The sequence below is a fragment of the Nicotiana tabacum genome, chromosome 13 (genome assembly GCF_000715075.1).
Source record: "Nicotiana tabacum cultivar K326 chromosome 13, ASM71507v2, whole genome shotgun sequence".
NCBI lineage: Eukaryota > Viridiplantae > Streptophyta > Magnoliopsida > Solanales > Solanaceae > Nicotiana > Nicotiana tabacum.
Window position 1 is genome coordinate 117,291,247 of NC_134092.1, and position 71,753 is coordinate 117,362,999.

Sequence of the window (71,753 nt, forward strand, 5' to 3'; positions counted from 1 at the left end):
ACAATGGTACTACTATTTCTGTTCTCCTTTCCTTCACAATTAATGAGCATCTCGTCTTTTTGCTATGCATGTTATACTCTTATGCTCTATTTTTAGCCATGTTTGTGTGCACACATGTGGCATGAGTTTACCATGTTGGACTTCTTTTTTTTTTTTTGCATATTACTTGTGATTAACCTTTTTTATGACGCCAAAAGGGGGATGATTGAGAAGATTGAGAGGGGGAAGAAGGATGAGCAGGTTCTCTCAGGGGGAATACAGGAAATATTTGTACGGTGAGCTGGTTCCTAGGGGGAATTTCAATTATAAGTTTGTCATCATCAAAAAGACGGAAATTGTTAAGTTATGTGTCTTTTTGTGTTTTGATGATCTAACAAACTTTATGATAAAAACCAGATCGGGAACCTGTTACACATCCTCAAAGTGCTCAAGAACAAGTCTCAAGCCGGGCACAAGTTCCAACAACTATAGTCAAAGAAATGACAAAGAGAACAGATGGACATCGGTTCCCTTACTGACTGTACCAGTCAACTTCCCACAGCTGTAAAGTCGCTGCAACTGTTCCTCTGCACACACGTAACAGTGCAAACAATGCAGCTTTCACTTTATGGGGAATGTCTTGTACCGGATATTTTCTTGCATCATCCAAGTGACATCACTTGGAGATTATTAACATGAAGCAGAGAAAAAACACACACTTGCACATCTGAAAATTAAGTAAGTTTCCTCTCAAGTGTGTTACCATCTGCAAGTGACTTCCAGGCTTCAAGAACAAAGAACAAACAGAACGAAGGACCAATTTCCAGCACTGTGTTATTATATGTCCTTAGTTGTGTTGTACTTTTGTATTCCTACTTAGCTTAGTTAGAAGTATTGTATAGGAAACCAATTGTAAAACCATAAATCTTGTGTTTGTGTCTTGGCTAGAGTTAGTCGAGTTGTGAGCTTTGTAATTGAGTTATTACAAAGAGGCTTGTAATAGAGTTATTACAAGTGAGTGATGGATTAAGAGTTTAATTCCTAGGTTACAATAGGTTGTAATCTGAAGTTGCACGGTTAGTGAAGTTGAAATCTTACGAGTGTAGGTCGTGGTTTTTAATCCCGTGAGGTGGGAGTTTTCCACGTAAAACTATGCCGTGTCATTTACTTATCTCTTATTGTATGTGTTCTGTGGAAACTGATAGAGAAACAGGTTCTCTATATAGTTTGGTGGACCCTAAGTTGTCACCTTCGTTTTTTGCTTATAAATGACAATAACTTCCATGGTATTTTAAGCATTTCAAGTTACTACATGTACGACGCACTGTTGAACCTTAGATGTTTCAGTTAAAATTTCAGCAATTCCAAGAATAATATATGATTAGTTTACAACAATTATTACTTTAGGATATGCCACCTCTCTCTATACTTTGCCTTTTAATTTTATATTTCACTTTGCCGTATATTGTTGAATAAAGCGAATAGTAATGTGTATATGACTATGTTATATATGTGTATATATCAGAAATGGATATTATAATTTCTTGCAATATTTTTATTTAATACGTGATGAGTATTAATCGTATATATAAGGTATATTAATTTGTATGTTTATCGAATAAAAAATGCCCCAACTCATTCCACCGCGAAGAACCTTCATCCAAAAAGCCTCTCAACCATACATATAATATACTTATTAGAGGTCGTTTATTTTATAGGCTGGGATTAGCTATTTCACCTTTTATATAAGATAGTTAATCCCACCGTTTTGATATAAATTTATACTAGTATTAGCTAATACCTATAATCAAACATGAAATAAATACAATTTCAAATTATATTTTATGATTATTATCATCTATCCTGATAACCAATCGACCCTTAATATATACCATTAAAACTGGATACATGAAATTTACATTGTAATAATACGAGGAAAAGACTTAAAAAATCCCTTAACTATGCCTATAGGATTATTTTTATCTCTATCTATACCATTGAATATAAATTATCCCTTATCTTTGTAAAAGTGGACAAATATAGTCTACCCCTTAATAGGGTTTGCAAAACTAACGGATATGAGCCTCCGTTTGGGTTAAAAATAACGGAGCTTTACCCCAGTTAAAATTAACGAACTCTCTCTCTCTCTTTCTCATCAACCGTCGACCCCTTTTCCCCCCAAATTTCCTATCATACTCGAGGAATTCTGCTCCATTGCGAACCTAACTATGGACTGCAACTTGAAAAATTCTGCAATACAAAAATTTCTGCACAACGAAATTTCTGCAAATCTAAAATATTCTGCAATATGAAAAGTTTTCTGCACAATGAAAAATTCTGCAATTTGTAATCAGTTCTAAAATTATATGATGCATTAAAGTATTGAAACATAGTTATAGCAATTTGCTCAAAACATGAACGACATATTGTATATGATGTTCAAACATCTGAAAAGTAAAAACATTTAACAAGAATCACTTCCATTGTGACTAGAAACAACAAAAAAAATGACCAAACAACAACATCCATGCTTCAAGGTCTTCAACGATTCCTAAACAGCATGAAATATGACTAGAACAATGTCCACGACACAGCAGCTAAGAATTCCAACAGTAGAATGTCTTCAATAGTAGTGAGAACTGCCCTGTTCTACTTCTCCTGTTCTAACCTACAAAATATAGAAATATGGTTTAATGTGTAACATGTAAATGGAACTTATTTGAGTAATTCGGCTTCCAAAAAGAAAAAAGAAAAATAGCAGCAACCATGAGTTAAACATCATCCAAAAATAGCAGCAAAAGTAATTCGAAGAACATCCAACTTTTACCTCATTTACTTCTCCTATTCTAACCTACAAAATAGAGAAAACATGGTTTAACTTTTAACTTGTAAATAGAAAGGCGATTTAAAAATTACATCAGATTCAAATATTATACCGGCAATTTTTCAGGATGTGATGATGTAGTTGATTGCCAAAAGACTGGTTCATTTAGGTCAGTTTCTCTCTCCACATAGCTAAACTTGCAAGTTCTCTTGTTGTGACCAGGCTTATGACAAATGCTACATTCAATAGTTGTTTGCTTCCTTTTCATCCTTGTTCTACTCGCTCCAGCTTCCCCAAATTCCTTTCTCCTCAATTTTTGCTTTCTTCCTCTCTTTTGTTTCACATTCTTTGGAGGCAAAGGAGGAATCTTACTAGATTTAGGCCACAATTGTTATCCATTAATTGGAAGAATAGCATGTTCATAAATTCTCCTATATGTTTCCACCATGTAACAGTCATCGACGTAGTTAATTACCTCATCATTTTTAGCCCAAATGGCCGAAATGGCATGCTTGCAAGGATATCCGGTTATAGTCCACTTCCTACAACTACATGTTCTGTTATGTAGGTCCACTTCCCAATTATCATCCATGCTCTCTCCAAGGATTTCATAGTTCCACTTATTTGATTTTTGAGGAATAAACGCAGCTGCTACAGACTCATTTTTGTGTAAAATATCCTTGATCCTAGGGCAAACATCACCCGAATTCCATTTTTCTCCTTTATCCATGTTAGCTTGTATCCGAGCCATCAATAAGTATCTTAATTTCTCTAACAATGTTATAATGGCCTTGTCTCGGGTCTCGAGTATCATGCTATTAAAGGATTCACACATGTTACTCAACAAGATATCACACTTAGCATTTGGATTGAAGTGAGATCTAGACCATTCACTTGGTGGTTTGTATTTAACCAAGAAACAGCATCTGCATCTAAGTTTAAAAGGTCAGACATGCGATCATGAAAGAACTTCACCGTCGTAGCCTTTGCAGCAGCCAAAAGTGCATTCCTTAAGGAGAAACCACTAAAGATAGCCCTCCTGAAATTACCATAGAGGTATCTCACGCAGAATCTATGACTGACGAATGGCAACACATCGTTAAATGCTTCAAGAAGACCTTCAATAAAAATATCATATTTTTAGTAAGAATTTCAAACAAAAATGTTGAAGCAAGCAAAAATTGAATATTTAAGCAATCTAATCGAATAAACTGAATATAAATGCTTCAAGAAGACCTTTTTGCTTATCTGACATGAAGGTCCAACCACCATGATCACCAATCTCCAAATCAACAGACAAGTAGTTCAAAAACCATGACCATGTATCATGTGTTTCCTTTTCAACAATTGCATATGCTATTGGGAATATGTTATTATTAGCATCAAGTCCAACTGCCGCTAACAATTGAGTTCCATACATCGGGCTCTTTAACCAATAACCATCTACACCAACTATCTTTCTACAACCGGGATTGAAGCCTTCCTTACAAGCAGCAAAGCATATATAAATTCTCTGAAATATATATGGCTTGTTAGCTATTTCATTTTCTGTTAATTTCACATGAATCGAACTACCTGGATTTGTCCTTTCAAGCTCATCGATGTAGTCCCACAACATAGCAAATTGATCTTTAGTATCACCATCAAGCAATGCAATGGCCTTTCTTTTAGCCCTTCTAGCTTGAGGTAAACTAACATGAGCTTTAAGTTTCCGACTAATTGTATCTCTGAATTTAGAAACATTCAAATCCCTGTTTGAACTGATGGTATCCAGATATCTCCTCGCAATAAAAGAAGATGTGATCGTCTTATTACAGTGATGCCAATTTTTACAACTATGCTCAGGGTTGTAAGTTTTTATTTGAAATTCATGTCCCTGTACGTTCTTGATGCCATAATTTTCCACTCACAAGTCGGATGTATGCACTTACCTCTTATTCTTATCTTGTCATTTTTGCGCCACTTGATATACTTTCCAGCTTTTATTTCGTGAGTTTCCACAGCATATTTAAACTCTTTTTTGTTTTCAAATGTATATGCAAGAGCAAGTACGGGATTCTTCTCATCAGTTTTAGGATTGTACTTGGGAAAATCAAAACTCTCATAGTCTGAATCACTATCCAAGCTTAAAGTGTCCGAAGAATTCACGCAATCAGAATCCCCTTCTTCATTTGACAACTTCTTTTGAACCTCGGCACTAATACGCTCTCTACCACCTTCAACACGTTGTTTTCCAGTAACTCCCTTATCAAGCATTGGATTGAAATCTGATATTTCATTTTTAGAATCATCAAACTCATCACAACTAGACGAGTTTGACGTTTCAGCCAGTTTCTCAGTAATTCCAATAGTTTGTTGCATATTTTGAATGTTGATTGTTTGACCTTCATTATCAGGTTCAATCTCTGCCATTTCAAAGTAATAGTCCAGATGCTCAAATTATATCTCAACTATATTATCTTTGGGAACCGATTTTGCGATTCGGCTAGCTTCAACTTCAGTTGATACTAGTCTCAATATGTTACCAAACTTACCATATCTGTGCCAGAAAATCACTGAATCATTGACGTAACTACAAATGTCGGCCATCTTCCTCAACTCTGTCATATTAAGATCTGTTGGTTTCACATAGTCAAAGTAGTCGACCATACCTCTAACATATTTAGTTGGTTGATGCTTCATCAACCCCCCGTGATATACCTTAATGCTGAAACATGATGCCGCAATTACAGAGTATGTCAACAATAAAAAACATATTTTTAATAGGAGTTTTAAACCAAAATAATTTGAAGCGAGCAGATATGAATATAAAAGCAACTCAAAAAATAAACAAAGAAGTTCTAATTAAACTTCTGTAAAGGCAAGCAGAAAAAAAATAAAAAAGCAACTTATAATCTAACAAGATTTAGTTTTCCTATGTAGAAATAAGATTAAAAAAATATAAAGTACCCAAATTCAGCCTACTTTGATACGAATTAACAAACAAAAACAAGAATCAAGGTAAAAACTTATAAAGCAAAGATTCTGAAAACTAGTTGGTAAAATAGATTCTCACCATAAGATGGGCTTGCTTCTATTTCACCATTCCTTTTGATATACATGGCTGGCGATGGAGAATAAAGATCGACAATGGCAAAGTTTTGATTTTAGAAGAATGATTTTGGCGCCAAAGCAAAGAGAGGTAATTGGAAGAACGGTGTTGGCGCCAAAGCAAAGAGAAGGAATTAGGGATTTTCCCTTCACCCGCGTATATGTTTTCAGTTTTTAGTTTAACAGTGTTTATTTTAACTCTATATTTGTCCACTTTTATAAAGATAAGGGATATTTTATATTTAGTGATATAGATAAGGGATAAAAATACTCTTATAGGCATATTTAAGCGACTACCTAAGTCTTTTCCTCTAATAATACAAAGAACTAGTGTCTAAGTATTGAATCTTCAGATATCAGAAAAAGGAGTTCTATAACATATTTTTTTTCCTTTGCAGTAAAGAGAAATAAAAAAGGATTATTTATCCATCCAAATGGTACAAGACAACATTTTCCTTTCTTGAAATAAGCCAAATGCTTTATTAATATCCTGAAAGTTAACTTTAAATACGTCCAAGTTCAACTCCGGTGAAGGTACCTCACTTTTCGGGTCTGTAGGTGGTTAACTATGGTGGTGTGTGGGGAAGAAGACGGTGGCAAAAGGGTAGAAAATGGTGTCCTCTTTGTGAGTGGAGGAAATTTAACGGAGATGACACGAAGAGAGACAGAATTAATCTTCGGGTGAAAGATGGTTGGATTTTATAAAGGGAATGGGTAGATAGTTGAGTGGCATGAATAGGCCAAAAGTATAACGTTAGTGGTATAAATAGACTAATTTTTAAACGGATGGCATAGATAGGTCATTTTTATTAGTTGAGTGGTATGAATAGGCCAAAAGTATAACGATACATTTTCCACGAAGATTTAATAAGTTATTTTATCATTTATTTTTAAAATGATAAGCCAAATGAAACTGTTAGTAGACACTAGCATAAATATCCCAAAAGTATAACGTGAGTGGCATGAATGGACTAACCTTTAAACGGATGGCATAGATAGGCCATTTCTGTTAGTTGAGTGGCATGAATGGACCAACCTTTTAACGGATGATATAGGTAGGACATTTCTGTTAGTTGAGTGGCATAAATGTGCCAAAAGTATAACGCTAGTGGCATGAATAAACCAACTTTTTAATGGATGGCATAGATAGGCCATTTCTGACCCAAGCCTCTTCCAATTGGTTCCTTATGTATTTTACGTATTCCGAGACCTTATTGTTGGCTCCGCTAGATATAGTACGTTAGGGGCCGTATAATTATCTTTATGTGAATAATTAGCCTAAAGAGAATATGATGTATCTCCTACAATCAATATTTAAAAACGCGAAAGATACCCACAAAAAAAAAAAAAAAAAAAAAGGTTTGCAAACGTGATACATAAACTCAAGACAGAGAAATATTTATCAATTCAGTTACAAAAAAATATAATTGTTTATCCAAAAACGGATAGAGTTGAATTTGTACGTAGTTCTAAGGGTAAGTGATATAACCTGACACAAATCGTAAGAGCAAGTAGAAATATCAAATATTGACTATAAAGAAAGGATACAAACCGAGTTGAAATGAGATGATTTATGAACAAGCAAAATGGAATTATGTATGAAGCTAAAAAGGATAATCTCTTAATATGGGAATATCTTAATAGTATTTGAGTTACAGTGTATTAATAACTTGATCCTTTTGCAGGAATAATAGTCATCCCTCTTATAGTGGAGGGATCCTACTATGGACATAATAAAAAATACATAGTTGGGAACTCATGATAAATCAGTTTTTCCCTAATTTCTGCCGAGATTCCCTTTCTTAGTGCGGCTGTAACGGCTCTTGTCTCTTGGCTCGATCTTGATTGGACTCGCTATCGGTCGGTTTCCAAGCTTAGAGCTCGATGTGGGTTTGAGCTCGATATTAACTCGGGGCTCGGTATTGACTCGGGCTCGGTGTCTGTTGGTCTCTGGCTCTGAAGCTTGATACCATCGCTTCTCATTATAGCGCAATTTGGGCTCGAGCTCGGTATTTAATCTGACCCCGAAACTCGAAGCTCGTTCGTGCCTTCTTCAAATCTCACCTCCATATTATGAAGACGCTTTTCGGTCCATCTTCACCAATCGTACGAAGGTCGAAACCGGTTTTGACCGTATACTATAACCTTTCATTTCATTTGGAACCAACCAAGGGCGGATCTATGTGTAAGGGATGGGGGTGGTACGCCACCCGCAAGGTTTGGCCCAGACTATACAATAGTATATATAGATGCATGTATATATATAAGGAAGATATACAAATAATTTAAGTGGCACCCCCAGTAACAAAATGATTTAAGGTGCCACTGGAAAGGCACTGTCATTTTCACCCCTGCGGCAGAAGATCAAGTCCAGCTTGGCACAAATTTTTTAGAAGCCTTTCTTCTGTGCATTTAACCGCTACAAATTCCTTTGTTTCTTCTTTGGTTTTATTAGTTCGTTTTAAATTTTCTTTTCTCCTTTTTTTACTTTAAACATTAAATATTAAAAAAAAAAATCACAAATCTATTTTTTCCTCGTGGAAAAAAAATCCCCACTATTGCGCTTTCCCAACTCCTCCATGATTTATGAATAGATGATAAAAAAAATAATTTTTTTCTCCAGGAGCACAACTCCATAAATCTATTTGCCGAAACCAAAAACTATAAATAGAAATCCTTGAATAAGTTACGGTTCTAATCAAGGATGAAAGTTTATTTTGTTATCAAAATACTCTAAAGTAGGACAATTGTATATAATATCGAGTGAGCTTAACTTTTATAAAAAAATAGTAAATTGAATAATGCCTATAAGCTTACTTCTATTTTAATATTTAGACATATTAGTATAAGTTTTTGCCTTGAGTATCCAAATATAAATTGATAACAAGCCTTTTTCTTGTACAAAATGCATACTCCAGTTGAATCTTATGCTTTTTTTCAACTTATTATAATTATTACATATATTTTTTGCTCGATCGATTTGTCTATATTAACCTTAAAGATGAATAACCCGAACCGAAATCCAAATAAACCAAACCGATTAAATTTATACCTTATTTAAATAATGTAAACTATAACATGGATATGTTCAAAATTTGTGGCACCCGGAGCCTCTAAATCCTGGATCCGCCTCTGGAACCAACATATGTAAAAAGAGTGCAAGGTCTAAAATAATACAAAATTGTAGCTTATTATTCCAATAGAAAATCCCTGAGGTGTAAAAATATAATAAGGTAAAAGATGAGAAACCATTAAAACCTTCTTCATGTGACAACAGATGTTGAGAAGCTGTTGATATTAGGAGAGTTACTATGCATTTCCCTTCCTATTCTCTTTAATGAAAATTTTCTTGACACGATAAATGTAGCAGCCATTCGTGCTTTATGCCAATCCAAGACACAATATTAGGAGACTCAATTGCTTTCCATTGAACAGAGATGAGACGCTAGCTTGACTACTCCGTGCATTGATGAATCATTCTACAATTTAGGAAAAAAGGTGATAGGACACAGGAAAAGGGAAATGACAAGCAATTTATAATAGCAGAATGATCAAACTTAAAGTTCATCAAAGAATTTCTTACCAGATACAGAATGTCAAAAGCTTTTTGGTAGCTTTCTAGAGAGTTTTCTACTTTGTCATTCCTGCAACAATCTCTAGTAAGTTTAGCAACTATAGCACACTAAAGTCTGCCATCATATGCAACTTGGTCTAAGATAATAAGACATTAAATCAACATGACTAAAATGTCACACAGCTGTAAGTCTGGTCTTGTGCTCATGCTTTGTGAAACTCCATAGGAGCAAACTTCATTATGCTTTGAGTTCTGCACTATTTTTATTAGCTCTAGCCTCTATGCACAAAGAGGGGATTTTCACCATTTGCATTTGACAAAGAAGATGGAAACTGGACAGCATATATCAAGAAAAGATAACATTTTGAGGATTTGCATTGTTAATCCAATATTAAGTATAGCTGAAACATGTCGGCAATTTCTGACAAAGAAGAAACAACGTTACAAAAATTTTTAATATGAAACTCCGGTAGAAGTTCCTGTTGTAAGAAAATATCTTGGCAAACCATTAGGTCAAAGACTTTGGGAAAGTATATCTATTCGAACTTCAGCAGGCAATCAGTGAACAATCTCCTAATATTACAAACTCTACAAAATCCACAAATTAACAATTTTCTCTTGTTTCTAAAATAATGAAAAGTATAATTTGGAAGCTTATTGACCTATGAAAAGATTACAAGTACTGTTTGACGCCTAAATTAGGCTGAAGTACCCTTCCACCCTTGATTACAACATCACAGGTTGAAATAAGGAGAAGAAAAACTTGTTGCGACCAAACACACACGTAAGTATACGTGGTCGTCAAGTAATAAAGTAGTGAGTAGAGTATCGTTCATCGTTCCCACTGAGACATATGATTAACTTTTGACTGATTCAAACTCAAACAAATTATCTATTCAAGAGATTTTTCTCAAAATGAGTAGGCAATTAATTAATAACCAAAGAAAATATCAAACAGTTAATTAAACTAGAGATCAACTAAAATACGTAGGCAATTGCGAATAACAAGCAATAAGAGAGGATATTCCAGGGTCATAGGATAGCTAACAATCTTGTTGCGTTCTCGGCTTAAACTAACTAATTGATTTATCTGGTTTGTTGATTAACAGGGTTAATGTTGCTCGAAAGAATCTGTCGAGTTCTTACTCGCCTATTCAAGTTAACTTAATGCCTATATGTCTATGGAATTAATACTAACAAGAACGCATTTACACTTCCTGTGTTTCCAACCAAGCAAGACAATTATATATTTCTATCCTAATTGCGAATTCGTTCCCCGATGCCCGGGTTCAAGAACTTGCTCTATTTAATCCTATATACAATTCCCACTTTTGAGTTCAACTCTAGATTCATAAATAGTATTCCACTGTTAGCTATGCAACAAAATAATTTAAAACAGAATTAAATAAACAACCCAATATGATAAAATAAAACTCGTTAATTCAAACTTCAACATTCCGTGACCCCAGAACTAACGAGTTTAGCCATGCATGCTCATGGTAGCAATATCAAGTATTTCCCAAGAATACATAAAAATCAATTTTTAAAAAAAGGAAAAAGTAAGAATTCAAGACGAATTCCGTGGTTTCCAAACTTTATGATGGCTTTTCTTTGCTTCCTCGTGTGTTAGATCACCTAAAAGAGGCGTTTTTTGCTTATATATTGCGTACAAAAGTCGTGAGCCAAAGTTTTCCTTTTCCATCTCAGCTTCAGGGATTGATGCTGGGTGGATGCTTCACATCCGCCTCAGCTTCTCAGCATCGCATGCTCCACCCCCTGTTCCTTCATCTCTGATGTGCGGATGCTAAGGCGGGTGCCTTAGCCCCGACTTCACTGCTAAGGGTGCACCAAATACACTTTTTTCCTAGGTTGGATGCGACGCATCCACCCACTTCTCCTATAGTTGGAGCATCTTTTCTTCATATTTTTGCACTCCAAACACCCTAAATCATCACACACAACTCAATTAGTCATAAAACTAATAATTAGCACATGTTGGGCATTTTAAAGATCAAATAGCATCAAAAAGTGGTTAAAACATGAGTAAAGTAACATTATAACATGTAGAAATATGCCCAACATCACCGCCCCACATTTAAACCTTTGTTCGTCCTCGAGTAAAGTAGAGTCAACCTACAATAGATCGAACAAAATTAAGCCTATCGCTATCAAGCCACACATTTCAATTAAGCTCAAGCACCCATGACTTTGGTTGATACCAACTATTAGCCCTTTGTACATGCATTCTCAGACTTTTTTCCCCGTGTTAAAAAATATACTAAGCACAATAGTGAACAGTTCAAAATAATCAAATAGCAACTTCGGGACATCTCAACCTCAAAAACTGACTCCCTAGCATAACTACTTTCAGGCCAACTTACTCACTCTGACTGAAGAGCTTAATAAAGTCACCTATCCATCATGAAACATGTGCCCTCACCACAAAACAAAGAGAGATAGTCCACACACTCAAATAAAATTTGAACGTAATTTAAGAACTTCCAAGAATAGAAGAACTCCCTCAAAGAATGTCGCATGCACACAAAAGGTATCATAGGCTTGCCCGTTATGTAAATCTCTACTAAATGTAGGCACGCTCAGTTTAAAATCAATTAGGACTTTATCGTGGTTGTAACGTGGACTAAGGAACAAGTAGGATAGATATAGAAAATAGTGGTTAACCCTCCTAAGCACTTTAACACGTCAAGTAATCACTTCAAGCGCAACTTTCTTCAACCCCACTTCAATTTCACAACAATATCATCCTCCAAAACATTCCCTCTTTCTTTAAAAACTACCTCAATTTACATCCCACTAGCAAGAACCAGACAACAATTCATTCATCTATATTTTTATTTTTATTTTCTATTTTCAATTTTCGCTAGTGGTGTATTATTTTACAAAATAAGTGCACATTTCACCCATTCGTTGGTTCCACTCGAAAGCCACCAAAATCCCCTCCTTACAGCACTCATTTCACAATTAAAGTGTCTTAAGAGGTACAAGGATCAAAAGTTCCAATTAAGAACAAAAGGGTATACGCTTGTACTGTGGGTGCCAAATAAAAGGCCTACGGGCTCAAAATGGCTAACTAGGGATGATTTTATTTGTGGTAGCATTACAATTCCAAAAGGATCAAAGAAGGCCTAAAATCATATTTCAAACCGAGCAAAACCTAGGATTTCGCTTCAACTCACATGCAGGGCAAGTTCTAGACACAAATGTACTACATGCAAACAACAACAACCCAGTATAATCCCATTAGTGGGGTCTGGGGAGGGTAGTGTGTACGCAGACCTTACCCCTACCCTGGGGGTAGAGAGGTTGCTTCCGATAGACCTTCGGGCTCCCTCCCTCCAAGAACTCCCTATCTTGCTCTTGGGGTGACTCGAACTCACAACCTCTTGGTTGGAAGTGGAGGGTGCTCACCACTAGAGCAACTCACTCTTGTCACAAATGTACTACATGGAACTATACAAAAATCTCACCACAATGGCATATGATTCAATTAGAATGGCTACATTCCAACTTTCAATAAAAGCAAGTACAGAGCTAAGCTACAAATTTAATGTACAAGGCATAATAGTTAGCACAGGAGTCAAGAAAATGAGCCTAAGCGTCACAAAAAAATTATTCTACTTTTTAAAGCAAAAGTGGTTCTCAAAAACTCATGGAGAAAGTTATAATCCACATGCTCAGGTCTAACTCTGTTGGTATCAAATAAGTCACTGAATGTGCTGAATTTAGTCTGAGTCTTTATATCCTACACTACTCTACAAATAAAAAAAATAATACCTGGTTCAAAAATTCATACTTGAAAAAGAACCAATGGCCAAAGAAAAATCAAGGAGGATTATTGCCTAATAGATTAAACTTTAAACTAACTACTCAAAGTAAATAAAATATTTTTATGCTTTTCTTTATTTTTCTGTCAATTTCCTAATACTTACACTACTTCCTAGAATCAACTGAAGATCTTTTTTTCTTTTTCCAAGGACCTTAATCCCTCGAGAGAACTGTCCAGGTAGTCCGTCGTCGAGAAAAGTTCTCTATTTGTTTGATATTATTATTAATTTTTTTTAATAGAGCTACTTACTACAAATGTAAACAACAAAAGACTGAGAGCTACTACTTATAGACGAATTTACTAATTATTACAAGCCGTTAATTCAGTGAATATTACAGCCCCAAAAGTATCAAAAGCAACAAACATTGTAATAGTTAAGTACATTCATCCACACAAAAAATGAATAACCCCCATCCCACACTTAAAACCGTGCGTTGTCCCCAATGCACACAAATAAAGTGGAGTAGGGTAAGAAGAATTTCCCTCAAGTCGATGTGGAGGGCTCCTCCGTGGTATGTGAAGGAGCATCAGAGACAATGGGCAACAACCAAGTGAGTACCAGAAGCATCCATGATATCTATCATGGCCCTCTCTGGCATAGCAATAACATCCTCACGAATAGGGGACTCGGTCACAGTCTTATCATCATCAGATGGAGCTGAGTCTGTAGCATGCGGCACGGCGGCCTCAGTGGGCATGGTGGACGGAGACCCCGGGACTATAGGAAGAGCAGACGTGGATGGTCCAGCAGCGGATGGTGCAAACTGTGAGATATCTATATTTGTACGTTGGACCAAAGCACGGAGGAGTACTGATACCTCTCTCGTCATCGTAGCCTACTCAGTCTGGACTCGGCTAGATCCGCACGAGTCTGAATCAACTCATATCTAGTGGCACTCAACTCGGTATCAGCTCGCATCTGCTCAAACAACTGTTGAATAGTGAACTTAGAGGCCCTCCCCCTGTTTGGCTCTAGTACATGAGTAACATCATATGGTCCTGGAGCTTTAGCCTCGATGTCATCATTCTTCATGTCCCATAGCACTCCCATCTCCGTCAAGTTAATCTATAAAGTATTTGCAAAGAACCTCCACTTGTAGTTCATCATGGTGCGCTGCATCTGGTCATGCATGATGGCTCCCAAGTTGAGTGGGATCCCCTCCAATAAAGCATACAACACTAGTGCTCGGTATCGAGGGACATTAGTTTTGTGTTTACACGGCATCAAGCGGTTGCATATGAAATTCAGAACTACGTGCTAATGCGCTCATGAATTCTTTGGCCAGAGAATGGTACTCTACACTCTCATGCTTCCAATTTGCATCTTTCCTAGTAGGGCATAGGACGGACTGAATATGTTAGTAATCAGGCGGTTTGCATATAGAGTCATACTTGTCCGTTGGTGTGTGTGACACCCCTAAGAACCCGTTCAGAGCTTTAGCTGAGACATTGATATCCATTCCTCGTACTCTCACAATGCTGCCCCGTAAGTGGTGCCAATTGGCGTAAAGCTCTCTGACAATAGTAAGGTTGGCCTTGTCGTGGCCCTTCAAGATAGGTCCCCATTATTGCACCTCTCGAATTGATTTCAGAAGATCTGGATAATTTTTCTTCAGTGCTCCAATGTTGATTGGCTTTTCTGGAATATATTTCTTTGAATCCAAGAGCTTCTCATAAGCTCGGAATGCCTTTTCACTAACAAAATTCTTCTCCCAAGCAGCTCGGTCAATTGGTTCACCCTCATCTTCGTCGCTCATGTTGACATTTGTGAGCTCATAGTCCGAATCAGACTGAGATTCTGAGGTAGTCTTCTGCTTCCCTTTATCTTTCGGATCAATCTGCTTGGTGGATTTGGTCTGGTGCGGCACCGGTTCTCTGAACTTTATCTCCTTGCTTGGCAGATTTGCTGATGTTTTTGTGGTACCAATTTTCACAGTCCTCCTCACTAATGGTTCCTCCTCTTCTTGCTCTGATTCATCAATTCACTGCCTAGTCGGCGGTGCCTTTGCTTTCTCAGTCCGCTTTCTTTTGTTCTGTGGGTTGGGAGCACCTGTCGCTTTTCCAGTAAGCTTTTTAGGCGGTTGCCTGTCATTATCTCTTTCTTATTGTTTGGACGTTTTGCTCGTTGCCGCCATTAGGAACCTATGTACCTGCAAAGCAAAGTCAACAATTAGTGTGCAGAACATTGAAGTTTCAGATGTGAAGCAGTTGTGCAAGAGTATGCACTTCCAATCATACGCACGCTTATGTCATTCAGTACTTCATTCAAACATAGCCCATGGCTTTCAGCAAGAATCAATTAACTGGTAGTACACGAGCGAGCAATGCACTTATAGACATCATTATGCGCAACGAGAGATAGATTCAAGTGTTGCTCAAAGCATGTTCGATTACCTACAATAGCTCACTTTGAATTTACTACTCAGCTATATCATCATAAACTACTCACAACCCCACACTTAATCTCAAGACATACCAATACGCATAGAGCGCACAGAATTCAAATTGAAGTAACGCTTTACAATACAAGCAGTCAAGCATGTGCCGGATGTTCAGCTTATTAGGACAATCTACCACAGGCTCGAAACATTCCGACAAGGCTGTACACAATCAGTCAAACAACCCCACACTTGTTCATTAGCATATACTAGTGTCGCTCAGTTACTCAGACTTCGTTGGCGCCTAAATTTACCTCTCAAGCATTATATCTCTCGTTGCGCATAATTATGTCTATAAGTGCATTGCTCACTCGTGTGCTACCAGTTAATTGATTCCTGCTGAAAGTCATGGGCTATGTTTGAATGAAGTACTGAATGACATAAGCGTGCGGACGATTGGAAGTGCATACTCTTGCACAGCTGCTTCACATCTGAAACTTCAATGTTCTGCACACTAATTGTTGACTTTGCTTTGCAGGTACATAGGTTCCTAATGGCGGCAACGAGCAAAACGTCCAAACAATAAGAAAGAGATAATGACAGGCAACCGCCTAAAAAGCTTACTGGAAAAGCGACAGGTGCTCCCAACCCACAGAACAAAAGAAAGCGGACTGAGAAAGCAAAGGCACCGCCGACTAGGCAGTGAATTGATGAATCAGAGCAAGAAGAGGAGGAACCATTAGTGAGGAGGACTGTGAAAATTGGTACCACAAAAACATCAGCAAATCTGCCAAGCAAGGAGATAAAGTTCAGAGAACCGGTGCCGCACCAGACCAAATCCACCAAGCAGATTGATCCGAAAGATAAAGGGAAGCAGAAGACTACCTCAGAATCTCAGTCTGATTCGGACTATGAGCTCACAAATGTCAACATGAGCGACGAAGATGAGGGTGAACCAATTGACCGAGCTGCTTGGGAGAAGAATTTTGTTAGTGAAAAGGCATTCCGAGCTTATGAGAAGCTCCTGGATTCAAAGAAATATATTCCAGAAAAGCCAATCAACATTGGAGCACTGAAGAAAAATTATCCAGATCTTCTGAAATCAATTCGAGAGGTGCAACAATGGGGACCTATCTTGAAGGGCCACGGCAAGGCCAACCTTACTATTGTCAGAGAGCTTTACGCCAATTGGCGTCACTTACGGGGCAGCATTGTGAGAGTGCGAGGAGTGGATATCAATGTCTCAGCTGAAGCTCTGAACGAGTTCTTAGTGGTGCCACACACACCAACGGACAAGTATGACTCTATATGCAAACCGCCTGATTACTAACATATTCAGTCTGTCCTATGCCCTACTAGGAAAGATGCAAATTGGAAGCATGAGAGTGTAGAGTACCATTCTCTGGCCAAAGAATTCATGAGTGCATAAGCACGTGTGGTTCTGAATTTCATATGCAACCGCTTGATGCCGTGCAAACATAAAACTAATGTCCCTCGATACCGAGCACTAGTGTTGTATGCTTTATTGGAGGGGATCCCGCTCAACTTGGGAGCCATCATGCATGACCAGATGCAGCGCACCATGATGAACTACAAGTGGAGGTTCTTTGCAAATACTTTATAGATTAACTTGACGGAGATGGGAGTGCTATGGGACATGAAGAATGATGACATCGAGGCTAAAGCTCCAGGACCATATGATGTTACTCATGTACTAGAGCCAAACAGGGGGAGGGCCTCTAAGTTCACTATTCAACAGTTGTTTGAGCAGATGCGAGCTGATATGCAAGAGAACAGGGCTGAGTTGATCGCGACTCGTACCGAGTTGAGTGCCACTAGAGATGAGTTGATTCAGACTCGTGCGGATCTAAGCCGAGTCCAGGCTGAGCAGGCTATGATGATGAGGGAGGTATCAGTACTCCTCCGTGCTTTGGTCCAACGTACAAATATAGATATCTCACAGTTGCTTGCACCATCCGTTGTTGGACCATCCACATCTGCTCCTCATATAGTCCCGGGGTCTCCGTCCAGCATGCCCACTGAGACCGTCATGCGGCGTGCTACAGACACAGCTCCAGTTGGTGATGATAGGATTGTGACCGAGTCCCCTATTCGTGAGGATGCTATTGCTATGCCAGAGGGGCCATGATAGATGTCATGGATGCTTCGAGTACTCACTCAGTTGTTGCCACTATCTCTGATGCTCCTCCACAGACCACGGAGGAGCCTTGCACATCGACTTGAGGGAAATTCTTCTTACCCTACTCCACTTTATTTGTGTGCATTGGGTACAACGCACGGTTCTAAGTATAGGGTGGGGGTTATTCATTTTTTTGTGGATGAATGTACTTAACTATTACAATGTTTGTTGCTTTTGATACTTTTGGGGCTGTAATATTCACTGAATTAACGACTTGTAATAGTTAGTAAATTCGTCTATAAGTAGTAGCTCTCAGTCTCTTGTTGTTTACATTTGTAGTAAGTAGCTTTATAAAAAAAATTAAAAATAAATAATATCAAACAAACAGAGGACTTTTCCCGACGACGGACTACCTGCACAGTTCTCTCGAGGGATTAAGGTCCTTGGAAAAAGACAAAAAGATTTTCAATTGATTCTAGGAAGTAGTGTTAGTATTAAGAAGTTGACAGAAAAATAAAGAAAAGCACAAAAATATTTTATTTACTTTGAGTAGTTAGTTTATAGTTTAATCTATTAGGCAATAATCCCTTTTGGTTTTTCTTTGGCCATCGGTTCCAAGGGATAAATTTTTGAACCGGGTATTATTTTTTTTATTTGTAGAGTAGTGTAGGATAGAAAGACTCAGACTAAATTCAGCATATTTAGTGACTTGTTTAATACCAACAGAGTTTGACCTGAGCATCCATGAGTTTTTGAGAACCATTTTTGCTTTGAAAAGTAGAATAGTTTTTTGTGACACTTAGGCTCATTTTCTTGACTCCTGTGCTAAATGTCGTGCCTTGTGCGTTAAATTTGTGGCTAAACTTTATACTTGCTTTGATTGAAAGTTGGAATGTAGCCATCCTAATTGAATCATGTGCCATTGTGTGGTGAGATTTTTGTATAGTTTCATGTAGTACATTTGTGTCTAGAATTTGCCCTGCATGCGAGTTGAAGTGAAATCCTAGGTTTTGCTCTGTTTGAAATATAATTTTAGGCTTTCTTTGATCCTTTTGGAATTGTAATGCTATCACAAATAAAATCATCCCTAGTTAGCTATTTTGAGCTCGTAGACCTTTTATTTGGCACCCACAGTACGAGCCTATACCCTTTTGTTCTTAATTGAAACTTTTGATTCTTGTACCTTTTAAGGCACTTTAATTGTGAAATGAGTGTTGTAAGGAGGGGATTTAGGTGGCTTTCGAGTGGAACCAACGAAAGGGAGAAATGTGCACTTATTTTGTAAAACAATACACCACTAGCGAAAATTGAAATTGAAAATAGAAAATAAAAATAAAAATATAGATGAATGAATTGTTGTCTAGTTCTTGCTAGTGGGATGTAAATTGAGGTAGTGTTTAAAGAAAGAGGGAATGTTTTGGAGGGTGATATTGTTGTGAAATTGAAGTGGGGTTGAAGAAAGTTGCGCTTGAAGTGATTACTTGACGTGTTAAAGTGTTTAGGAGGGTTAACCATTATTTCCTATATCTATCATACCCGTTCCTTAGCCCACGTTACAACCACGATAAAGTCCTAATTGATTTTAGACTGAGCGGGCCTACATTTAGTAGAGATTTACATAACGGGCAAGCCTATGGTACCTTTTGTGCGCATGTGAACTTCTTTGAGAGAGTGAGGGAGTTCTTCTATTGTTGGAAGTCCTTAAATTACGTTCAAATTTTATTTGAGTGTGTGGACTATCTGTCTTTGTTTTGTGGTGAAGGCACATGTTTCATGATGGATAGGTGACTTTATTAAGCTTTTCAATCAGAGTGAGTAAGTTGGCCTGAAAGTAGTTATGCTAGGGAGTCAGTTTCTGAGGTTGAGATGTCCCGAAGTTACTATTTGATTATTTTGAATTGTTCACTATTGTGCTTAGCATGTTTTTTAACATGGGGAAGAAAGTCCGAGAATGCATGTGCAAAGGGCTAATTGTTGGTATCTACCAAAGTCATAGGTGCTTGAGCTTAATTGAAATGTGTGGCTTGATAGCGATAAGCTTAATTTTGTTCGATCTATTGTAGGTTGACTCTACTTTGCTCGAGGACGAACAAAGGTTTAAGTGTGGGGTGGTGATGTTGGGCATATTTCTATATGTTATAATGTTACTTTACTCATGTTTTAACCGCTTTTTGATGCTATTTGATCTTTAAAATGCCCAACATGTACTAATTATTGGTTTTATGACTAATTGAGTTGTGTGTGATGATTTAGGGTGTTTGGAGTGCAAAAATATGAAGAAAATGTGCTCCAACTATGGAGAAGAGGGTGGATGCATCGCATCCAGCCTAGGAAAAAAGTATATTTGGTGCACCCTTAGCAGTGAAGTTGGGCTAAGGCACCCGCCTTAGACTCCGCACCTAGGCACAGCACAGATGAAGGAACAGAGGGTGGAGCATGCGATGCTGAGAAGCTGAAGCTGAGGCGGATGCGAAGCATCCACCCCAGCATCAATCCGTGAAGCTGAGACGGAATAGGAAAAGGAAAACTTTGGCCCACGACTTTTGTACGGAATATATAAGCAAAAAAAACGTCTCTTTTAGGTCATCTAACACACGGGGAAGCAGAGAAAAACCATCACAAAGTTTGGAAACCACGGAATTCGTCTTGAGTTCTTACTTTTTCCTTTTTTTTTATTGATTTTTATGTATTCTTGGGAAATACTTGATATTGCTACCATGAGCGTGTGTGGCTAAACTCGTTAGTTATGGGGTCATGGGTGCTACATGAATGTTGACGTTTGAAATTTGAATTGACGAGTTTGATTTTATCATATTGGGTTGTTTATTTAATTCTGTTTTTAATTATTTTCCTACATAGCTAACAGTGGAATACAATCTATGAATCTAGAGTTGAACTCGAAAGTGAGAATTCTAGATTGCAGTGTTAGAGAAAGTGCTCGCTTCCTCGCTTTAAGTGAGAAGCGATGCGAAGCGACTCAGTGCCTGTTTCCCATGTGAAGCGACTCAGGTAGAAAAAAGCGACCGCTTCCCACTTAAAAGCGAGAAGCGGCCAAGCGAAGCGATGCGAAGGAAGCGATCGCTTCTTTGTTTTAAAGAGAAGTCAGGCTATTTAATTAAAAACGAATTTCAATGTCTTTTATTAAACGAAGGGTTTTCAGCAGAGCATCTGAGAGTCTAAAAGGCGACTAGGGTTCTTCTTCAACTTCAACTTCAAGTTCAAGTCTTCAACAGCAACATGTATGTTCTGATTTTCCTCCTCCTTCTCCTACTCCTCCTCCTCCTCCTCCTCCTCCTCCTTCTCCTTCTCCTTCTCCTTCTTCTCCTTCTTCTTCTTCTTCTTCTTCTTCTTCTTCTTCTTTCACTGTTTCAACGTCCAAATAGCAGCGAAATGCTGGTGAATTTGTTTTTTACCTTCTGTTCTTTCTCAGAATTGATGCCAATCCTTGGGTTCTTCTTTCTCTGCCCAGTTTTTAACAGAGAATTACTGCCTTTCCTCTAATTTTTATATCCTTTATTCTTAGTTCTTATTACCTTTCTTATGTGTTATGTAGTTGTTGTTTTAATGGCACCAAAAGAAGTATTTGAGGAAACTTCTTATTTCACTTGGGGTGATGTTGCGGAGGCGCGTGGAATTGGGGAGAGGATTTATGATTTGAGAGGAAGTACCTCAACTTCAAGTTCACAGAGGAAGGGAAAGGAGGCAACTACTTTGTCCCTAGTTGATGAAGAAGAAGTTGAAGAAGATGACGAGCAATATAATAATGATAGTGGAATACAAGAATTTGACAATCTTGTAGAAGAATAGGATGCTCATTTTGTGCTTTAATTGATGTTACTCTTTAGTTTTTACATTGAAGTATTGAACATTTGCTTACAATTACATGTGTTGTCTATACAGCATTTATTTTAATTTATTTTTTTTAAATTTCGCCTCACTTCAAAAAAGCAAGCGCTTCGCTTCTCGCTTTAAGCGAAATGGGGGTTGTCGCTTTTTCTCGCTTCACGCTCTTCACAACACTGCTAGATTGCATATAGGATTAAATATATCAAGTTTTTGAACCCGAGCATCGGGGAACGAATTCGCAATTAGGATAGAAATATACCTAATTGTCTTACTTGGTTGGAAACACAGGAAGTGTAAATGCGTTCTTGTTAGTCTTAATTCCATAGACATATAGGCATTAAGTTAAGTTGAATAGGCGAGTAAGAACTCGACAGATTCTTACGAGCAACATTAACCTTGTCAATCAACAAACCAGATAAATCAATTAGTCAGTTTAAGCCGAGAACGCAACAAGATTGTTAGCTAGCCTATGACCCCGGAATTTCCTCTCCTATTGTTTGTTATTCGCAATTGCCTACGTATTTTAGTTGATCTCTAGTTTAATTAACTGTTTGATATTTTCTTTGGTTATTAATTAATTGCCTACTCATTTTGAGAAAAATCTCTTGAATAGATAATTTGTTTGAGTTTGAATCAGTCAAAAGTTAATTATAAGTCTCTGTGGGAACGATACTCTACTCACTACTTTATTACTTGATGACCACGTATACTTGCGTGTGTGTTTGGTCGCAACAAATCCTCAAGAAAGTTGAAACCGATATAGGAGCTTATGGTATGGACCCAAGCTGCAAATTGAAAGACAGACACTGGAAGCTTTTATTGAGTAGTGTTTAGGATAAAACAAACCCAATTCATCTGTAAACATATATTTTATTCAAAAAGAAGATGATTCCATAATGGATATGCATGAAAGGACCAAATATTTTGGCTTAGTTAAGAAGTCATATTTTGCAATCACACATATTCAGATGCTAAATACATCACGGTAGGAATCTTTTCCACAATAGAACTACTACCCATTGAAATCAAGGGATGGACATCCTACGGGTAAAGGTCCTCAACCTCCAAGAGCAAAGCTGAATAAGAGCCACCATTGCAAAGCTGAATAAGAGCCACCATTGGCTAATAGGTAGGGGGTTTGAGAGTGGACTTTTCCATCTAAAAGGAAAAAAGGAGGAAGAAGAAGAAGAAGAATCTACTGTACATTGAATTAGAAAAACATCAATAAGCAATTTGATATTTTTGCTTTTCTTATGAAGGGGTATTTTATCAGTTCATAATAGATTAGGCAAATCAGTCACTCCAATCCACTCTTGCTATCCCCACCTTACCGATGGCTTCTTGGGAACACATATCCTCATATCTATGGTAATCTTACAAGCGCGACTAAAAAAATCTGTTGGAAATTGTGCCCAGACCTTTGATTCAATGGCAAAGGTAGTACAACATGGGATGTGTGGTAGGCGTGAGTTACAAGTTTGAATCCTGTTATGAATGAATCAGGTCTTGTATTTAAGTGGAGAAGGGTAAAGTATCCATCAAGTTCTGAATTTGGATATAATATATTTCTCAGTTATCACAAAAAAGAGTAATTTGTTACAAATTACTACTTTGCGGTCTGATCAATCGAATTATAATTGAGGGCGAGCCTTATGACTATAGTAAAATTGCTCCTTTGGTAACTTGTAGGCCACAAATTCGAAGGGTAAAACCTTGTAAGCCACAAATGCAAGGGGAAGGCTTCGTACTATATGCCTTCAATCTCTCCTACCCCAAACTAGTTAGCAAGGGAGCACTTCATGCAATGGGGTAAGTCCTTTCTTTACCATTGAAAAATGATACAAAGGACAAGGAGTTGTCAACCATCTAACTAGAACTCTTCAAGATTTCAGAGAATAAAAAAGTGCGTCAGAGAGAACTGATGCTCACCAGTGTATTTCTTGCGGTCACAAGTTCTTTACTTCAGCTTTTATCCATTTAGAGAGTTGGGCTAAATGTTTGTTGTTGGAACAAACCTTTGTATGTCATCAGTATCAACTCATTTCATCTTATTGTTAATGACTTGACAAATTTGAAGAAATCTTCAATGGAAGCTTATCTTGGAAAGTTCAAAGCCTTATGACTGAAAAAGATTGCAAATTTTATTGATAGTGGCACCATTTTGTAACGACCCAGACGGTCGTTTTGAGTATTACGGTCATGTTCCCCCATTTAGTTCTCAATTTATGCTTTATTGTTGTTGTATGACTTGTCGGGGTAATTGGTTCGGGTCCGGAGAGATTTCGGAATGAATTGAGACACTTAGTCTCTTAATGGAAAGCTTTAAGTTGGAAGAGTCGACTGGATGTCGATTTATGTGTAAACGATCTCGGATTCGAATTATGATGATTCTAATAGCTCAGTATGGTGATTTTAGACTTAGGAGCGTGTCTGAAAAATTATTTGGAGATCCGTAGTGGAATTAGGCTTGAAATGGCGAAAGTCGAATTTTTGGGAAGTTTGACCAGGGGGTTGACTTTTTGATATCGGGGTCGGAATCCGATTCTGAAAATTTTAATAGGTCTGTTATATCATTTATGACTTTTGTGCAAAATTTGAGGTCAATCGGACTTGACTTGATAGGTTCCGGCGTCGTTTGTAGAAATTTAAAATTTCAAAGTTCATTAGGCTTGAATTGGGGTATGATTCGTGGTTTTAGTGTTGTTTGAGGTGATTTGAGGGTTCGACTAAGTTCGCATGATGTTTTGGGACTTGATGGTATGTTTGGTTGAGGTCCCGGGGGCTCTGGTGAGTTCTGGGATGGTTTTGGATCATTTTTCCTTGTTTTGCAACTGCTGGAACTGGTGTCTGGTGTTGTTCTTCGCGAACGCGAAGAAGGATTTTGGGTTGTTGGGATTTGCCCATCGCGAACACGATGAAGGAGACGCGAACGCGAAAAGGGAGTTGGGGAAAGCCTACGCGAACGCGAGTGGGCGGACGCGAACGCGGAGAGGAAAGGGAGCTGGGGGCCTGCCTGGCGTTAAGCCTTCTCGAACGCGGCTCGTGTCTCGCGGACGCGAAGGGCAGAGGTCGGAAGGCATCGCGAACACGATGAGGAGATCGCGAACACGAAGAAGGAATCTTGGCAGCACATTTTTGTGCTTCGCGAACGCGATGAAGGCATTTCTGGGCAGAATTAAAAGTTCCAAAACGGGGGTTTTGAGTTCATAACACAGAATCAAATTGGGAGCTCGGTAGAAGGCGATTTTTGGAGAGATTCTTGCGTGGGTGTTTGGGGTAAGTGATTTTTATCCAGTTTTGATTAATTTCCATGATTATGCCTTTGAATCCATCATTTAATGGGTGAATTAAGTTGAAAAATTTAGAAAACCTTCTTGGTTTAATTTCGAGTTTTGAACATCGATTTGGAGTCGGAATTGAGTGAAATTAGTATGGTTGAATTTGTAATTGGATGGGTTGTCGGATTTTGTGAGTTTCGTCGGATTCCGAGACGTGAGCCCCACAGGCAATTTTTGAGTTAATTTCGGATTTTTATTAGTTTTTCCTTATGGAATTGATTACAATAATTGGTATTGACTGAATCGAATTAATTGTGGCTAGATTCGAGCCGTTCAGAAGTTGGTACGTGCAGAATGGGATTTCTGGAGCATTGTTTAGCTTGCTCGACATTGGATTCGTCTTGTTTGAGGTAAGTAACTCTTCTAATCTTGAAGCTGAGGGTATGAACCCTGAATATATGTATTATGTGAATTATTGGGAGGTGACGCGCATGCTAGGTGACAGGCGTGTGGGCGTGCACTATGGAAATTGTGACATAATTGTTTTCGCGGAATTTTGTAGTCAAATAATCTTGGCATTTTCTATGTAGTTTTATGTGCTAAAGAAATTGAGCTGAGGATCATATTAAAAATCATGTTGAGGCTATGTACCAGTATTATTGGGACCCACAAAGGTCATATTGGTGTAATTTATTTGTTTAAATTGTAAATTCATACTCACTCATGTTCATTCATTTCATATCATCTCTCAGTCTCTATTGCTATTTATTGATTCATCATATCATCATTTTTGGTCTAGTTTCATGACATTGTGAGCCCGAGAGACTGGAGAGATTGATGACTGAGTGAGGTCGAGGGCCTGATTGTGAGGATAATTATGGGATCGGATTGCACGCCTCAGCAGGCCATATTAGTTTTATATACTTTATTATTATGGGATCGGGTTGCATGCCGCAGCAGGCCAGATTAGCTTATTATAGCACGTGAGTTGTCCGTGCGGATACAGATATTGATACTATAGCACGTGAGTTGTCCGTGCAGCATGTGAGTTGTCCGTACAGATTATAGCGCTTGGGCTGAAGGAGCCCCTCCGGAGTCTGTACACACCCCCAGTGAGCGCAGGTACCTACTGAGTGCGAGTGCCGAGTACGAGTGCCGAGCGCGAGTGGCGAGTGATTTGGGAGGATTGAGTGACTGTGAGGACTGAGTGACTGGGAGGACTGAGTGATTGGGAGGACGGAGTGAAATGATACTCTGAGAGTATGCATATGATTTTATCACTGAGTTGCATCGCATTGACATGCACATTTGGCATTAAGGCATAGAGATGCACTTTCCTCATGTTGTACGGTATCACGTCATTCATGACTTCTCACACATATTGGCATATGGGCATAGTGATGCATTTTCCACTGGTTATCTGGAAAGAAAATAAAACATCTTATCATTGTTGAAAGGATTTTTGGGAAAAATTACTGTTTTCAAACTTTCTTATATTTTTGGTAAACGATTTGGATTTTCACTGATACACTGGAAAGGCAGAATTATTTTCAGAAATTATGATGTAGCTGAGCGTTTATTCTTTGAGTTACTTCTTGTATTACTCGCTTCATGTTGTTATGAACTGTTGTTGGTTATCGGAGCTAGACCCTGACCTTGGTACAAGCTCGTCACTACTTTCAACCTAAGGTTAGGTTTGTTACTTATTGAGTACATGGGGTCGGTTGTACTCATACTACACTTCTGCACCTTGCGTGCAGATTTTGGATGTTGATGTTGTGCATGGCGAGAACTAGCATTGAAGATGTACCTGCGATCCAGTCACAGCTGCCCCTTGTTCATGGTAGCCTTAGATTCATAAAACTCTGTTTATGCACCTTTCAAACAGATGATGTATTTATTTCATACCACCTTTGTAAACTTTATTCTTAGAAGCTCATGATTTGTACTACCAGTTCTTGGGGAAATGTATTGGTTTCATATATTTTCTTTTAAAAAATTGCCTTATTAAATTCATTGGAATTGGATAGTTGATAATTGGCTTACCTAGGGGGTTGGGTTAGGTGCCATCACGACTAGTCGGATTTTGGGTCGTGACACATTCCTACTTCGATTATGGGACGTGAGCACCTAATTTCTCTAACTATGGGGTTACATCAATTATAATTACAATCAATAAGCCTGGCTATCGCATGCACCAACTTGAGGTCATCTCTCACACACATTCTCAAACTTTCTACTTCTCTCTCTAGCTTATTTAAGTGGTTTGAGGTATTGGCAATGTATTCATTCTATGAGCAGTGAATGTTCTCTGTTCTCTGATATCTCTGTTAGTTTTTTGTCATCTGATATCTCTGTTAGTTTTTTTTCGAATTTGATGAATAAGAAAACATGATGAGATACTTACAGAAAACCCACAGATATTCTTGTTTCATAATCCAAGCCATCTGACATTCCCAAATCTCCAATGTGGTCACCAAGGAGTAGCACATTAGTTCTCTTCTTTAATGAAGATTTCTCATCGCCCAGTCCATTCAGGTCATCGCAGTGATCGTGAAGTGGTGCGGCCATGTCAAGTGCATGCTCATTCTTGTTGAGTACATGGATTGTCTTACCTGCAGGTTCAGTTAGTGTTCTTAATTTTAGAAAAAGGATGTAAATGACCAACAATACAAGAAATATCCATGCAATTTACTTTGCTTGATATGCCTCCGCAGATCAAATATGTGTAGAAGCTTAGTATCTACCAGTAACTACTAGGATCAAGATGTTCAGCCAATGATCAGCTATTAATCAATTCGTTACAGAGCTTGAACTCCACTCCTAAACTAATCTATACTACATAGAAGAGTCTTAATTATGTAGTCTTTTAGTGTTCATGTGTTTTCATGATTTAGATTTCCATATTTACATTTGCCTTATAAATGCCCAAAACTATGGAGGACAAACTCGCATTTATTGGAAAAAATAAAATTCAAAAAAATCATAAAAGAATTCGTCCTTATTTGTTTCAATCAATCAAATTAGTCAATCAACTGTCTTAATGTACCAATCTACTTGAGGTCGCTGATTTGAATCCTCTGTATAGTCTGCCGTATTTGGACATATTTCATAGTGATATTGGAGTAATGTAGTTTAAGGCAAATTAAGAGCTCTCTGACTCTTGTGAGACTCTAAATTTACACTTATCCCAACCAAGTGTAGCAATACCAAAATCTTAATTACAACTGATATCTTCTTTATCTATTTGATTGGAAAAAAATATAATAAATGGTTTAAGTTTATTTGTCAGTGAAATTATGTTTTAATAATTGTAGGTACAAAATAAACTAAAGATAGTGTTGTAGTAATCCAGTATAAGAATATGGACTATCTTCCCTTTTTCATTTCTTAAAAACTCTGCTATCTAGGCCAACTCGTGCACACCTCCTCTAATTCACCAGGTCACATGTTGCTTCCTACCGGCACAAGTACAGAATCACTTTATCTACCATGGTTTAGTCAGATGGAACTATCAAATAATTGTCATTATAGAGAAATATATTGGAATATCATCATTTTGTAATAATTTAGCTATTTATTATTTTAATCTTATTAAATACATTAAAAATGCAAGGACGCAACAAATAATTTTTTTCCTTAAAGAGAGAACTTTACCACCCTTATCCCAATTTTATGACACAATTACTGCACTTTTCTTGACGAAGAGTTAAAATATTTCTTTAAATATTTTAAATCTTCAAGAAGGTCGGACTGTAGTACTTTATTTAGACTGTTTTATTTTTAAAGGATATCCATGTATCCGAAAATCCAAAAATTAGACTGTTTGACCCGCATTTGTTTTGGATAACCGTGGCATTTGTTTTGAGTCAAAACAGTATAACTAATAATATTTTGAACTATAAATTTTTATATTCAAATGTCTCTATATTCAAGAATTTGATAAAGATAAAAAGGAGAAAGCTATTTTTTACAAGTAAACTCAGATGTTTCAAGATATTTTACTAAACATAAATGACAAAGGTATTTTTCATTCTACATTACTGCAAGTGTGTTACTTTTAAGTAGTGAATTTAACTTATATAGACCAATTTTAGATTTATTCTTTTTGATAAGGTCTTATATACACCAACAATGTAAAAAAGTGACTAATTGATCCGTAGTAACAACTAACTACCCTCTTTTTTAAGTTACTAATCCACACTACAGAAAATCAAATGTGGTTGGTCGTTAAATAACCTGATAGCTTAAATACTTTATATTCTTTATATTGTCAGAATATAAGAAAATAAAAGTCTTTATCTACTTGTTCCTCCAAGGAGGCATAACTAGAGCAGCTTATGCCTCCATTGAAGCTTAAACTTACAACCTGAAGGCAATTCGCAAACTTTGAGGAATAGGTAAAATTTGGTAGCCCATGCAGATTTATTATGAATCAAAACATCAGCGGAAACTGCTTAAAGCACTCTTTAATGTAAGCAAAAAGAACACCTCTAATGGCGATAGGTGATACCTTTAAATGACTGTAGGCGACCATTTTCGTCAAACACCATCTTGTTGGAGACAATTCTAACGTTCTTGAAAGATCTATGAACTTTCTGCTTCAGCACCTGCCAAATCAAGAAGATGAGACTTCGTATCTAAAGCCAAATTGGACAAATGTGACACAATCGCATCCACCTGTTATGCATCAAGACCACTGACAAGCCTGAAGAACTAACCTCCTCTATTATGTCAGCTAAACCTGCAGAGAATATAAGAACAGGTACACCTTTTTCCTGCATATCAAACAGATCCAAGTCATTATGAAGCAATCACAGGAAAGAATAGAGGGTCAAAAGGAAACTCTTCTGAGAAGAGCTATTCTAGGATAATTGACTAACAACTTCGGCATCAGCATTCAACTTTTTTTTTTTCTAAACAAAATTTGAACTGTGGTTAAGCCTGATATTCTAGGACTTTCAAAGGTCGAAAAACAAAAAACAAAAACAGAAATAAAAGCATTTAAGGTTCTTAACATCTTAGATTGGTCCTATAATCTATACTTTAGCTCTTCGTTGAACTAACCCATCAGCTTTCTTTCTAATAGAAATTTCAAATCACACGAGAAAATCCCAATGGATCATATATGTTGCATTGACATTCATCAAACATCATCTCAAGAAGTCTCAGAAAACAACAGCTGATAGTGGCTATACTGTACCTCTAAAAGTTCAAAAAGCTCAGTTACACCGTCTCGGAATGCAATTGTGGCTTTAGCCACTGAATTTTGAATTGCATTGTATGTAAGGCCTCCTTCAATGAGAAGAGCATGTGTTTTTTCCCACCTGCAGAAAATAAGTTGGACATTAACACATAGGCCATGTACTACAATCCCTTTAAAATTCACCAATTTGAATTGCATTAACACATAGGCCATGGTACTCGTACAATCTACAAGAATATAAATATTATCCTTGAAACTTCAAATTTATGTATTTCACATTTCACTTGTCAAAAACTCAAGAAAATGCAATATATCATATGAGTCCAACCCGATTATAGCTGTACAAATTCATAACACATACCACTCTACCATGAGCTTTGCTTTCTTATCAAGGGGAATAGCTGGATCAAATTCTAAGGGATGATAGTAATCATATAACTTCTGCCTCTTGACATTGTACTCAGGATCCTCCTGCTGTAAAAGGTTATGACTGCCTACAAAATTTGTTTTCCTGAGCTAAGGAACATATATCGAATTGTATGCTATTGAATATGCAGTCTGTTCCAGTCAATCTATCATAATAGGACAATGTTGTATGAAGTGGATAACATACTTTGGCCTCGACAACCATCGATCCAGTATTTTGTCAATGTGGCATCGAAATCTGCAATTACCTAGGATGTTGAAATAGTTTAGTACGTAAACGGAAAAAGCAATTAGAACAAGGTGAAATGTGCATGGGTATGTGTGCACACACATGTTTGAGACTGTATGTCTGTATCTAAGAGAAGTAATTTCCATTAACAAATGCTCATGGTTCTGGACTTAGGTCATACAAAACATGGAGCCAACCGTTGTAGCGTCCTACCAAACCATATGGAGCTGAAAAGTAGATTCTATATAAGATTCAACATCCATAATTTTGTTTTTAAACAGCGCACAAGAAAAGATTGATATAGAACTAGGCTGGAATAACCAGGACTAATAATTGTATGTCCTGCACCCTAACGCATCCTCGTGTTTCTCATCTCCATTCTATTAAAATTACCTATATAATTATCTGCTCCTACTTTGATCTAGACGGACCAGTACCAAGATCAAGTCGACAAACAGTATCAGTTCAAACTCAAGACCATAAAAGTGTTTACTTTGATATCAGATCTAACTTTGTTTTCCAAATGCAATTAAGCAAGCACGTCCAGGAAGTACCAGAGGCAATAAGCTCGTCACATGTAGCCCTTAATTAACCAAATTTTAAATAATTTTGACCACTTAAAAGAAGTTAAAAATCAGATAGAAACTTTGGGAAAGGTGGTTATAGTTGATCCTCAATAACAGAACTTTTCAGGAAGCATGCCATGATTTATAAAATCCAGCCTATTAGATTTCAGACCTAGAGAAAGCCTATGACAAAGTTCCGAGGGAGGTTATGTGGAGATGTTTGGAGGTTAGCGCCTTATCGGTGTTCCGGTAGCGTACATTAGGGTGATTAAGGATATATACGAGAGAGCTAAGACTCGGACGAGGACTGCGGGTGGTGACTCGGAACATTTCCGAGTGGAGATGGGGTTACATCAGGGATTGGCTCTTAGCCTGTTTTTGTTTGCCCTGGCGTTGGATGTGTTGACGCGACGCACACAAGGAGAGGTGCCATGGTGTATGCTATTTGCTGATGACATAGTATTGATTGACGAGACACGAGGCGGGGTTAATGCTAGGTTGAAGGTTTGGAGACAGACGTTGGAGTCTAAAGGTTTCAAGTTGAGCAGGTCGAAAATAGAGTACTTGGAGTGCAAGTTCAGTGATGGGATGCCTGAAGCAAAAGTGGAAGTGAAAATTGATACACAAGTCATCCCCAGAAAGGATAGTTTCAAATATCTTGGGTCTGCGATCAAACCCAAGGCAACGAGGAGATTGACGAATGTTACTCATCGGATTGCTGCGGGGTGGATGAAATAGAGGTTCGCTTCTGGGATTCTGTGTGATAAGAATGTGCCACCAAGACTTAAGGGCAAGTTCTACAGAGTGGCGGTTAGACCGACTATGTTGTATGGAGCGGAGTGTTGGCCCGTCAAGAAACCCATGTCCAGAAGATGAAGGTAGTTGAAATGAGAATGTTGAGATGGATGTGTGTACTTACCAGGAAAGATAAATTAGGAACGAAGTTATTAGGGAAAGGGTGGGCGTTGCCTCGGTGGAGGACAAATTGCGGGAATCGAGGCTGAGATGGTTCGGGCACGTGCAGAGGAGAGACGTAGATGTCCCCGTCAGGATGTGTGAGAGGTTGACCATGGCGGGTCTTAGGAAGGGTAAGGGTACGCTTGAGAAGTACTAGGGTGAGGTGATTAGGAAGGGCATGTTATTGCTTTAGCTTACCGAGGACATGACCCTCGATAGGAAAGGGTGAAGATCGAGAATTAGGGTGGAAGGGTGACAGGTAGTCGCTAGTGTCTCTTAGTCTTACCAGTGATACTAGTACTATTTTTGTATTTCTCTTATTCATGATTCTTTATTATTACATGTTGATCCATTTGCTCCTATTGCATTGTTGTTACTATTGTTTGTTACTCTATTTTCATTATTCCTTGAACCGAGGGTCTATCCGAAACAGGCTGTCTACCTTTACAAGGTAACGTCTGCGTACACATTACCCTCCCCAGACTCCACCCGTGGGATTACACTAGGTTTTTTGTTGTTGTTGTTGCAGCCTATTAGATTTCACTTCTAAAAGTATATCCTGCTTGCAAGCAACCAATATTTCAGATGCGCACTTTCCTTGTAGTTTATATAAGGGCCTAGAGATTGGTAAATGTCAGTACAGTTTCAACTTTCAACTAACCACTTACAAGTTTACCCAATCACAAATTTAACATCGCAGCCAAGAAGCAGGAAATGTTAGGCTACTTCATCCTCGCGCACAAGATAAAGAATGAAGCTTTAACCAAGAAAATAATAAGTTATTGAGGAAGTTCTACATATATACCCAAGATTAGCAGCAATGCTCCATAGATAACAACTTTCTTCAAGGGAAAACATTTTATCATACAAGTTATGAAAAAGTGCATTGATCGGATTAACAAACAATGTCTTAAATTCAGACGTCATTGTATTTGTACTTTTAGTCCCTGAACGATCGAAATGTGCAATATTGATCTGGTTAGACACATTTAACCTTCAATTAATCGAAATGTGCAATATTGATCCTTCTGGTAGTGAATCTTCACAGATTCCGAAAATCATTAACTGTTAAACTATTTAATTAACTATGCATTATGTTAAATTTGTATTGTTACTCTATTTTAAAGGTAATATCGGTCTCAAAAGAATCTAAATATAACATATTTACTACGTAAAAGGAGCGAAAACACACACCTTAACCAATTCAAGGTTAAATATGATCAGTAAAATATCACAAGGACCAAAATCAGAATTTACCAATAACTAAAGGACCCAAAAGTGCAATTATCCCCCAAAAAATGATACTCCTCTTGTCCCATTTTATGTCATGCAGTTTGACTGAGTAAGAAAGGCTTTTAAAACTTGTGGTATAAAACATGTCATAAATATTTGTGTGGTTATACATCGTCTCGCTAAAGGTAAAATAGAAAATTCAAATTTAAATTATTTCTAAATAGTTTTTTTTTTTTACAAACTAAAAGTAATGTGAACAAACATATGTAACGAAAGACATTTGGGGACTGAAGCTGAATAAATGCATTGTTCTCAATTAAAATTCGTCACCCAACAAAAATAAAAATTCGGAACAAAACCTGGAGCTTTGCAGGACCGGCAAGGCGAATTGCAGACATTTTCTTTTGCAACAAATTAGGATTATCCACAACAACTAAATGTGACTCTGAACCATTAACAACTACTTGCTCCATTTGTGCCTGATTTTTACCACTCTGGCTGCAACACCACACCCTGTTTAAATAAAATGAGTCATCAATTTTAAGAAAAAATTGGTTACATGCATTTCGTATGTCATTGTAGTGATAAACATAAGGTGTATATATGTGAATGTAAAAGAATTTACCTGAAATTGAAGCGAAAAGAGAAGAGCCGAGGAAAAGGGTGATAATAAATGGGGAGAATGTGATTATAATGATGAAGCCGATAACCCATAGGGAGTGACTGAGAGGTTCAGTCTGTAATACTAGCGTTGGTAGTACTTGCTTTTGTAGAATGCCTTTTATGCCACTCTTTTAGGTCACTCTTTTTTAATCTTTTTTGTCAATTAGAGAATGTTTGTCTAACCTTATAAACGGGTCAAACTAACTTATAAGTATTTTTCGACTTATTTACGTATTTGATAAAATTAAAATTAATTATAAGTCAAATGCTTATAAGTCAAAAATAAGCCAAAAGTGATAAGCTGGTCACCCCAACTTATGAATTTTTAACTTATAAGCAATTTAAATTTGACCAAAATTTTTACTATTTTATCCTTAAAATATTCTTTTTTAGAACAAAACTCCTACATGGATAATCTCTAACTCAAGTATTTTTTCAACCTAAACCCCCGCCTCTTCAAGTCTGCAATTCTCATTGACTATTTAAGATATGCAAATCCTTTATTCCTTTGCATATTTGTATCAATGTAATTGTGTATTAATCTTTGAACTGTATATAATAAATGAGGACATATCAATTTTTTGGTGTATTGCTTTCTCAGTGTTGTGGTGATGAAGACAATGTTTGTTTCTCTTCAAATATTTTATCCTATTTAGGTTTATTTTTCTGAGAAACTTTTATCAATTTATTAATTATTATAACTTATGATTATATGTTTATCATAAAATAAATTATATTTTTAATAAAAACTAACTTATTAAAGCACAGTTGTATTTAAAATAAAATGACAAATAGAATATTTTGTATTTGAATCAATCTAGAATCTAAAATTTTGAATAAATTACGCCCTTATAAGTGTAAATAATTCTAAGGTTATTTAAGTCATTTTAACAGAAAAAGAGCTTATCAGCATTTTTTTTTATCAAATACTGCAGCAACTTATTATCAATTTCAGCATTTGTATCCAAACATGTAACTACTTATTTATTAAATCAGTTTCAGCACTTAAAAATGCATTTCAGCACCTAATGCTTATCAGCTACTTCAAATCAGCTAATCCAAGCGGGCTCTTAGTTTGGTTTTTGAGGATTGGACAACAGGACAAGAGAAGGGGAATATAAAAAGAAAAATTAAAATTTTGTGGGATTATGAGTCACATGCTAATTCTTAGTGCTAAACATTAAGACTAGAGATCAATTAGCCTCAATTCTTCAACAGTTAGTAAATAAGAGGGTATTTAAGCTCTTGACCGATGTAAAATTAGCTTATTTCGTATATTTAAAGGGTAAATTTGTACCTTTCAAGGGGAATTGTATTGATGCATATTATTTGCAGATAACATACTTCTGATTGATGAGACGCGCAGTGGTGTTAATGAGAGGCTCCAGACATACCCTAGAGTCTAAGGGTTTCAAGTTGAGCAGGACCAAGACAAAATACTTAGAGTGTAAGTTCAACGGTATTACCCATGAAGCGGACGGGGATGTGAGGCTTGATACGCAAGTCACCCCCAAGAGAGAGAGTTTCAAGTATCTGGGGTCTATAATTCAAAATGATGGGGAGATTGATGAGGATGCCACACATTGTATCAAGGTAGGGTGGATGAAGTGGAGGCTCGCTTCCGGTGTCTTGTGCGATAAGAATGTGCCGTTGAGACTTAAGGGTAAGTTATACAAGGTAGTGGTTAGACCGACTATGTTGTATGGGGCAGAGTGCTGGCCAGTCAAGAACTTCCATGTCCAACAGATGAAAGTAGCTGAAATGAGGATGTTGAGATGGATGTGTTGGCATACTAGATTAGATAGAATTAGGAATGAAGTTTTTCGGGACAAGGTGGGAGTGGCCCACATGGAGGAAAAGATGCGAGACGCGAGGTTGAGATGGCTCGGGCATGTTAAGAGGAGAAGCACAAATGCCCCAGTCATGAGGTGTGAGAGGTTGGCCTTGGGGGTAAGAGAAAGGGTAGAGATAGGTCAAAGAAGTCTTGGGGAGAGGTGATCAGGCGAGACATGGCGCAGCTTGAGCTAACCGAGGACATGCCCCTGGATAGGAGGGTGTGGAGGTTGAGGATTAAGGTAGAAGGTTAGTAGGTAATCATCTGTTTCCCTTTGTCTTCAGTAGTTCGTTAGAGTTAGTGTTAGTGTTAGTATGGTAGTCTTTTACCTTGAGTTTGCTCTTTTTGCATATCTTGTTCTGTTATTACTTGTCACCAGTACTTCCTTAGTTTACTATCAGTGCTCCTTTCATATTCTCTATTGCTATTAGACTTCGGATTTAGTTTTTCTAAATAGATTGCCTTGCTATTACTTGCTATAGGTATGGGCAACCCGGTGCACTAAACTCTCGCTATGCGCGGTGTCCGAGGAAGGGCCGGAATAGATTGTCTTGCTATTTCTTGCTATAGGTACTTCTTTCATATTATTTATTGCTCTCTTCAATTTAGTCTCCTAATATATGGTCTTGCTATGAATTACTATCAGCGCTTCTTCCATCTTCTTTAGCCGAGGGTCTATCGGAAACAGTCTCTTTGTCCTCCCAAGGTAGGGGTAAGGCTGCATACATCCTACCCTCCCAGACCCCACTTGTGAAATTTCACTAGGTTGTTATTGTTATAAATTTGTACCTTTATTTTTAAACTAAAAGCCTCCTCAAACCAATATAGAAGGCCGTTAGAGTTAGGGGTAAAATTAGGACAAAAAATAACAATGAGAAATTTTATGAGCCAATAAATTAACGAAAGATATTTATAAGACAAATTGAATACGGCATGGACTCCTTTAGATCTTTTCCCTTTTTTTTGTTTTGGGTTTAATTTTTTTGTTTGTTATTGTTGGCACCAGGCTATTGAAACAAAATTGAGAATAAGAAGAGAGCGTGTCCAAACAAAAAAAGAGCAAGAAAAACTAAAAAGAAAAATAATAAATAAAGCAAAGACCAAATAAAATAAAAACGAAACAGGAGAAAGTTCAAGCTCGAAACAGCAAAATGCAACTTTTTGATATATTGAAAGCACTACTTAAGATTGCACCTTCAGTATAATTTGAAAAAAAACAACCAAAGGCGTGATTAAAGATCACACATTCAGTGTATTTTGTTATAACATTAATCACGAAATGAGTTCCTTTTTCTTTTATTTTTACTAGAATATTCAAACTTTTGTTGTAAAAGGTATGTTTGAAAGATAAAACAAGAGATAGAAAAGCTACGTTCGATGCAAAAACAAGAATCATGGGACATCATTAACGTTCAGTCTTTTTCTTTCTGGTGCTATGTATATATAAAGTTAAGCACGTGGTCCTTCTCTAACAGTGCCAATAAAAAACAAACAAGCACAGATAGATATTTGTCTTTACCTGTCTAAATAAATTGTCTTTCTACATTTTTTAATCATCTGGACATAAGAAAAGCTTTTAGTATAGTGGCATAAATGACTCAAATACTTCTTTATGCCATAGCTTTGAATTTTAAGTGTGACTTTTTTGCAATTTTTATTTCTAAAGGGCAACCCCCACTTGATTCTAAAGGCATCTACTGGCCAATTTCACTTCCCTTTTACTGATCTGTTTAGGCAAAATATTTCGGTTCCCCCAAATAAAATGGCCACAAACTTAGTTTCCACAGCTCAAATATTGAGAATTGTTGCCACAATCTAACATCAACCCAGTCGTGAGAAAAAGATTCTTTCGATTATGAAAATTACAAGAACCTCCTTGAACAGTCCAACTATCAATGGGAAAAGGTTTAGACGTATAGCAAGATTATATAAGAGGTATTAGGAATAATATACGAAATAAAAGGTTGGAAACAGAGTTGGAGCTGAGCACTAGCCAATGGTTAATACTTCAGAAAGCACCTTAGCAATTACCACTAATGCCCCCAAATCTCAAAAAGAGAACACAAGGCAAGAAACCAAATATTATCTTTCCCATTTGGAGATGGTAGTAATCTTTCTACCAAAATATGTAATGGAAAATAACATTTCAACTCAAAACACAAAGACAAAAGAATGTTACACCCTCAAAATATGAGGAATACAAAAAGGAACAAACAATCAATTGAATTACTATTCAACAACAATAAGGGCACACAATCAATCCATTCTCATTACATTCAGGGCATTTCATTGCCTCAACCCCATCTTCAACCACAATTTTCTGACTCCCATTACACTTAAAACACACAATAAACCTCATTCCAACACAACCTTCACATGGACATTGAAATTGATCAATTGGAATTCCTTCAAGTAATGGCCTAAACTTCCCTTGTTCATGTAATGTCAATACTTCTTCAGCTCCACCAATATATCTTCCCTTAATAAACAGCCTCGGCGGCACAACTTTCCCATCCAAAATTCTCCATAATTCTTCCTTAAACTCCGAATGCATAGAAATATCTCTCTCGAAAAATATAACACGAAAATTCTCTAACAAAAATCGAATACTATGACATTCCTCGAACGTTTTTCGTATCCCTCTAAGGCCTGTTGTGTAAAGAATTACTGAATCACATCCTCCAGGGGGGCATTTCTCTTCAAATTCCAATAAGGGGTCTATAATTTCCTCAATTTTCCGTGTTTTTAAAGGCGGTTCATTTTCTTCTTCGTCGTCTTCTAATTCTTTTTCTTCTAAAGGTTTGAAAATCTTTTCCTCAATCTTGGCTTTTCTTTCTGCTTCTTGAGCTTTTACTACCATTACTGCTTCCTCAAATGCAGCTAGAAGTTTTGGATCAAAAAGAGTACCTGAATCCAAATCCGGCCGCCTAAAATTCAACACATCAAGTTCTGAAAAAGGAGCAACTTTCTCATCAAAAGTCTCAACCTTTGACTTCAATGAGCTGAAATTCTCCACATTTTCTTTCAAAGGTTCAGACTTTTTCACCTTTAAATCAGGTCTAATGTTCTCTTTATCGTCCATTTCGTCGTCGAGCTCCATTTCTTGATCATCAAGATCTTTCATTAGCTCACAAACATCAATAATCTCAGGGTCTTGTTCATGTACATTGTTTTGAATATTCTTTTTGGGATTTTCATTGACCTGAATTGGGGTTAGTGGAGAGTGAAAGTGAGATTGAGAATTTGAATGAGGTGGTGAAGTGTACTGAATATACCCATCTGATGCATTTGAATGGAGGATTCTTTCTGGCTTTAAATACCCAATTGTTTTTATTGTCTTCAATTTCTTGAGTAGCTTTCCCTTCATAGCCCTCATTTCTTGAAATCTGAAAATGGGCTTTGGAGAAAGATTTTGGGGATAAGAATGAGTGAAATTGGGAAGCAAAAATCTTGATTTTGGTAAGTGAAAATCTTGTCTTGCTGATAGCCCCAGGGGGGGGAGTGAGAGGGATAGGAGAAAGATGATGCTTTTGGTCTTAACGGCTAGAAACTGTTGAGTGGTACTTTTTAAATTTGAAAATTAATTGAGGGGAGGAATTATTATCCTGATTTAGGGTGCACGGTAGCAAATTATGCACCCTTGACACCTAGTCCTATGCTAAATAATGTCCACTATATTACATGTGTTATTTTGTGTTGTGCTCTGTCTTTATTCACTTACTTTATACTCTATTAAACAGTGACATCTCATATTATTCGTAAGCAATTTAAAAGGGACAATTTGTATACTAGAATAAAAAGGTTCAAAGTTCATACAAGTAATAAGAATTCGTTATCAAGAAAGAAAAACGAAAATTTAAACTTACTCACCTCAATTAGTGAAGACAACACTTATAAATTGGTGTAAGTATGTAAAGAATAGGCTATTTCGAAGTATTTAATTAGGTAGGAAACAAATAGAATTACGTCTTCCCATATTAGCAATAGTATCTTCTCAATGGTGAATCCAATATTTAAAAGTCATGAGTGGATAAATTTTTGAAAAGAAGAGGGAATAATTTTAATTGTGGGTTCTCACTCAATATTAATCTAAATTATTTTGTTAATTACCTATGTAATTCTACTAAATCTGGTCAAAAGCAATGAGTGCTTAAGCACTCGGAAGTCTCCATACAGACAGGGCCGGCCTAATGGCCAAACAAGTAAAGCCGTGGGGCCCAAAAAATTTCTAACAGTTAATGTATTTGTTCATTTTTTTTTAACAATATTAAGTATTTGAAAAGAAAAAAAAATACAAGTTTCAAGGAAATGGGGTCGCTCGAGAAGAATTGGAGCATGAAGTTGTTTCATGTTGAAACTAAAACTTCATGTTAATATAGCATGAAATTGTTTCACATTGAAGCTAAAACTTCATGCTAATGCATGCTGAAGTTATTTATCCTACTGTCTATAGTTTTCTCATGAATTTTATCCGAAACTTCAGTCTAAACATGCTGAAGTTATTTAGTTCGTTTGCAAAAATTTCAGACTAAACATGCTTAAATTATTTAGTTCATTTGCTAAAATTTCAGACTAAACATGCTTAAGTTATTTAGTTCATTTGCTAAAACTTCAGACTAAATATGCTTAAGTTATTTAGCTCATTTGCTAAAACTTTCTACTAAACATGCTTAAGTTTTTTAGTTCATTTGCTAAAATTTCAGACTAAACATGCTTAAGTTTTTTACTTGTAGTATGTAATTTTCTAATGAGTTTTTGCTAATGCATGCTAAAGTTATTTAGTTCATTTGTTAAAACTTCAGACAAAACATGCTGAAGTTATTTAGTTCATTTGCTAAATTTAAGACAAAACATGCTGAAATTATTTAGTTCATTTGCTAAAACTTAAGACTAAACATGCTTAAATTTTTGTCTTGCAATATGTAATTTTCTAAAGAGTTTTTGCTAATGCATGCTGAAGTTATTTAGTTCATTTGCTAAAACTTCATATCAAAATATGCTGAAATTTTGTAACGCAATCTACAATTTTGTCCTAAGTTTTATCCGAAACTTCAGGCTAAACAAGCTGAAATTTTTTAATTTATTTGCTAAAACTTCAGCCTAAATATGCTTAAATTTTTGTCATGCGGTTTATCAATAGTCTTTTATTATAAAAGGGCAAAATCATCTTTTTAAAACGCTTTTAACAAAAACAAATGGGTACGGATGCAAACGGAAAAACAAAACGGGTATAAGTTAAAAAGGGGCGACCAAATAGGGCGCCCCATGCAATTTTTACCATTTATGTACCATCATTATTATAAATGGGCCCACATTCTTTTTATCTCTTTTTATCTTTCTCTGCAAAAGGCCCTCTGTTTCAATTTAGATGAGGTAGTTTGACGAGTCAAGACCAAAAAAAAGCTTTGTGGGGCCATGACATTTGTGTGGTTATAAAAGATTCTCATTAAGGGTATAATGGGTAAAATGAAGAGTTTAAAGTTGAATTATTTCCAATTATAGAAATGTGTCATTCTTTTTGGAACGGACTAATACGAAAAGTGTGTCATCTAAATTGAAACAGAGGGAGTAAATTTTACTCTTCTATTGTTCCTTTGGCCTTCTCTATATTCCAATCCCATTGAGTTATTATCACAAAATAAAAGAGCAGAACACAAGTACCATATGTTTTATTTGTTCTCAAATATTTTGGCGTTACATCAAGAATTTTGAAGTAGCAAAAGCTTATGATTGTTCTATATTTTATTATTTGTATCTACTTTTTAATTTTTTTGGATATATTTTCTTTGTAAGTATATATTATCTTTTTTGTTATTTATTAGAGTTTTAATATGTCAACTAGAAAATATGAATCTGGATGTTCGAAACGTCAAAAAAGGAAAAGGATTGAAACTCTAATACAATCCCAAAAGGAGTACTTAATAAATTTGTAGCGAATAGTAAAAATTCTAAATAAAAAAATGTGGAAGATTTTATGATAGATGAACAAATCACTAATATAATTGAGATAGACAATAATAAAATTCAAGAAGAAGAGGAAGGAGGAGAAGCTGGCGAGAAACCTAACATATATCCTCAAGAAAAATGAGAAGTTCTAAATAAGTTGGATAATTATACTCTTAGGAACATATATGATCCTAGTCAATGGACTAGTATAGACACAAAGTTGAGAGATCTATTGATATTGATTAGTAAACATATTCTTTATCAATTGAAAAGAATTATTAGAAGAAATCGATTATAAACAAATTATTAATAACTTCGCATTTCAAAAAGCTAGAAAAAAAATTCAAATAACATTATGAGTTTTCTTCTACAACAAAAATCTTAGGGGCCCTTAGTGAAGTTTGGCTTTAGGCCATAAATATCATTGAGCTGCCCCTGCATACAGATCCGCCATTATGTCTTCTCTATCGATGAGGGATGTGATGGACAATTCCGAAAAAAAAAAACGGTTTTCCTTATACTGACGTCGTGACGTAAATCTAAATTATAGCTTGTTTGGCCAAGCTAGAAAAATCAACTTATTTTGATAAGTGCTTTTGAAAAAAGTACTTTTGGAGAGAATTAGCTTGTGTTTGGCTAATCTCTTTGAAAAGCACTTTTGAGCAATAATTTGTGTTTGACTAAGCTTTTCAGAAAGTGCTTTTAAGTATCAAATTACGAATAAGGACATGAATAGATTTACTTAATAGTTAATATTGTAAGTAAATAAATAATCTTAAAAATTTGTTATTAGAGGCAATAATTAAATCTCTTTATTTTATTTAAGTAAAATATGAAAATAAAATTTAAAAGTACTTAATTCTTTTAATATAAGTTAAATATATTAAAATTCATTCAACAAATATAAAAGCATCCACCCCTAAATTAAGTCACTATATATTAGAAAGCTATCCTAAAAATAATAAGAAATATTTATACATTAATATCCTAAATATTAGGTTTAACAATTATTTTGGTATATACTATATTTTGTTAAGGGTATTTTTGGTAAGAAGAAAAATCAAAACTGCTTCTGTTTCTGCTTTTGGAAAGAAGCTATTTTTTTCTACTTTTCAGAAACTACTTCTGTTTCTTCCCAAAAGTACTTTTTTCTCCCAAAAAAACTTGGCTAAACATCTCAAGTTAAGGAAAAAAAAAATACTTTTGAGAAAAGAAAAAAAAAACAATTTTGGAAACTTGGAGTGACTTCCCTAGCTGGCAAGTATATGGCAAGATCATTTGACTTTGTTGGAGGCTGTGATAACGGTCATAATACTACTTGAGGGGACTTTGCAGCCTTTTAATTTTAGCCTCTTTTATTAAAGTAATGACCCCTGATAGGGAGTGACCATCATTTTTCGCTCACTATTACAATATAAAACAGAAAAGAGATATGAAGCTATCAACCTGTCAAAAATGGAAGCTACCAACTTTTGAATTTATAAATTACTCATAAAAGCATAAATGCAAATAAACCTTTTAGGAAGGACTTTTAACATCTTAATTCATTGTCTTTGGAAATGAAAACGTAATTGGTTCCAACATGAATGCATTGGTCAGTGACACAACCGTGTTTACCAAAGGAATTCAACTAAATTCTCTGCGTCATAATATTATATTATATACGTAGGTGGCAATTCTTTTATTTGTCTATATATATATATATAAATTATTGAATGTCTCTGCTACACAAGAGTATTTTTTGAATTCCCTAGATGAAATTCTTATCTCCTCCACTACATGACCCTCATCTTTTATTTTTAAATTGCTTTACTCTTTGCCAACATTAAACTCATGTTACAAGTTAGCTTTCTATTCTACTTAGGACCATTTGTCCATAGATTTTTTTTTCCAGAATTTTTTTTATCAAAAATATGTTTGTCCGTGAAATTTTATAAGTTTTTGAAAAAATTTCGAAAATGAGTTTTTCAAAAATCAAACTCTTTTTTCGTATTCACAAAACTGCAATAATTTTTCAAGTGAAATGCATGACCAAATATTAATTTTCAACTTAACTCCAAATACTATTTTTTTTTAAATTATAATTTTTATGTCCAAACGTCTACTTAGTTGTTTGTTTGGATAAAAATTCAGGAAATAAGCTTATGTCTGTCTTTTTATATTCGGCTTTTTTCTCTATTTTTAATACATTCAAATTGAAGGGACTTCTTTAAGATGTATGTTTATGTATTTTGGGACTATGTATTGACTTTTCAAGTGTAGCACAAACAGTTACGTTCACTCAAACTTTTCAGTTTCTTCATTTCCACTACTTATCCTCGCAACTGCAACACCATCAATATTTACAGTCATCTTCTTTCCTCTCTTCTCCCTTTTCCCAAGAAAAATATCAATGGAAATGCGAAATCACCATTGTTTGATAACATTTGCATTATTGTTGCATCAATCATACGCTACGCATTATAAAGTAGGGGACTCTATTTGGACTATCCCTCCTATGAATAACTTCTACACCAACTGGTCGTCTTCCCAAGTTTTCTTCCCTGGAGATACTCTTTGTAATTCTCAACTTTTTTACATTTAGTTTACAGAATGCTTTTTTTATTTTGTGAAGATATAATTAATTCATAGACAAATATTACTGGATTTGTAGTATTAGAATTATTCTCATATTTTCTTATACTTAGATCTTTACTACTAGCTACCCGTTGTTTTTTCCGCTTCGTTTTCCTTATAATCTTGTCTTGCTGTTGTCACTACTTGTTGTTGCTGCTTCCTTTTTTATTTTTTTTTGAGCCGAGGATCTATCAAGAACAACATTTCTACCCTCACAAGGTAGGGGTAAGGTCTGCGTATACAATATCCTTCCCAGATCCCACCTGTGAGATTACACTAGATTTGTTGTTGTTCGCTGTTGTTAAATATGGAGTAGTACTGAATTTGTTTATCTTATGTTTCTATTATTTGGGGCATGCAGATTTTGACTTTGATCCAGAACTTTACAATGTGATACAAGTATCAAGAAGAGAATACGGACTTTGCACTGCTAATCACCCTTACAAGGTTTACACAGATGGTCCAGCCAACATTACTTTGATGGAGCCAGGGGTTTTTTACTATATGTGTAGCATCTTAAACTACTGTGCTTTAGGCCAGAAATTGAGTGTCACTGTCCTTCAAAACTACTCATCCAACTCCGCACCATCGCCTAATTCGCCTTCGCCTCCCCCGGGTTAGCCTGCCACCTTTTGTTGGCAGGGACGGATATAGAGTGTAATGTATGGATTCAGCAAACTCAGTAGCTAATTAAAGTAAGATCTATGTATGTGTTAAGAAATTCATAAAATATGAATAAATATATCAAATTCCAAACCTAATTGTTAGTACTTGAGATTCGCGTTAATTTCACCCATGGTCATCCAACTTATCATTTATTTCACAAAAGTCACTTATCTATTTTTCATCACTTAAAAATCACTCAACTTTACATTTGTAACTTAAAAGTCATTCTAGTTCAAAACTTATAAAATATCCAATAAAAAATATGACATGGCATTATATTTAATTAAAAAATCTAACAATAATGCCACCTAAGCTTAAATAGACCATATCTAAGTTAGACCCATTTCTTTCTCATCTCGATTTCGGTCGATTTTTTGAATATTAGTTTTAATTTACTTTATATGAAAAAACGACCGATTTCGGTCGGTTTCTTAAAAAGTAAATTTCGCGGGATTCTAAAATAATTTCCCGCATTTTTGTGAAAATAGGTTCTTATTAGCTTGTTGTTCTTGTCTGTAAGTGGTACATTTATATGTTATGTGAGATTGAGGTCGGTCGGTTTTCCAAAATATTTTAATTTATAATTTTTTTTTACGAAACCGACAGACTTCGGTCGGGTTTTTTTTTGGCGAAAATGCGGGAAACTATTTTAGAATCCTGCAAAATTTATTTTTTAAGAAACCGATTGAAATCGGTCGGTTTTTCATATAAAATAAGTTAAAACTAATATTCAAAAAAATCGACAGAAATCGGGCTGAGGAAGAAATGGGTCTAGCTTAGATATGATCTATTTAAGCTTATGTGGCATTATTTTTATATTTTTTTAATTAAATGTAATGCCATGTCATATTTTTTATTGGATATTTTATAGGTTTTGAACTAGAATGACTTTTAAGTTACAAACGTAAAGTTAAGTGACTTTTAAGTGACGAAAAATAGATAAATGACTTTTGTGAAATAAATGATAAGTTGGATAACCTTCACTGAAATTAACCCCTTGAGATTCCTATTCTAAAATTTCGAACCCGTAAAATTTAAATCCTGAATTCACCTCTTTCTGCTAGAACCAAATATTGTTTTCCTGGTCTCTCTCTCATTAGCTTTATTTGCTGTTAAGATTGATCTTGTAACCTACAATGGAGTTATATCTTTGGATGGTTTGAATTTGGTGTTATCTTAGTGTTTTTACTTTGATTTTAAGACATCAAGTTAAGTATATAGTGGCACTTTACATAGTCATTGATTTATAGTCATGTCTCAATCTAAATGCAACTATAGTAGGGGTGTACAAGGAAAACCGATAAATCGTATCAAACCGATAATCTGAGTCAAACTGGAAAAAAAACCCGATGTGGTCTGGTTTGGTATTGAAAAATAAAACCCGACCATAATTGGTTTGGTTTGGTTTTAATTAAAAAAAGTCAAACCGAAAACAAACCAACCCGATAGTACATTTATATAAGTTTTAAAAATATTTATACATGCAAATATATATTGTAATGTAATTTATAAATATTTTTTAAACTTTTTCACAGTTTTATCTTTTAACGTATTATTTCAAGTTTAGACTTAACATTCTTGAATGATAAATAAATTTTAAATCCCATAAATGTAGTAACTCAAACAAAGTTCAAATTAATACTAATGCTAACAAAAGAAATTCAATTCAATACTAGGAATGAAGATAGTGTTGGATAATCATTTTAGTTTTATATTGGTTTATAATAAAAATGCATAATTTAGTTTATCTTTTTCTTTAGTGTTTAGTTATGTAATTAATATTAGTACTTATTAGCTATACTTATTTTAGCATGACCTATATAGTATTTTTAGATTATGTTAATTTTCATTATCGCTTATTAATTAGCAATATTTATTTTATATAATTTTATTATTTTATCTTTGTTATTGAATATTTTAGTATAATGCTATGACTTATCTCATATTATTGTGTTAGTTTCTTGAAAAATACATTATATAATTGTATTTTACTAGGACTTAAGAAATATTTGGAGCACAAGTTATATATTTTATGCTATGAAGACTTTACCGGAAAAAAATCCGAAAAACCTGAGAAAAAACGAGATTGAAAAACCCGACTTTGTTGGTTTGGTTTGGTTTATAAATTTAAAAACCCGACACCATTGGTTTGATGTGATAATTGAAAAATCCGAACTAACCCGACCTATGTACCCCTAAACTATAGTATGATGATTGGTTTCTTAGGTGTACTCTATTGTATTATGATATATTATGAGTTGTGTGAGCATGTCTGATTATAGAAAAAAATCTGCCGAATTATCGCATATTATGGATGAGATTGATAGGATATTTGAAAGTTTAGATGCTCCAATCGTAAGCCGACTCCAACTTAAATTATTTGGAAGTGAAGGCGTTGTTGTAGATGTCGTGATCATAGCTCATGTTGTGATTTACTATTGCAACTTTTGAAATGATCAATTTTCTCTTTTTTCAATTTAAACTATATATATATATATATATATATATATATATATATATATATATATATATATATATATATATATATATTAACTTCAACCAAATATTATACGAATATCTTTTCAGATGACGTGAGTAGGAAATAATCCAAATAATATAGGGTTTACCAACTCTAGTAATTAGAACGAAACCATTTAAGAATCCACCTGTAAATTAAATTGCAGCTGCCCTGACACCAACCAAGTGGTAGTCTAACTGGCTATCTATTAATTTTATGTTTCTACGCAAATTTAAAAATTATTATCCGATAATGATTAGATGCGCACGTACCATATAGCAACTGGAATATCTATACATGAAGATTTAAATAAATTTTGCTTGATTGACTAAATCACCTAATCCCTGGTAATTTCTTGTTATTATACAGCTTTTCTTCTTTCTTTGGATTCTTCTTTATCCTTAACTTCATCTGTAGTTTTTCATCAACCAATTGCTTCATTTGTTGTGCCCAGTATTCCTTTCTTTCTTTTTTTTATCCCTCCTGAGGAGTTTTCATTTTGCTCTCTCGAACCCCGAATCTTACTAGAACGAACAATATTTATCACCTGAGCAACTCTCTCTTCTCAAAAATTAAAATTTTGTTAATAATCATTATGTCAATATCCCCAACCGCGCCTCTCCAAGGAGATATTCTACTTGCTAAAATGTAACAATCTGAATATTGTTGTATAACTGAGTTCGAAACTTAATGATCTAGAAATTACTGTTTCCAGTTAGAACCTTCCTAACTATGCTAAAAGAAGACGAACAATCAATTTCTTTATCTTCAAGTCAATACACACAAATGTATATGTAGCAATATTATCAAAAACTTTTACACGATGGTTCGAATAAAAGATCATAATTTTTAATTAATTTTGATTTTTATGTATAGATTATGATCATTTACATGTCACAATTTAAAATCTAAAAAATTGTCAGAACAATTATTTCTTTGCATCTCCAGATCTCTAATATGCCCTCCACTACATGCCTTGGAACTCGTACAGTGTGAAGTTATTAACCACTTGTTTTTTTATTTATTTGTCAGCTCAAAGCCATCTATGCAATTGACTATATGCACGATCGATTTGCCTTATTCTTTATTAATTCTTCGATTACAACTTTGCCTGTTTATTTTCTTTGGCCTATGGCAATCAATGCACATCATTGTGTCATTGTGTGGCTATTTTCAGTGTATGTAGAACAAGGGGAAAAAAACTCTGCTTGAAATAAATACTATACTTGTGGACCAGAGAAAACAATCTGAAGATCAATGTAAGATTAGACTTTTGGTCGAAATGACACCAAGTAGTCATTTTAGAGGGCTGTTATTTAGAAATTAGTTAGTGTATCTTGAATTTCAGTTTTCTAGTTTAATTTTTCAGGATACAAAAATCTGAAGTTAAGATTTTTAGTTTAAATTTCAGGACAATATAAGTACTGACTAATCCCTAAATAACAGCCCTAAAAATGGCTATTTGTGTACTTCCCCCATAATTTTGTGCAAGTTCCCTTTTGTAGGACTTACTATATTAATTTATACGTTTGGAGTAACCTAAAGTGTATAGTACTTTGCAGTATTTACCGGACAAGGAAAACATGACAGAATCAAAAAGAAAAATTACACTATGTTTATGTCTTGACTTCTTTTCATCAGTTTAAGTTTTGATGTATACAGAGTTATCCCAATAATTGTATTGGTGGAAGGTGAATTCAAAAACGCAATAAAAATAAAAGTAAAAAGAACTGAAAAGGAAAAGAAACCATCTACCTTCTTGAATTTGTTGATGAGGAGTAATTAATGGACTCAATTTTCCTTGTTGCAAGAGAACCACTTTCTTTTTTTGTATAACTATTTGGTATGCAGTATTCATTGCGCGTTGCATATAACCAATCAAAGAGGAACTACCTCAACCAAAGGAGAAGGAAGTGGAGAATTTCTACAAATAGGACAAGTGGGATGAAGCCTAAGCCAAGGGTCAATACAAATGAGATGAAAAAGATGGCCACAATTAGGCAATAGCCTAAGCATATCTTTATCTTTATAATCAGCCAAACAAATAGAACAGCCAGAAGAAGATACAGTATCCCCTACTTTGTGAGCCTTAACTTGTGCATATAATAACTTTGGATAGGTCCGTATAGTATTTTCATCAAGACCTTGTTGAATAAAAATCATTCCATTTTCAACTGTCGTTATTGTTGTTGTTGTTATGGCAGAATTGTTGCGAGATCGCATTCGAATGTACAAATAAGAAGCATAGGTAATGACTATGAGGATTATAAGAATTCCAACAGAAAATATAAAGCCATAGCTAGAGTAATTTAATCTGTTTTCACCTAATTCTTCTGGAGTGCCTTCACTCAGTTCACCACCTTCCATATATGGAAATGAAGATGGTATTTGGGCGTCAAGAAAAGTATGTAGTATTTCTTTTTTTTCTAAAAGAAATTGCGGAGAAAAGACGGGGTTTTTGAACAATGGAGGGTAGGGAAGATGAGATTGAGAGAAAGAGAAAAGGGAAGATGGGTTTTAATGTAAAAATTAAATTTATATATGTAACAATAAAGAAATAGCTTTTGATGTTACGAAAGAACAAGCAAATTGAGTATTTCTTCATTTTTAATTTTTAATTAAAGATTTCGGGTTTAAGAGTGAAATGAAATAATCTTTGAAAGAAAGCAAGTGAAATTTTCCGATCCAAAATCCGAATAAGACATGTTCAAAAAAAATAATGAACACCAAGTGAAAATAAAAACAAGAAAAAACTTAAAAGGAAAGAATTTTTTTTAAAATCTTTTTCTTTATTTGTTTGAAGTGGTGAAAGTTGACTGCGTGTCTTTTTTTGGGGGGGGGGGGGTGGGGGGTGCGGGGGTGAATGACTGTGCAAGTTGATTACTACATTACTCAATGTTTGTTCCCAAGATTGTGACATGGTTAGTTGGTGGCGTGTGATAACTGTTGAAAGATTTTTCTGGAGTAAATTTTTTTAAGGTTTTCGGTTATTGCATAAACTAAAAAAATTCTCTAATAACATTGGGTTGAAAAAAATCAAATTTTATTTTTTTTCGCCATTAAAAAATATTTAGAGAAAAACTTTTTCACTTGTTTTTGAAACAAATGCTACTCTACGATCTATCAATTTAGGACGTTGACTCATTTAGTGTCCGTAAAAAGGAAAAGATCTTTTTTGTTTATGTTTGAAATTAACTGACTGGTGGAAGAAAAACTCGTGCAGGAAATTGGAGTTGGAGAGGGAGAGTTATGTTAAGTTAGAGGCAGATCTAGGATTTTAAATTTATCGAGTTTTTGTAATTTTTAAATTATTATACGATAATAATTGATTTCATTATCATATTTATAAAATATTTAGTGATTTTCATTATATATACACTGGGTATGGTCAAAAGTTACCTAATTCCGATGACCCACAACTTACATGTAGATTCGCCTTTGTGTTAGGTAAATATTATTTAAGCTTAATGACTCAGCTTATGTGCCCTGTGTAGGTTGAATTATTTGTCATAATCTCTTATAATAATCTATAATACAGTTGTGATAAGATTACATAAGTTTATTCGTGCCAAAATTGAGAACGTAGACATGCTCATTTCCAATATATTCCTTTTTCAAATACAGATAATTGGTCCTTGTTATAAATCCATTTGGCTAGAAATTTATGGTATTCTATTTAAAATTCCCATGGAACAGTAACGTTTATGGTCCAATAATAATGCATTTAATATAATTTTCTCGTCGTTTATTCGTGTAAGAAAGGGTACGACTAACTTGATTAATAAATATATAATTGCAGATGAAACAGATAATGATAAAGCTAGAAATCAAATTGCAAATCGTTGACTTTATGTCTACATTTGGTGTCACGAACGTCATCGTTTTAAATAGAATAAAGTTTTTGATCATTTTACTAGTTGATTTATAAATATTTCGGACTTATATGTTATTACCTTCTGTTTTTTTTTTTTTCGTCCAATGTCCGGTACTTGTATTGAAACCCGACTATATTCGAATTCGCGCCGCATAGGGCCCATTCCAGGGGAAACACTCCCTACCAAAGATTTTTTCATACTCAGGGCTCGAACTCGAGACCTCTAGTTAAGGAAAGAGCAGCTACATCCGTTGCACCACATCTTTTGGTGGTTATTAGGGTTGTCAATAGATATTTAAAAATCGACTAAACCGACTGAACCATACCGTACCGAATCGATTTCTAGGTTTCTTTTAATAAAATCATAGATTTTATATAAATCTATAACATTATCGATAATTAGTATAGGTTTTTATTTTATAAAAATAAATCAAAAAAATACTGAACTGTACCGAATAAATTTACATGTGAAAAATATATTTATATATTAAGTTTAAGAATAATAATGTATTAAAATTTTTCTTGTGCCTTAGAATTGTGAAAACGGTTACAAGCAAACAAGTAATTAAACTCAAAATCTTAATTCTCAAACCTATAATGATACTCCTATGTTGAAACTAAATTTTTTCCAACATATTCACTAGCAAGACACAAGCTATTCTAGCGATTAGTAGCAAACTACAATGTATTGAATATGTTTCCTTTCATATGATTTATATTTATCTTTTTGAATATTTAATCTTCTATAGACTTTATTCTTGAGTTCCAGCTTGGTTAATATCTTTTCACTCGGTTAATATCTTTTTTTAGTTTCTTTTACGCTACTGTAGAATAGTTGATGGATCTATACTCTAGCCATATTTAATATTTTCTTAATTTATCACCTTTTAAAGAGTAAAACTATCTAGAGAGTATGCTAAGTCCTATAAAATACATATGTTATTGTATTCTACTTTTATTAGTGACATTTACATGACATTTTAAAAAATACCGAAAATTAACCGAACCGTACCGATACCGAAGAGAAACCGACATGATTGGGACGGTTTCGAAAAGTCTAATTTTGGTTATGCATAATAGAATAACCGAAAAATAGATATGGTACAAATTTTAGAAAATAGCCGTCCGAACCGAACCATTGACACCCCTAGTGGTTATTATTACCTTCTGTTGGTGAGAGATAGCAAAGCTCATTCACGTCAAGAAAATTTACTTTTTAATTTATAGCATGTTTGGTCGTGCTTCTAAAATTAGTTTATTCTGAAAAGTATTCAAAAGTGTGATGAAAGCACTTTAGGGAAGAAACAACTTGTGTTTGGCTAATCGATTTAAAAAATATTATTGAACAATAATTAGTATTTGACCAAACTTGTAAGTGTATTTTTCTCAAAAGTGCTTTTGGTAAAAAGCTACTTTATTCTGCTCCTAAAAAAATGTTTCTACTTCTTCTCAGAACACTTGTTTCCTTCTAAAAACTTAATGAAACACTTAACTTTGGAAAAACAAAAATGCATTTGACTAAAAAAAACACGGTCAAACAGGCTATTAATGTGAGAGTTCAAGTCTTATCAAATAATCAAGTTCACACGTAATGTGATATGTTGAAGATATAATTAATTTTATAAAATAATACTTTCTTAGATTAACAGGGCGTACGCAGAATTTTTAACGAACGGTATCATCATTTAAAAAACAAATCACTAAAACGACATAAAAGCTAAAAAGTTGAAAAGAGTACCACCAGCAAATCCGGTATTCAGAAGTTGTACATTATAACAAAAGAAGAGAAATTTCTTTTCAAAATTATAGAACTAAATTCGTTTTTTTAGTTATACTAAAATCATTACATGTTATATTTGTTTATTTATTTATCATAGAGCTCAATCCTCGCAGAATCTAATTTTAAACTAAAGTACTTCAAAAATGTTCAAAAAATCTGAGTGAGTCCAATCCGATTAATGTGCATCCGCCCCGGCTTAGTTTTTTAGATGAGAGGATTACAGTATTCAAAAAATGGTCACTCGCTAAACTATAAATCACTAGTAGAAACAAATAAAGTATACTAAGGACCCGTTTGGCTATAGATTTTGCCAAAATATATTTGAATTTTTTTGGCAAATACATGTTTGTTCATAAATTTTATCCATATTTTGGAAAATTCCCAAAACCCAAAACCCAAATCCCAAAACGAGGTCAAGAGCTAGTTTTGACCCAAAATATTACTATTACATTTTATAAAAGTTGCTCTAAACTTTTGTATTTTATAAAAGAGCTCACAATTTATTATTTTGTAACAATGTTGCTTCGTCTTTTCGGTCATCTGATAGTGTATTATGTAGTTCATTATAAAAATAATAATTTTGTACCAAATTTATTTATGTTCAAGATTATAGTTTGCGATAATATAATGAATGTTATTGATAAAGGTAATGTTGGGTATTTGTAATAATTTTTAGAACTTGTGGGTATAAGACATGTTTCATGTTTTTTTCAAAAAAAAATAAAATATGTTTAGAAAACTAATGTCTAAACACACCTCATCTTCAAACCAAACTTCACCCAAATCAGATTTTTCAAAACAAATTTGGGAATCTATGGACAAACGCTAGCCGTCCAAAACACAAAATACTTGGGCTACAGACTACACTACTACATATAACAATATATGGGAATTCAACTCTTATTATGGAGATTAAAAGAAGAAAAAACAGAGGAAATTGCAGAGAAGAAGAATGCTATCAGAAGAAGACTGGCAGCTACTCCAGAGGTAATTCCATAACCTGTTGTTGCTCCAGTGGCTAATATGTGGGAAGAAACCTGCCCCCAAAACAAAATTACAAAATAAAAGCCGACCCCGATATTATCCGTAAAAGTTTATGTTCTGTGTACCGACAGTTTGAAGAATTTTTTACCTCTTCATATCAAATCCTATATACTTTGATGCGCATTTACTCTCAAACTAATTTTTTTTTAAAAATCTTAATATTTTCATTCACCATTAATCATATAATATACAAGTCATTAAGATATCAAATTTGTTATCCACTCAAATAATGTTGCCGTGGTATTGTAAAGTTTTATGAAGATACAAAAAAATTGATTTCATCTTATTAAATTCAATATTGTTCATATATTCGAGTTTCTAAAAAGATCAAAGTATATAGACGTACCTTATCACCATAAAATTCAAAGTGAGTCAAGACATCTCCACAAATGTTTTGGCCAGAGATCATATGAAATATTGTCAAGGCAGTTTGTAGGAATGTGTACACTAATCCAATAACAATTACAGAGAACGTGTAACTGCAAATTTAATTTACAACCACCAAAAAATTCAACGAGAATTATGCTTCTTTCGATGAAGTTTTATGTACATATAAATAAATAAAAGAAAAATGCAGCCTGATGTGCTCAGTTCTTGCTATGCACGCGGTCCAAGAAAGATTTGGACCGTATTGAGTCTATTATACGTGACTTTCTACTTTGCATTTATGCGAGAGCCTATTTTGACAGCTTGAATTTGTGACATGTGATTGTGTACACGTAGATAAAGGTCATAAGTTAACCAAACTTACCGATAAGTAGAAATTTGATTAAAATCATCCGTTGTGGCGAGGACGATGAGTGATATGAGTAGGAAAACAAATGTGAGGATTCTTGCAATTAACATAAACAACGGTTTAATAGCCATGGATGATAGTGGTTTGTGAATCTCAAAACTTACTCTAAACAAGAACTTTTTTCTTTATATAGGGTTTTCTTGTAGTTGTATCCACTGGTCAAAACAACAAATCTTACTTTCCAACTTGTTGTTTTACCAGATCAAAGTAAACAACGTAAGATTCAAGTATCATAATTACTTGTGTGACAAAATGTTGTTTGATCAGATCAAGAACACAAAAAATAAATGTTCTTTTTATTTGTTAGATGAATGGCAGGTTTTCGTTCCTTTCATAGTTTAGTACAGATTGTAAATGGCTAAGACTATTAATCCTCCAGGAGTATTTGATCGACTCTTTCTCAAGTCAGTCATCGGAGATTTATTTAGCAGAAAGGCTAAGAACTAGTCGTCCTGTTTCAATAGGTTGGGCTTAACTCTTAAGTTCATCTATGTAAATGGTAAGCTTATAAGCTGTCAGCTTATTATAAGTACTTTTTGGACTTTATATTTGTCTGTAAATAGCTTTAAGGACATTTAAATCTATTATAGTAAAAAAAAAAAAAAAAAAAAAAAAAAAATATATATATATATATATATATATATATATATATATATATATATATATATATATATATATATATATCTATATATATATAAGCTTTTACTATCGATTGCTCAAGTGTTACCACAATGATGGGATCCCTTCCCCGTTTAGGCTAACTTTTTATGGTTTTACTCTTACCAGTAACGTATGTTTATTATTTGCTCATTCTGTGCTATACTGCTCTGGAGCACATCGTTCTTTTGTAACTCAAAAAGGCAGTCCTCCGTGTTATAACTTTGAACCAGAGAACTAGTGATCTGGTGTCAATGTCATCAAGATCCAACTATCGTCCACCATCCATCTCTGTTCTAGTATAACGAGCAGGCATGCCAATTCATTAGTGAGAAAATACATGTAAATGACTTTCACAAGTTTCCTCAGGCAGGTTCACGTTCGTTTTCACATTCGGACTTGAAATTAAAAAGGATAGAAGTAAGATGCCAGGTGTTCGATTGAATAAAATAACTAACAAATTGCGAATAACATGTAAGCACACTTGCAATTGTCAAGCAGTAAAATTCTGCTTATAGTGTTAGTTTGCATAATAAAGATTCCCAACTCCTTTACTAGTAATCTACCTCCTACCACAGATAGCAACATTCCTGACAATGTCATGGTTTTTACCAGGGGAGAGTAGGCCCTGTTAATTTCTTGAAGCATACCCAATTACTGCTGTGCACATTGGACTCTCTGTGCACCACCAGGCATATCATCATCGTCGTCGTAAGCCTCTTGGGCTGCTTGCTGCTTCCTTCGCATCTCCTCCTCAATGTTCACATCATGCAAAGTGGTCTCCTCACATTCATCCAATTCCATTTCAGACACTTCCATTTTGGGTTTTGGCGGCAGCACCGCTTCAAGGTTCTTGCACTGCTCTGGGGTTAATGACTCAGGGAAATCAACAGTGAAATGAATGTACAATTTCCCTCTCATAAAAGGCCTTTGGTACATTGGCATTCCTTCATCGTTGATAGCCTTAAACTGATCTGCACAGCCAATAGAAATTGTGGTCAGTATCCACGAGATATTTTCAGAACTACAGCCTATCCATCAGAAACCAAAAAGTGAACCACAACCAAATTTAACCAAGGGCAGGAGACAGACAGAACATAGAAAAAACACACATGCGCACGTGCAGAGAGAGAGAGAGAGAGGCTTAAATACCACATGACTACATGAATCTAAATAGTTGCATAAGGACCTGGGAAGAAAAGGTTCCTATATTTGCCATTTTGACTCATAAATGGCAAATATTTGAGGGCAATGCTAAAAGATTGGCACTGGCCAGGGGAATTAACTGATGAAGCAGCCTATTATGGGAGACTCCAAGTGCATTAAAAATAATCTTTAACGGTCATTAGGGGTTATTGGGCCTACCAGGCTTGACAACTTCGCCAGGTTGGGACTTGATCAGCAGCTGTCTGTTGTCTAGGTGAGTCAAGATGAACTGGAAACCACATAGGGCCTCGGTCAAGGTCAATGTGTGCTCAACAAAAAGATCATCTCCCTTTCGCTTGAACTTAGGATGTTCCTTCTGTTGCAAGATAAAAACTATGTCTCCAGTAATAGTTTCCGGCTGCAAAAGCACAAATCAATGAACTCATGTCAAGATTCAGTTATTATAAACAAATTATTTCAAAAATGTGACTAAATATCTTACCGCTTCATCTGCCTCGCCTGGGAATGTTATCTTCTGCCCATTCTGCATACCCTTCTCCACGTGAACTTCCAACACCTTCTTCTCCTGCACAACCTTCTCTCCCTTACACTGTGGGCACCTATCTTTGTCATTAATTGTCTCACCAGTACCCTTACACTCATTGCAAGGGTGCTGCATCTGCTGGATCATGGATGGACCAAGCTGTCTAATAGAAACTTTCATCCCAGACCCTTGACAGCCAGAACACTTCATTGAAGCACCTGACTTAGACCCTTTACTGGAAATGACAGTATAACACAATCGTGAATGCAAGATATTGTGGCATAGTGAAAAATACTCGCCCCTGGCACACACTACAGTGACTCCATAACAAATGAAAAATGAAGTTGAAACATAACTAATCAAGCTATATACTCACCCCTTGCACTTTGCGCACAATACATTGCGAGATAGTGAAAGCTTCTTTGATGTTCCATTGTAAACATCCTCCAAAGAAACCTTGAGAGGGTGGACAACATCCTCTCCTTTTCTTTGTCTTCTACCTCTGCTGCTTCCACCACCTGGACATCAGAAAAATTGTAGATAAAGTAATTTCACAAACGTGAAAACAAAGAAAGCAAATTCAACTTCAAGCATGTGCAGCAAACATACCTCCAAAGGGGCTTCCGCCGAAGAAGGATTGGAATATGTCAAATGGGTCGTGTCCACCACCTCCACCACCCATTCCTTCCTTGAGAGCGTCCTCACCATACTGATCATATATATCACGCTTCTCCGGGTCACTTAAAACCTCATAAGCTTGGGCAAGCTCTTTAAACTGAAAGAACCAAAAAACCCAAATAATTCATCAACCGTCAATAAGAACCTAATAAGCTCGGGCAAGCTCCTTAAGCTAAAAGAACCAAAGAACAAAACTGATTCATCGAGATATCTCTCAGCTACATACAGAACATAACCAAAACATAACAGTAATTGCAGTTCACAATGTAACAACAACGTACACATTGTGGCTAATTTAGAAGGCATGCAGCCCAATTAATCACAACCTATTTTTTTAATAATTGTGATTACGGGCCAGCTTGAGCCAACCTAGACTAATTTCACGAGGTACCTGCTACCTCCCACCAGCACAGGTACCTGTAAATTTGTCCCCACTGAGGCTTCGACAGATTCATATATCGACCTCATAGTTTTCAACCCACTTCATTGACCACTAAGTCACACCCTTGGGTGCAGCAATTAATCACAAACTATTAAACCTAAAAAAGATATTATATTAAGGGCAATACCTCTATTATAGTTCAGCTAAATCTGAGGGTATAATTAAACAACCACTAAACATTATCAAGTTGCTCGACTTCAACTAAAGCATAAACAATACAAAGAATAAAAATTAACAGATTACAGATCTAAATCAATTCACAGACCAATCTGTACACAGAGGTAGAAGCAATTGCTGAAATAGGTAATCTATAAACACAAGCCCTGGAAAAAAGCAGTAAAATTACCTTTTCAGGATCGCCTCCCTTGTCGGGATGGTTTTTGATGGCGGCTTTACGATAAGCCTTTTTGAGATCATCCTGAGAAGCACTCTTCGGAACTCCTAAGATCTCATAATACTTTGTGCTATCGCTCTTCTTCGGTGTCCTTCCAAACATCTTCTTCTTCGATCGCTTTTACTAAGTCAAAATTCGATCTAAACACCAAAAACACGAATAGATCTACAAAATTAACATCAAAGTTCACTACAAATTACGAAATAAAATCAAACTGTAAAATCGATTAAACAATTAATGTTATAATCATCGATCGATGAGTACGTACCAATGGAAAGTAGCGGCGAGAAGAGGAAGGAGGGGGCGTCTTGACTATCAGGTGAGTCGGGGAATCGAGAAAAGAGAAAGAGGAGTAGCTTCGTGTGTGGGATCCGTGGTTTTATTGGAGCTAGGGAATTGAACGGCCTTGATTCGTTAGGAGTTGGAACATTCTAGAATGCTCCTAATTTCAAAATAAGACTCCTTTTTTAGCTAGTTTTTGACATTACCAAATTTATTTTAAAAAATCTGATTTTGATCAAATTTGGTCTAAAGATGAAATTTTTTAAAATATATTTCACTTTTATTTTGAAAAAATATGAAATGTGACTTATACTCATAAATTTTAAAAACTATCAAAAATACCAAACAACTCTAAAGAAATTTCATACAAAACAAGCGAAACAAATATGAAGAAAATTTATACAAATATTAGTAGTTTTTAGCAAATTACCTTCAAAATTTTATCTTTGCAGTGGATTGCCACAGATTGGCACAACAACTTTGGCTAAAGTTTTCTTCCGTTTATAGAGAAGGCCAAAGCCGCGTGAGTTTAATGAGGGAAAAGTAGGTATATATGAATTAGTTGGGTCATAACAACAGAAAGTGGGCTTTTTTATAAAATATAAAGTTTAGGACAATTTTTGAAACTTTTTTAAATACCAAATAGTAATATTTTGGGCCAAAAATAGCTTTTGATCTAGTTTTGGGATTTGGATTTTAGAATTTAGAGATTTGCCAAAATATGGATAAAATCTATAAACAAACAGGTAAATTTGGCAAAATATATGGCCAAACGGAGGCTTAAACTATGTAGTGTACTACTTGTTCACACTACTCTACTGTTTTCGTAATGTTGGGCCTTATTTACTCGTTGTTGTTTTTTTGCTTTTCATCTATTTACTGGGTCTTGTGATGTTGTGATTAAGTCTATGGTTTTTGTTGATGGTACTGATATATTGCCTCTTTTTTTCTTCTTGAGCCGAAAATCTATCGGAAACAGCATCTCTACCCCTTCTGCACTCCACATACATCACTTATGAAATTTTAGTGGATGTTGTTGTTGTTGTATAGTGTACTACTCCAGTATTACTTGGATATAAAAGGAAAAAAACCCGTCTAGTTCCCAAATTAATGTCATTTATGTGATACGTTTTTTTTAAATATATTCATATATTTATTATACTCAAAAATAATTTAACTTTAAATTTTATATTTTATCAGTGATGATATGCTTGTAGAGACATAAAAATGCGTGTCATATTCTAATAATTCTCATTTCTTTCTTAAACTCGAAATGGATGGTAAATACTAAATAATAAACTAATTAACTAAAGATAGACTAATTAACATAAAGAATCTTATACCATATCTAAATGTCCAAAGTAACACTTGATATGTAAATCAATCGCCTCCAAAGAACAACTAGAAAGAACCAGTACATCAATCTATATTTGTAATTTTTAAAAAATGAAATAATATATAAATATATTGGCTTTAAAAAGGACATACGATGACATTTGTTAGTTCATCTATTCTAAGTTTCTAATTACATACTCTATACAACATAAGTTAGTACATCATTTTATGCATAGATTACTATTGGGCCTAGTTATTTACATTTGTGAGTATTTTTCCTTTATGATGACCCAGAATATGTCAATTTATTTTATGTAGTTGTATTTTGTATTTGGGCCTTGGCCCATTTTCTGTTATTTTCATCAACCCGATCCAATTGATTAGAGTAGTGGGGATTAAGTTTTATAGCGCGTTTGGTCAAGCTTCTAAAATCAGCTTATTTTGAAAAATATTTTTCAAAAAAAGTACTTTTGGTGAGAAACAGTTCGTGTTTGACTATTTAATTTGAAAAGTACTTTTGAGTAGCAATTAGTGTTTGACCAAGCTTTTAAAAAGTACTTCTAAGTGTATTTTTCTTAAAAGTATTTTTCAAAAAAATACTTTCAGAGAGAAATTACTTTTTTCTACTTCTCAAAAACTGTTTCTGCTTCTACTTAAAAATAGTTTTTTTTCCTTTCAAAAGCTTGGCCAAACACTTTAATTTTAGGGGAAAAAATACTTTTGTCATACACACGCAAAAAATACTTCTGCCTCAAAATAAGTTTGGCCAAACATGCTATTAGTTATGCTAATACATTTACTATTACTTATGCTAATACGTTTACTTTATATCCAATGTTCACTAGGCAGGGTTTAGTCATATTAAAGAATACTTTAGCATAAAATGTAAAGAATTTGCAGTGTTAGTGTGCCCCAATGCATTTTAGTGAGAACCAACTAACTATGACTATTAAATCAAGCGAGAAGTTGGATTTATGACCGATACTACTAGAAGAACTCATCATGGAGAATCGCTATTATAGTTGGTATTCTTGTAATCGATTTAATAGGTATTTTTTTATGGTTCATGTTCTAAATTGGGTTAAATTGAAAATAATTTTTATAATATCGAATTGTGATAGGCTTGAGTGGAATAATATGGATAGTGAAAATTCATATAATCAACTCAATTAAACTGAATAAAATCTAAGGTACCTTTATGCACCTATATTTCTTAATATCATTGTACATCCTCTTTGTGATATGAGAACATTTAATTATAGAACTAATTGTTAGAAATAGTAATTATAAAATAATATTATAATATTATTTATAAACGGATACACAAATGAGCTTGAGTCGTGCTGGGTACTGTCCTAAAAAATTATTTCAGCAATGTGAAAATATTTTTCTAGGATTAAACAATCCTACCTCTATTTATATTAGAGGATACGATAACATAAATATCTAAATAACAAAATTCCCTGCTAGAATGAAAGAAAAAAGTGAAAAACTAACTAAAGCATTGAGGAAGAAGCAGGGGTGGCTTAAGGGGAAGGCTAGTAAAGCCTTTGCTTTAGGCCCCCTAAATTTTGGGGCTCCAACGATATTTTTAATTGTGGATTTTCTATTTTATTTTTGCTTAGACAATATTGAAGTTTATACAAACTCCTTATAGAAGTAAAAAGAAAGAATGCCTATTTTTTAACAATATAAATATTTTAGAACTTTGAATTAAGCTACTCAATTCTTCATATTGGTATATAATATTTTTTATAATAAGATATATGGCAACACATTGTAAATACATGGCTAACATTTTAGTAACTTAAATTTTTTTACCAATATAAATATTAGTACTCCGTATTATATTTTATAAGATAACTAAATTACAGACAGAAATAATGTAAATCTTAATATTATATTTTGTAAGATAATTACAGCATAAAAAAATACCCCTTATTAAAATTTGGCTTTAGGTCATGAATTTTATTTAGACATCCTTGAGAAAAAGAAACTAAAAAGAATGAAGAAGGGCGTACGAGGAAGGGCAGAATGATATGCCTTTCATTTCAAATGTGGTGCCTATCTATAGGCTATTGGGATCAGTCAATTGCATACCAAGTATAAACTACTTGTCTAAAGTTTGCTATCAAAAATACCACTCTGAAGTGCTTAAGTAACACATGATTTTGGGCAAAATATATTTTTCTTTGGTTCAAATTTTCTTTGTATTAATAATCTGTAAAAATATTTACAATCTATGAGAAACCAAGCTTGGACATGCTACCCCAAGACTTGGTGAGTCACATGAACTACCTGAAGCTAAGAGTCAAAAAGAACTAGTACACCTTACTAAACTGCTTTGTCTATTTTCCAAGGTCTATGGGTAGAAATTCAACTCTTCCAATCTCTTATGCATTCTAGGCTTCATAGATCCCCTACAACAAACTTCCTAAATAAGGACACACATAAGTTGATGAGCTTGCCTATGTATTCCTTGAAATATACGCATGTTCCTCTCTTGCCATATGAAGTTTACACAGCCTGCAATAACCATCCTATAGATTGTACCATTTGCATTTCTTCCTTTTGCATGTGCGACTGTCCAGGCTTGTTCATTGCTCCAAGTCATCGGTTGTCTGTAAATACCCTAGAATTTAAGTATTTTGCCCCATACCTTTGTAGAGAATTTGCATTCAAAGAATAGGTGATTAATACATTCTTCATCCTCATTACACAGTGGACATAGCAGCTCATTTGTCACCCCCACTTGTGCAATTTATCCCTTGTGCTTAATCTGCCATGTAATGGCAGAAACATGATAACGAGCCATTTTGGAGCTCATATGTTATTACATGTTAGCTTCCTCCATGGCACTTTCTGAAAGTCACCCCTTAACTTGAGGTACATCTTGTGTATGGAGAATGTTTTCAGTTGCATCACATCATTTCTGTTCAGCCCTGCATCTTCAAGTATCCTCTTTGCCTTCCATAATTTCCTTATAATCCAGGAAGGTTGTGTTGGCTCAGCATCCCATACCTGTCGCCCCTTTATATAGTAGCTGTGTACCCATTTTACCCATAGTTTATTCTTCTTGAGGCATAGAAACCATATCAATTTACATATTGGTGCTACATTCCATGTAACAATGTCCATGATATTCCATCCTTCTGCCTCCTTTGGGCAGTATAGTCTTTCCCAGGCTAGTAATGCTCTTTTTGATATCTCTGCCCCTCCACTCCATAGGAAGCTTCTATATGTAGCTTCAATTATTTTTAGCACCTTCTTTGGTAGTATGAAAATCTGCGATCGGTAGACTTGTATGGCAAATAGAACACCTATAATGAGTTTGAGTCTCCCAGCATAGGAGAGGAACTTTGAAGTCCAGGAGGTGATTCTCCCTAACATCTTATCTATCAGAGGTTGGTATTGAGTTATAGGCATCCTTTTTGTACTCAGTGGTTCTCCCAAATATTTGATTGAGAGGTCCCCTTTTATGAAGCCAAGATAGGCAAAGACTTCTTGTTATAATGCATGGGCCATCCCTCCAAAATAAAGTGAGTTTTTGTCTCCATTTGCTTCGAGTCCTGAAGCTCTAGAGAAACTACTGAAGTAGTCATAAAGCAATTGTATTGAAGTAATGTCTCTTTTACAGAAGAGGAGTAAGTCATCTGCAAAGCCTAGTTTCACTACCCTCAGCCTTTCACATTTTGGATGGTAATTGAAGTTTGAATTGTATTGGAGGGTCTTCATAAGCCTGCTCGGGTAATCCATAGCTAGAACAAACAAAAAAGGGATAGAGGGTCCCAATGTCTTAGGCCTTTTCTAGTAGGGAAAGGCTTAGTAGGACTCCTATTTATCAGGATAGAGTAGGATGCAGTACTTATGCAGACCATAATCCAACTGACAAATGTGGTGGGGAAGTTCATGCTGATCAATATTTGTTCGAAACTCCACTCCAAGGAATCATATGCTTTCTGTATATCCAACTTAATCATAGACCTAGGAGATATGCCTTTCCTCCCATACTCTTTTATCAGCTCATGACTGAGAATGATATTGTCTACTATCAGTTTACCTAGTATAAAAGCTGACTGGCTTCCATCAATTAAATAATCCATAATACCTTGCAGCCTGTTAGTGAGTAGCTTTGATATAATTTTGTATACCACAGTACATCATAATATTGCTTCACTTTTGATATAAGAGTGACAGAGGTACAGTTGATAGGTTGGTACAACTCATTTGTTTCAAAAAACTTCATTACTGCTTCTGTGATTTCCTGTCCTACCACCGGTCAAGACTTCTTGAATAAGTACAAATTAAATCCATCACAGTCTGGTGCTTTCAAATCATCTGTGCCACAAAGAGCTTCGTAAACTTCTTCTTGAGTAATTGGTTTTATCAACATCAACTGTTGGTCTCTGTGCAGTATAGACCCTTCTTTCATCACAGTTGGGTTTATGGAAGGTAACTGTGATGTTGTTGATCCAAGTAAGCTTTTATAGAAACCTGTAATATCTTTTACTATCTTGTCCTATGTATGCAACATATCCCAAAATTGGTTCACAAATCTGGTGATCTTATTTTGTGCACACTTATTCTTGAAGCTAGCATGAAAGAAGGATGTATTGGAGTTTTCTAATTTTAACCATTGATTTCTCGATTGTTGTTTGTATATGCTTTCTTCCAGGTTCCCCCATTTTTCTAATTGATTCTCCAGCTCTTTTTCTTTGTCAAACAGATCAGGAGCATGGCCAATGTTTCTCATGTTTGCTTGTATTTCTTTAAGTTGTTCCCTGGTATCTTTGAGCATTGCTTGCATCCCCCCGAAGGTAGTATTACTGATTTGTTTCAGTTCCTGCTTTGTTATCTGTAGTTTTGCCCAAATCTTTTCCATCCCATCACTGCTTACTGGAGTGTACCAGCATTTTTCTAGCACATTTTGAAAGTCATGATCCTCTGCCATGTAATTATAGAATCTAAACGGCTTTGATCTTCTTGTTGGTTTTCTCATAATCTAGTAGATAGAGGAGTATGATCCGAGAAGTAGGGGTCCATTATCACTACCTCCTAAGTAGGCATTGCTAGAATCCACTTGGCATTTACTACTGCTATGTCAATCCTACTATAAATATTATTGTTCGTCCATGTGAATTCCCTACCAACATATTTCAACTCATTCATGCTAGTGTCCCGAAGGAAGTTTCTGAAATCCCTCATTTCCATGTCCTTGATTGGATTACCACATGCTCTATCTTCACTATGCAGGACTGCATTATTGTCTTACATAGCTATCCATGCTCTTATAACTCTATTATGTATATTTGACAATTCATTCCATAGTGCTTTTCTTGTTTCAACAGTATGTAGCCCATAAACTATTGTAAAAAGGAACTTGGTATTTGAAGCAGCGAGTTTGATCCTCCCGTGAATGTATTGTACATGTGTGTTTATTACTGTAAACTCAATGGCATTTGGATCACAAAGATCCCTGTTCCATGCAGTGTAGTTAGTGTACCATTTCCACCCAAGTACCACCTTCTTTATTATGCTTTCTACATCTTCTTCCTTGACTCTATGCTCTGTAATAACTATGCAACTAACCTTATTTTCTTTAATAAACGATTTCAACTCCCTTTACTTGTAAAGCTTATTTAGTCCCCTAACATTTCATGTGTCACGACCCAATTTTTTCCTCCGTAGGATATCATAACGGTACCTAATCTCTAAGACTGGGTAAGCCTATTAACATGCAGAAAAATTAAAATGATAATAATTTCTCTTAAAACTCAACAACTCAGTACATATAGAAATTCCCAAAACCCAGTGAAATACAAGTCACAAGCTCTAAGAATTTATTCTAAATATCTCTATACATCAGAGTCTAATGAAGATAAGAAAAATAACATAATAAAGATAGAGAGGGACTCCGAGGTCTGCGGATGCTGGCAGATATACCTTGAAGTCTCCGCGTACGGACTAGCTCACTGATACCTGGTCTAGTAGGAAGTACCTGGATCTCACAAAAAGATGTGCAAAAGCATAGTATGAGTACACCACAGCGGTACACAGTAAGTGTCAAACCTAACCTCGGTAGAGTAGTGACGAGATCAGGTCAGGGCCCTACTGGGAATAACAATTAAACAAGGTGAAAAGTTTAACAATATAATAATAATAATAATAATAATAATAATAATAATAATAATAATAATAATAATAATAATAATGATGATGATAATGGAAGTGAATCAAGTAAGGAGTATGTCACAATTTAACTACACAGAATAAGGGCAAATGATACACCATGGAAGAAAAATAGGAATTTACATATTTAGGAAAAAACAAAACAATCAAGACAAGTACACCAATAGAAAAATATCAACAAGGTACTCCCGAGGTACCGCCTCGTAGACCCAAATCATAAGTAAATTCACAATATTTTTCTTTTATCACCGCGGGAGCCTTCACATTTAGTAATTTTTTTTATTTTTTTTTCGAAATAGCATCCCGCGTTTTAACCCACCTTATCACACCGCATGACTTCTAGTAGTTCTCCTACTAGCCACGCGTATCAAGCCTATCTTATCTCACTGCATGCGTTTCAACACCCAAACCGTATACCACCACATGCGTATCAATATCACAATATATCACAATTCGCATCTCAAATGCCAAATATTTCAACTTGCCAAATAAATCAACAGTAACATTATTTTTCACAATAAAGAGCTCACGACTCAATCACAAAGGATACAAAATTCTCAACAAAATATTTGGGAGTGAACAACTCAACAGAATAATATTTAACGATTTGACACTTTTATTTTAATATGATTTACGGCCTTTATATTTTAATACCAATTTTAATAATCGATATTTCATAATTTAACAACTCACTTAAGGAATTCAACTAAACAGGTAAGATAATTAGCAGAAAAAAGGTAAGGCAAGTAGGACATGTGAAAATAGAATAACGATGATAAAATAATTTAATTAATATGTGACAGAGATTTACACAATTTAAAGCCAGAATTTTCTACATTTAACCCGAGTACACACTCGTCACCTCGTGTACACGGCTTTCAACACATCATAATTATCATAACTATACTAATCCTAAAAGGAATTTACCCCACACAAGGTTAGACAAGTCACTTACCTCGACTTGTATTAATTCAATTCACTAGTAAGCCTTTTCCCTCGATTATCCAATTATGAATGACTCGAATCTAGCCAAAACAATTTCATACGATAAATATAACTATAGAAAACTAATTCGAACGATAAAATTTATGATATTTACAAAGAAATTTAAAAGTCAACTCGGAAAGTCAACGTGGGGGCCACGTCACGAATTTACAAAAGTTTCGGAATCCGAATCCCCATTCAACGATGAGTCCAACCATACCAAAATTACTAAATTCCGATAACAATTCGGTCCTCAAATCTTCAAATTTAACCAAGAGGGTTTTTCAAAATTTTTCAACTTAAAACTCTAATTAAATGTTAAAACAATCATAAATTTCGGGTACTTTAACCAAAATTGAGTTAGGACTTCTTACCCCAATGTTTTCCTTGACAAATCTCACGAAAATCGTCTCACCCGAGCTCTCAAAATCCAAAAATGGGTAAAAATGGACATGCCCTCGAATTATATGTTCTGACCTGGTATTTCTGCACTTGCGGACAACTTTATCGCTTATGCGGAGTCGCATTTGCGACTGCATTTCCGCTTCTGTGCTGCCTTCACTTTTGCGGTTCATTCGATCGCAGAAGCACCTTCGCTTCTGCGGAGCTCGTTCCGCTTCTGCGACTCCAACTGGTCAGCCCTTCGTCCGCTTCTGCGAGCCACAGCTCGCTTGTGCGAGTCCGCACATGCGATCAGTCCCTCCACATGTGCAGTGACACCAAAAGCTGTAAATTCAGAATTTGCCTAAGTCCAAAAATTGATCTGATTTTGATCCGAATCATACTCGGGGTACTCGGGACCGTGTCCGAATATACCAACAAGTCCTGTAACGTAACATAGACCTACTCGGAGTTTCAAAATTTATCAAACAATATCGAAATTACGAATTGCACCTTGAATCGCACTTATGAGATTTCAAACTTTCCAATTTACAAAACTCGTGCAGAAACGTATTAAATGAATCCGGAATCACTTCAAATTTGGCACACAAGTCAGAAATGACATACTATGTTCCAATTTTTGGAATCAAATTTCGACTCGGATATCAATAAAGTCAACTCTCGGTCAAACTTTTCAAAAATCGCCCATTATTTAACTTTCGCCAATTTATGCCGAAATGACCTACGGACCTCCAAATCAACATCCGGTCGCGCTCCTAGGTCTAAAATCATCATACAGAGCTATTGGAATCATAAAATTTATATTCCGGGGTCGTCTACACAAAAGTCAAACTATAATCTACTCTTACAACTTAAACCTTTAACTTAGGTACTATGTGTTCCATTTCACTCAGAATCCAAAAACCAAACACCCCGGCAAGTTACAACACCACGATATAGCATAGAGAAAATATAATTTAGGGGATCGGGGTTAAAATACTCATAACGACCGACCGGGTCGTTATATTCTCTCCTCCTTAAACAAACGTTTGTCCTAGAACGAGTATAGATACATACCTGAAGTGGTGAAAAGATATGGATAACTGCGACGCATATTATACTCGGTCTCTCAAGTCGCCTCCTTGACTGGTTGTCCCCTCTTCTGGACCTTCACTGAAGCAATGTCTTTTGACCTCAGCTTCCAAACCCGCTTCTCCAAAATAGCTACCCGCTTCTCAACATAAGATAAATCCTTGTCCAACTAGACTGAGCTGAATTCTAACACATGAGACGGATCACCGTGATACTTCCGGATCATAGAAACATGGAATACCGGATGAATTGCAGCTAGGCTAGGTGGCAATGCAAGCTTGTAAGCCACCTTACCAATCCTTTCAAGTAACTCAAAAGGTCTGATATACTTAGGGCTCAACTTTCCCTTCTTCCCGAACCTCATAACACCCTTCATGGGCGAAACCCGGAGCAAGACCCGCTCCCGGACCATGAATGAAACATCACGAACCTTCCGATATGCATAACTCTTCTGTCTAGATTGGGCTATACGAAGTCGATCCTGAATTAATTTAACCTTTTCCAAAGCATCCAGAAATAAGTCTGTACCTAATATCCTAGCCTTACCCGGCTCAAACCAACCCATTGGAGTCGGACACCGCCTCCTACATAAGGCCTCATACGAAGCCATTTGAATGCTCAACTAGTAGCTGTTGTTGTAAGCAAACTCCGCAGGTGGCAAGAATTGATCCCAAAAACCTCCAAACTCCATCACACACGTGCGAAGCAATTCCTCCAATATCTAAATAGTACGCTCGAACTGTCCGTTCATCTGAGGGTGAATGGTTGTACTCAGCTTAACCCGTGTGTCTAACTTATATTGTATATCCCTCCAGAACCGCGATGTAAACTGCGTATCCCGGTCAGAGATGATGGATACCGACATGCCATGAAGCCTGATAATCTCGCGGATATAAACTTGAGCCACCTGCTCAGAAGAATAAGTAGTCACCACTGGAATGAAATGAGTAGACTTGGTCAACCTATCCATAATTACCCAAACTACATCGAACTTTTTCTGAGTCCGTGGAAGCCCAACAACAAAATCCATAATAATCCGCTCCTATTTTCACTCTGGAATCTCTAGCTTTTGAAGCAATCCACCTGGCCATTGGTGCTCATACTTTACCTGTTGACAATTTAGACACCGAGCTACATACTCCACTATGTCCCTCTTCATTCTCCGCCACCAGTATTGCTGCTTCAAGTCCCGATATAACTTCAAAGCACCCGGATGAATGGAATACTGGGAACTGTGAGCTTCCTGAAGAATCAACTCATGCAAACTATCTACATTTGGCACATATAATTGGTCCTGCATTCGCAACACACCATCATCCCCAATAGTGAACTCTTTGGCATCGCTGTGCGGGACCGTGTCTTTGAGGACAAGCAAATGGGGGTCGTCATACTGACGTTCTCTGATACGGTCATATAAGGAGGACTGAGAAATCACACATGCAAGAACTCGACTGGGCTCCCAGACATCCAATCTGACAAACTGGTTAGCTAAGGCCTGAACCTCCAATGCTAGTGGCCTTTCTGCTACTGGTAGATATGCTAAACTGCCCAAACTCCCCGGCTTTCGATTCAACGCATCGGCTACCACATTGGCCTTCCTTGGATTATACAAGATGGTGATATCATAATCTTTAAGTAACTCTAACCACATCTGATGTCGCAAGTTGAGATCCTTCTATTTGAATAGATGTTGTTGACTTCGATGGTCGGTATATACCTCATAATGGACATCGTACAAATAATGCCGCCAAATCTTCCAAGCATGAACAATAGATGTTAACTCAAGGTCTTGGACGGGATAATTCTTCTCATGTACCTTTAACTGTCTGGATGCATAGGCAATCACCTTACAGTCTTGCATCAACACTACGCCGAGACCAATACGCGACATATCACAATACACAGTATAAGACCCTGAACCTATATGCAACACAAATATTGGGGCTGTAGTCAAAGTTGTCTTGAGCTTTTGAAAGCTCTCCTCACATTACTCGGTCCACCTGAACGGAGCACCCTTCTGGGTCAATCTGGTCATAGGTGCAGCAATAGAAGAGAAACCCTCTACAAATCAGCAATAATACCCAGCCAAAACCAAGGAAACTCTAGATCTTAGTAGCTGATGACGGTATGGGCAAACTCTGTATTGCTTCAATTTTCTTCGGATCTACCTGGATCCCCTTGTTCGATACTATCTGACCCAAAAATCCAACGGAATCAAGCCAGAATTCACACTTTGGAAATTTTGCATACAACTTCCTTTCTCTCAAAGTCTGAAGCACAGTCCTCGGGCGCTGCTCATGATCCTCCCAGCTCCGGCAG

General features: G+C 35.6%; 5 protein-coding genes and 1 long non-coding RNA gene across 13 annotated transcripts; 1 reads left to right on the plus strand and 5 right to left on the minus strand.

Moving 5' to 3' along the window:
- Positions 1-2,329: 2,329 nt before the first annotated feature.
- LOC107825386 (uncharacterized) lies at positions 2,330-6,672 on the minus strand. Of its 5 annotated transcripts, none has more exons than XR_012698159.1 (5): positions 5,859-6,672; positions 4,040-5,510; positions 2,916-3,921; positions 2,807-2,830; positions 2,330-2,647 (listed from the first exon to the last, which is right to left on the minus strand). XR_012698159.1 is itself a non-coding variant. In XM_075228386.1 (5 exons), the coding sequence occupies exons 3-5, from the start codon at positions 3,069-3,071 to the stop codon at positions 2,603-2,605; spliced, it is 225 nt and encodes a 74-aa protein (XP_075084487.1). In that variant the 5' UTR covers positions 3,072-3,921; positions 4,040-5,510; positions 5,859-6,647; the 3' UTR covers positions 2,330-2,602. The 5 variants fall into 5 exon arrangements, 2 of the variants coding, with proteins under 2 accessions (XP_075084487.1, XP_016507727.1); XM_075228386.1 differs by having other exon boundaries at positions 5,859-6,647; XR_012698161.1 differs by lacking the exon at positions 2,807-2,830 and having other exon boundaries at positions 4,040-5,503.
- Positions 6,673-8,914: 2,242 nt separating this feature from the next.
- Positions 8,915-34,353, minus strand: LOC107825387 (uncharacterized). Of its 3 annotated transcripts, XM_016652242.2 has the most exons (10): positions 34,199-34,353; positions 33,933-34,086; positions 30,776-30,836; positions 30,524-30,656; positions 30,160-30,283; positions 29,678-29,734; positions 29,470-29,566; positions 27,364-27,571; positions 9,477-9,537; positions 8,915-9,372 (listed from the first exon to the last, which is right to left on the minus strand). In XM_016652242.2, the coding sequence occupies exons 1-10, from the start codon at positions 34,285-34,287 to the stop codon at positions 9,307-9,309; spliced, it is 1,050 nt and encodes a 349-aa protein (XP_016507728.1). In that variant the 5' UTR covers positions 34,288-34,353; the 3' UTR covers positions 8,915-9,306. The 3 variants fall into 3 exon arrangements, with proteins under 3 accessions (XP_016507728.1, XP_016507729.1, XP_016507730.1); XM_016652243.2 differs by lacking the exons at positions 8,915-9,372; positions 9,477-9,537 and adding an exon at positions 9,546-11,410; XM_016652244.2 differs by lacking the exons at positions 8,915-9,372; positions 9,477-9,537 and adding an exon at positions 14,341-15,464.
- Positions 34,354-38,067: 3,714 nt separating this feature from the next.
- Positions 38,068-39,618, minus strand: LOC107825390 (uncharacterized). Its single transcript, XM_016652248.2, has one exon. It carries the CDS (start codon positions 39,444-39,446, stop codon positions 38,304-38,306), a length of 1,143 nt encoding a protein of 380 aa, XP_016507734.1. The 5' UTR covers positions 39,447-39,618; the 3' UTR covers positions 38,068-38,303.
- Positions 39,619-44,448: 4,830 nt separating this feature from the next.
- LOC107825392 (uncharacterized) lies at positions 44,449-45,402 on the plus strand. Its single transcript, XR_012698162.1, has 2 exons — positions 44,449-44,574; positions 44,994-45,402. It is a non-coding gene; the product is annotated as an uncharacterized LOC107825392 (long non-coding RNA).
- An 8,835-nt stretch (positions 45,403-54,237) lies between these two features.
- Positions 54,238-55,445, minus strand: LOC107825394 (CASP-like protein 4D1). The gene is made up of 3 exons (XM_016652251.2): positions 55,266-55,445; positions 54,861-54,993; positions 54,238-54,507 (listed from the first exon to the last, which is right to left on the minus strand). Exons 1-3 carry the CDS (start codon positions 55,379-55,381, stop codon positions 54,364-54,366), a joined length of 393 nt encoding a protein of 130 aa, XP_016507737.1. The 5' UTR covers positions 55,382-55,445; the 3' UTR covers positions 54,238-54,363.
- Positions 55,446-56,402: 957 nt separating this feature from the next.
- On the minus strand, positions 56,403-59,579 carry LOC107825388 (dnaJ protein homolog). Of its 2 annotated transcripts, none has more exons than XM_016652245.2 (7): positions 59,440-59,579; positions 59,124-59,311; positions 58,267-58,432; positions 58,034-58,175; positions 57,616-57,892; positions 57,333-57,531; positions 56,403-56,941 (listed from the first exon to the last, which is right to left on the minus strand). In XM_016652245.2, the coding sequence occupies exons 2-7, from the start codon at positions 59,271-59,273 to the stop codon at positions 56,622-56,624; spliced, it is 1,254 nt and encodes a 417-aa protein (XP_016507731.1). In that variant the 5' UTR covers positions 59,274-59,311; positions 59,440-59,579; the 3' UTR covers positions 56,403-56,621. The 2 variants fall into 2 exon arrangements, with proteins under 2 accessions (XP_016507731.1, XP_016507732.1); XM_016652246.2 differs by having other exon boundaries at positions 59,124-59,336; positions 59,440-59,576.
- Between the last annotated feature and the right edge of the window lie 12,174 nt (positions 59,580-71,753).

Bases quoted from the DNA above. Each gene is read 5' to 3' on its own strand.
- LOC107825388 (XM_016652245.2), bottom strand. From the start codon at position 59,273: ATGTTTGGAAGGACACCGAAGAAGAGCGATAGCACAAAGTATTATGAG. The intron at 57,893-58,033 runs GTGAGTATATAG...TGTCATTTCCAG, and splicing joins TTGTGCGCAAAGTGCAAGGG to TAAAGGGTCTAAGTCAGGTG. The intron at 56,942-57,332 runs GTAGGCCCAATA...TTGGCTGTGCAG, and splicing joins TGGCGAAGTTGTCAAGCCTG to ATCAGTTTAAGGCTATCAAC.
- LOC107825387 (XM_016652242.2), bottom strand. From the start codon at position 34,287: ATGGGTTATCGGCTTCATCATTATAATCACATTCTCCCCATTTATTAT. The intron at 34,087-34,198 runs GTAAATTCTTTT...TTATTTAAACAG, and splicing joins TCTTTTCGCTTCAATTTCAG to GGTGTGGTGTTGCAGCCAGA. The intron at 9,538-27,363 runs GTAAGTATCTCA...AGATTGTTGCAG, and splicing joins AGAATATCTGTGGGTTTTCT to GAATGACAAAGTAGAAAACT.
- LOC107825390 (XM_016652248.2), bottom strand. From the start codon at position 39,446: ATGAGGGCTATGAAGGGAAAGCTACTCAAGAAATTGAAGACAATAAAA.
- LOC107825386 (XM_016652241.2), bottom strand. From the start codon at position 4,421: ATGTTGTGGGACTACATCGATGAGCTTGAAAGGACAAATCCAGGTAGT. The intron at 3,922-4,039 runs GTCTTCTTGAAG...TTTTTATTGAAG, and splicing joins CATGTCAGATAAGCAAAAAG to GTCTTCTTGAAGCATTTAAC.
- LOC107825394 (XM_016652251.2), bottom strand. From the start codon at position 55,381: ATGGCTATTAAACCGTTGTTTATGTTAATTGCAAGAATCCTCACATTT. The intron at 54,994-55,265 runs GTAAGTTTGGTT...TTAAATTTGCAG, and splicing joins AATCAAATTTCTACTTATCG to TTACACGTTCTCTGTAATTG. The intron at 54,508-54,860 runs GTACGTCTATAT...TTTTGGGGGCAG, and splicing joins TTGAATTTTATGGTGATAAG to GTTTCTTCCCACATATTAGC.